The sequence below is a fragment of the Enoplosus armatus genome, chromosome 22 (genome assembly GCF_043641665.1).
Source record: "Enoplosus armatus isolate fEnoArm2 chromosome 22, fEnoArm2.hap1, whole genome shotgun sequence".
Taxonomy (NCBI): domain Eukaryota; kingdom Metazoa; phylum Chordata; class Actinopteri; order Centrarchiformes; family Enoplosidae; genus Enoplosus; species Enoplosus armatus.
The window spans coordinates 1,156,819-1,226,870 of NC_092201.1; the positions used below are offsets into that span (position 1 = coordinate 1,156,819).

General features: G+C 41.2%; 12 protein-coding genes and 1 pseudogene across 12 annotated transcripts in view; 7 read left to right on the forward strand and 6 right to left on the reverse strand.

Moving 5' to 3' along the window:
- Window positions 1-8,524: 8,524 nt before the first annotated feature.
- On the forward strand, window positions 8,525-9,229 carry LOC139304892 (histone H2B 1/2-like). The gene has a single exon (XM_070928795.1). The coding sequence runs from the start codon at window positions 8,525-8,527 to the stop codon at window positions 8,900-8,902; it is 378 nt and encodes a 125-aa protein (XP_070784896.1). The 3' UTR covers window positions 8,903-9,229.
- Window positions 9,230-11,068: 1,839 nt separating this feature from the next.
- LOC139305105 (histone H4) lies at window positions 11,069-12,562 on the forward strand. Its single transcript, XM_070929047.1, has one exon. The coding sequence runs from the start codon at window positions 11,082-11,084 to the stop codon at window positions 11,391-11,393; it is 312 nt and encodes a 103-aa protein (XP_070785148.1). The 5' UTR covers window positions 11,069-11,081; the 3' UTR covers window positions 11,394-12,562.
- A 1,311-nt stretch (window positions 12,563-13,873) lies between these two features.
- LOC139304794 (histone H3) lies at window positions 13,874-14,284 on the reverse strand. Its single transcript, XM_070928670.1, has one exon. The coding sequence runs from the start codon at window positions 14,282-14,284 to the stop codon at window positions 13,874-13,876; it is 411 nt and encodes a 136-aa protein (XP_070784771.1).
- Window positions 14,285-15,540: 1,256 nt separating this feature from the next.
- Window positions 15,541-16,194, reverse strand: LOC139304793 (histone H1-like). The gene has a single exon (XM_070928669.1). It carries the CDS (start codon window positions 16,192-16,194, stop codon window positions 15,550-15,552), a length of 645 nt encoding a protein of 214 aa, XP_070784770.1. The 3' UTR covers window positions 15,541-15,549.
- A 9,355-nt stretch (window positions 16,195-25,549) lies between these two features.
- On the forward strand, window positions 25,550-25,939 carry LOC139304770 (histone H2A-like). Its single transcript, XM_070928638.1, has one exon. It carries the CDS (start codon window positions 25,550-25,552, stop codon window positions 25,937-25,939), a length of 390 nt encoding a protein of 129 aa, XP_070784739.1.
- Window positions 25,940-29,420: 3,481 nt separating this feature from the next.
- On the forward strand, window positions 29,421-30,091 carry LOC139304768 (histone H1-like). Its single transcript, XM_070928636.1, has one exon. The coding sequence runs from the start codon at window positions 29,435-29,437 to the stop codon at window positions 30,080-30,082; it is 648 nt and encodes a 215-aa protein (XP_070784737.1). The 5' UTR covers window positions 29,421-29,434; the 3' UTR covers window positions 30,083-30,091.
- Window positions 30,092-31,347: 1,256 nt separating this feature from the next.
- On the forward strand, window positions 31,348-31,758 carry LOC139304769 (histone H3). Its single transcript, XM_070928637.1, has one exon. The coding sequence runs from the start codon at window positions 31,348-31,350 to the stop codon at window positions 31,756-31,758; it is 411 nt and encodes a 136-aa protein (XP_070784738.1).
- A 4,699-nt stretch (window positions 31,759-36,457) lies between these two features.
- On the reverse strand, window positions 36,458-46,299 carry LOC139305429 (uncharacterized; annotated as a pseudogene).
- LOC139304787 (histone H3) lies at window positions 41,268-41,817 on the reverse strand. The gene has a single exon (XM_070928657.1). The coding sequence runs from the start codon at window positions 41,706-41,708 to the stop codon at window positions 41,298-41,300; it is 411 nt and encodes a 136-aa protein (XP_070784758.1). The 5' UTR covers window positions 41,709-41,817; the 3' UTR covers window positions 41,268-41,297.
- LOC139304788 (histone H2B 1/2) lies at window positions 41,744-42,923 on the reverse strand. Its single transcript, XM_070928658.1, has 2 exons — window positions 42,545-42,923; window positions 41,744-41,826 (listed from the first exon to the last, which is right to left on the reverse strand). The coding sequence occupies exons 1-2, from the start codon at window positions 42,916-42,918 to the stop codon at window positions 41,823-41,825; spliced, it is 378 nt and encodes a 125-aa protein (XP_070784759.1). The 5' UTR covers window positions 42,919-42,923; the 3' UTR covers window positions 41,744-41,822.
- Window positions 44,456-44,933, reverse strand: LOC139305316 (histone H4). Its single transcript, XM_070929283.1, has one exon. It carries the CDS (start codon window positions 44,923-44,925, stop codon window positions 44,614-44,616), a length of 312 nt encoding a protein of 103 aa, XP_070785384.1. The 5' UTR covers window positions 44,926-44,933; the 3' UTR covers window positions 44,456-44,613.
- Window positions 46,300-48,660: 2,361 nt separating the features above from the next.
- Window positions 48,661-58,751, forward strand: LOC139304851 (CCR4-NOT transcription complex subunit 2-like). The gene is made up of 15 exons (XM_070928738.1): window positions 48,661-48,693; window positions 50,885-51,016; window positions 51,247-51,319; window positions 52,082-52,229; window positions 52,926-53,150; window positions 54,398-54,477; window positions 54,646-54,771; window positions 54,951-55,081; window positions 55,286-55,406; window positions 55,589-55,745; window positions 56,243-56,304; window positions 56,702-56,751; window positions 56,892-56,992; window positions 57,405-57,549; window positions 57,994-58,751. Exons 2-15 carry the CDS (start codon window positions 50,897-50,899, stop codon window positions 58,078-58,080), a joined length of 1,626 nt encoding a protein of 541 aa, XP_070784839.1. The 5' UTR covers window positions 48,661-48,693; window positions 50,885-50,896; the 3' UTR covers window positions 58,081-58,751.
- Window positions 58,752-67,470: 8,719 nt separating this feature from the next.
- Window positions 67,471-70,052, forward strand: part of LOC139305318 (calcium-activated potassium channel subunit beta-4-like) — a 16,518-nt gene continuing 13,936 nt past the window's right edge. The window contains exon 1 of the mRNA XM_070929285.1: window positions 67,471-67,820. Within this exon, the coding sequence (XP_070785386.1) occupies window positions 67,656-67,820 (165 nt within the window). The 5' untranslated portion in view covers window positions 67,471-67,655. The remainder of the gene's footprint in view (window positions 67,821-70,052) is intronic.

Here is a 70,052-nt window from a genome sequence, read left to right on the forward strand (position 1 = left end):
TCCCCCTGCTGAGGTCTGAAATGTGTGCAGATCCTTTTAAAACTGCAGTCGTATTTGTGTAATGGTTGCAAAAACACTTTGGCTCAAGTTAAGTCCTGCAGGCTGCAGCGCTGTGCAGACTGATGCTGGGACCCGTCCTGCCGGGATTTGCAGTGGCTGCTATTAAGTACATAATGCCGAACGGCTACGTGATCCGCCGGCCATCTCCACAGCCAGAGGTCAGGGAGGGTCTTTGGTGAAAAACAGATCCAACAGCCACACCTCTTCACTCATCACGGCCTATTTTGGGGCTCTGCCAACATCTATTTTAATGCCAATACTGATTATTTTGTATTAAAGCTGCTGATGGAGGGATTATATTCAATATCTTAAATGTTTTTATGACCCTGGGATACATTACTGTCTTTAAAGTAAAAATCCAATAATAACAAAGAATATTGTCACCTCTGGTACCCCATATTTAAGTTCCTATATATTTTATTTCATTAAGTCATTGATATATCCCAGTGTATTTGTTTTAGCATTAAAGAAAACAATGAGTTTGAACATTAAAGACATTGAATGTTGAACTAGTGTAATGTTGTAGGTGTATGGAGTCCCAAAAGGCCCAAATGTCACACACGAGTAAACGTACAAAGAGATAAAAGAGTGAATTAAAGCTGCTGATTGTGTTCAATATCTTAAATGCTCTTTTATTTCACTGTGGAATACATGACTGACTTTAAACAAAAAACTGCAATATTGCCAAATGTCAGTTTGACAGAAGCAATTTATTTCTTGTTCAAGGTTATTCATTTTTACTTTCTATTGCAGATTTGAAATAATAATGAAAAGGATTTTAAACATTAAAGATATTGAATATGGCCACTAACTAAGGAAAGGCAAGTTTATACATTAAGTGTTAGACATAAAGGCTTTAAGAAAAGAAACACGAGGCAAAATAAAAAGATTTAAAAGCTAAAATAGAATAAAACAATAAAAAATAGTTACACAATAAGATATGAATAAATAAAAGGCAGACAGAAAAGCCCTGCTTTAAAAGATATATGTGAATAAATGAATAAAGAGTGGAGTGGATTCAAACATTTAAATGGATTTTTAAAAAAACGAAAGCCTTTTATATAATAAAGTTATCAGAGCGTATTATTGTTGTTATTAGTCTAATTTAACACATTATGTGTATACTTCTACTCAATCAGATGGTTCGTCAGTGACATTTGTCACAACTTGGACTCCGTACTCTCTGCCTGCCACCTTACATCTAATAAAAGCTTGATATCATTAATACTTTATAACTCATGTTGGATGAAGACTCCACATGATGATCAGAGCAAATGACCTTCAGCAGCCACTTATTATTATCATGACAATAAATGTGTGAGTTGAAAGACAGAGTCAAGGTCAGAAAAGCGGATTGCAAACTCGAGCGGTAACCATGGCAACCGCGAATAAATCCAAACGAGGGGTGCAACAATAAAAACAAACAAAAACATGAAATCTCTTCCACTTTCTAAGCTGACAGCATGAAATAAATAAATAAATCAAAAACACCCTCCAGGTTAGCGTGATGTTTCACAACCCCAGCAGTGAATCATCAAATCTAACACACACACTGCTCCGCTCTGTGCACATATTCCCACTGTGTAACGCCAGACATGTTTAATGGCGACTCCATACCGACCAACATACACGCAGAGTATTTAATCTGCTTTGCATCGTCAGACGCACGACACATTCATGCTTAAAATAGTCCCGAGGGGAATAAGACTGCTGGAGCGAGAGAGAGCGTCCAAATGTCACCGTTTTCATCTTAATGTAAAATTACATCTGCAGAGGTCACGCTGAGTGTGTGCAGGCGAAAGAAACAACCCTCAATCTAAAGCTTTACAGAGAGGGTTTTCAGAAACAAGCTGCCCTCGGGGGGATTCATAATAAATAGTTCCTGGAAAGAAAAACAGAAGTCTTGATCATACAACCGTTTTAAGGACATTAAAGGAAACTACAACACATGAAGTAAACAGAACAGAGCAGCGTCTCTCCTCCAAAAACATAAAGAGGAGCTGAGAAATACTGCAGCACCACCTAGTGGAGGATCGTGAGACTGACCACCTGCCTGAAGGTGGATCTCATACTTATTATTAACACGAAACATAAAGAAATACAGCACTAAATCTTGATGGTTGTTTTTCATTAGGGGCCACACAGACTGGAAACCGAAAGACTGTTGAAAGTGTTTCTTCATTGTTTTCAAAATGTTTCCAAAATATTAAGAGAAAGAAATCCAGTGGATCTTAGCTAATGAAAAGTCAACGATTTGGAGATGCTGAACGGGGACCGGCCCCGGGGTCAACGGGGTCAACGGGGTCAACGGGGTCAATGGGTGCCTGGAAGTAATGCAGCTGAACAGATTGACTTTCCTGCAATGAGCGACATCATAAATGCATCTTCACGTTTCATAAAACAGATTCTTATTTGTAGTCGACATGACTCCCAGTTTGAGGCTGACACACACAGTCAGACAGCGATCATCAGTGTGTCGCCGAGGACGACGAGGTGATTACAGGCTGAGTGATCGCAGGATAATCAATGATTAAGTCATTCAGAAAAATCCAGCAGTCTGAAGGCCTCACGAGGTCACAGGAAGGTGAAGGGATTTGTTTATGTTATGAATGAAGGATGAAAATGTGAGAGGAGGTCAGTCAGCGAGAGCCACAAAGTACATTCACTCAAGTATGTTTTCTGGAGTATTTTCATTTTGTGTTCCTGTATACTTCTACTCCACTACATTTATTTGATAACTTTAATGACTTTACAGATTCAGATTATTAATACAAAATATTATCAACAAACACGATATATTATGATCAGTGGCGGCTGGTTTGGGAGGAAAACCAACCAATAGATCGATTCATCATTTCACACAGTAGCATGTTAGAAAAGAAATATTAACATCCAAAAAATGACATTTTGAAAATGTGTGTTTTACTTTGATCTCATAAAGAGATCCCAAAATCTGTAAAATAACTTCTAACATCTGTAACTCTTTCTGCTGATCCATGACATTCTGTGTCAGTGTCACAGACTTTCTGCCACAAAGTTTAACAAAGAAGTTTCAGCTTTGAGAAACTTTATTTCATATGAGTCTCAGTTTAGTTTTTGATCTAATCTCAGCCCTCAGAATAAAGCCGGCAGCAGGCCGTGTTAACACCTCGTGGCCTCCTCAGAGAGGGAAAGTGAAGGAGGAGAGTCCTCCTGCCTGCTGGATTTGGCCCCAGCGAGCTGCTGCATATGCTGCGCTGGATTACACTGATCCAACTTAATGCCTAAGACCATGCAATCATTCATAACTACAGGAGCTGTTGAGAGAACAGCCACGGATGCTCCGAGCACCATCTGCCGCTGCACGGAGGATTAACTTCGAGGAAGATGCTGAAAGGTGGGGGTGGGAGGACCCGGGGCACATATAGACCCTGAGCTGTCGACCACCCTGCAGAAACCTCCCGCTCTCAGGAACCACACACGTTACCGAAACCGCTCACCAATCAGCTGCCTGATTATCAGTAACAGAATCTGTCTCTGTAAGAACCTGTAAGAACAATTCAAGTCTGGAAAACATGTTCGGTCCAATCAGTGAACAATGAGCGTCTTTTTAACCAATATTCAAACTCACTGCCGTAAGATACAACACGACTCCGCAGCTGCTGCAGAATCGATCACACAAACTCAGATATCTGTCCGACTCCTGCTGAAATCAATAGTTTTACAACAACAAACAGCTCAGCAGCCGCTTATTGATGACGGTATCACATCAGGACAGTTTCTGTGTTGAGTCTCAGTCACCAGAGAGGAGCTCCACCGATCGATCTCCTGATTCAGTTTAAAGACTCGTTGTTAAAGACTCGTTCGTACGTTTGTGCCGAACTCTACCGGTTCACTGCTCAGAGACCAGCAGCTGAACACGGTGCAGCATTTAGCAGCTAAAGAGCCAGATGTTTCCCTCCGGAGGTGGAGGAGACCAAACACAGCTGGATGTGGAAATAAGCAACTGTTTGTTTTTGAAGTTCAACATATCAACTTAAAAGGTGGCGATATGTTGATGCTGCGTTCACAAACAAAGTGGACGAAACAGTCAGTTATTGCAGGTTTAATCAACAGGAGTCTGTTCACGTCTCACAACACAGTTTAACACAGTTTCCATGCAGCCTGGCCTCTGAAGTGAGACGATAAACACTAAACTCTTGTCTCTGTCTTGTGTTTGTCTCCACAGAGAGTTGAAGCCCTGCCCTCCGATCATCAGGAGAGTCCATCCACCCGCAGGAAACCCCTCCACCACAACGCACTCACAAAAAACTGCTGCTGCACTTCAAGGAATCAGCATCCACCACCTTTTTTTGGAACTCTGTGCCTTCAACCAAAATTCACCAGTGATACTTCTGAAGCTTTTCTTTTGCTTTTTTGCGTTTTGTTGTTGTTGTTGTTGTTTTGCGTTGGAGCAGGACTCAGAGGATATATCTGCCTGATGTAGGAGGGCCTGGGATCGTGCTGCTGCTCTCTGGAGAAAGAAAACAAACACACATTCAAACCTAAGCAGGACATGCAAATTTTGATCATTTTAACGTCCTAACGTGTTCTTTTTTTTTTTCTACAAATTGTGTCAGTGATTTACTTCATATCAGAAGAAATCCCTCTCTGTGCAATATCAGTCCATATTTATGTGAAGTTGTCATGTGGATGTAGACATTGGATGAACTTTTTGGTTTATTTTTGTAATGATGTTTTCCTGATTTCTATTTTTCTAAAATGATAAGACGGACGAGGGGGGTCAAAAAAGAAAATCATCTGAACACATTTAAAGGAGAGAGGACGTTTGGTTGTTGCTAAAGTTTAGTTTTCCTCAGCTACACCCCCTCCTGCTCTGACCAGGGCCAAAGCCATAGCCTATCTCTGATAACCATGCACCAGGCGTTTAAACACACAGCAAGATGCATTCAGGGTCTCTCCGTCTCGGGCCGACACCACAGGCTCCTCTTGTCAGATCATCTTAGCTGTTGGATTTTTTGAGCGATGTTTTGGTTTCTACTGTATGTTCAGGGGCTTGAATCTGAAGTATTTAGTATTCTCTACCTTTGTGTGGCCTGTTCTTCTTGCTGTTATTTTGTACTTCCTCCTACATATCAATCAAGCAACTATAAGTGGCATGAGTATGTGTGTCAGTGAGAACAATGAATGAGTGTGTTCGCCAGAATGGGAGGTGAAATACTGTAAATTCTCAAATAAAAGCTGAACAACAGCCAGGTCCAAAGTGAAGGAAGATAAGAAGAGATCCGATCAAAAACCTCAAGTGGTGAGAAACGGCACTCGGTTGGGGGGTTAGATGCTGTGAACCTGATGGTGTCCTGCTCTAACAAGTCAGAGCTCCCTCAAAGTTGAAATCTACTTTGTGTGAACGAGATGGTTTCAGATGCTCAGTGTTAGCTGATAGCTCGCTGATAGCTCAGCCATGCTAATGCTAGGCTAGCTTTGCTCACTGTTAGCTAATGTAGGGTGACCAATATCTTATGCTGCATTCACATCTTATGGGAGTTTCTGTAATTAATTTCTGAGCTGTCATAATGGTTTTGAGTTTCCACTCGTGTCTTTACGAACTGCAGGAGGGTCAATATGATTTATTCCCAAATCTGTCACAAAGGTCCATTCACGAGTGCCAGAGCTTTCAACCACATCTGAATATCTATATCCTCATTCTTCTCTTGATAGTTTGTCAGCTTCAGCTAACATTAGTGGACCAGCTGATGCTTCTATGTTAAAATTGTGCTTTTCTCACTGAGATAAGCTTATTTTAGTTTAACGAGCCGGCTTTGTAAAGACAAACAGAAACTCTGATAAAACCACACACTTAAATCAATTAAGTTTTGAAGATTTCTACGCTGGAAATTTGCTTCACCGACGTTTTGGTAAGAAATTAAATGGCTTATATCAGCAAGAGTCCTCTGAAAGCTCTGATGTATCCAACTTAGGCAAACAAATATGGATAATTAAATTGAACGGATATAGTGCTTTATTGTCACACCATCTATCCCATAAGACGGAAAGAACGCAGCATTAGCCCCTCTGATCATTTTATGTTAGATTTGTGCCTTGTTAGCTGATGTCGCTAGTAGCATAGCCACCGGTAGATGTGGTTTACTGACATTAGAGGTCGTTCACAACATTGTGTTTTCATTTTCTTCACACTTCCAGTCTTTTCTCACTAAGACTGTGAGATGTGGTTTAATGACTTAAACTTAGTTCAAACCTACAGAACTCAGCTAGTGAGAACATTTACATTTCTGCAGATGTTTCACAATAAAAGTCTTGTAAGGGAAGTGAAGGGATATGATCAAACTGACTTAAAAACAGGATGATTTACTCAAAATAAACGCCTCTTTCTACTAAAGGCCACTGTTTGAGAATTTACAGTATTTCCTGTTGTATTGTTTCAATCCTGTTTTCTGCAGTTGTGAAATGTGTTCTGTGTATCCTTGAAGCTGCTATCCCTGTACTGTGTAGATCGGAGATGTCCAGCCTTATCCCTGAAGTCCTATAAACATCCTCCATTAGCTCTCCACACGCCTCACATACACACAAACACACACATTTTACTTTTTAGGCTCATCGTGATCTCAGTTAAATGCGTCAGTGTTCGATTCAGTTTGCGCCTTTCAGGGAATCGTCATTTTCACATTTGGGAATTGTGTTTTCATCCAAAAAGACTCATTTACCTTTTAAAACGAAACTCTTTGCAGGTGCTAGGTAACAATTATCTGCCCAAAAACCCACCACACACACACACTGCTGTCTTGTTCCCAGTCCTTCTGCTCTACATGGACATGGCAATGTTTCGAGCACAAATGGCCTTCATCTTCACTGTCACCTGAGGACGACCATCTGCGCTCGCTGTCCATGTAGAATAAAGGCAGACGGCAGTGTGAAGCTGGACTCATCATGAAAAACCCTCACATGTAAAAACTGCGATCCTTTAGAGGCACAAACTGGTGCCTCAAATGAGTTTTTGTTTCAATCAAATCCACACTTTCGACATTCTTCAGTATATCTTGAAAAGCGACTGTTTGTGGGAATTCCTGCAAAGCATAACTCTTTTTTTTAAATGCATGGTTTCGATTGAATACAGCCCTACCTTCATGTCCACCCAGGGATGTAGTGCTCTGCCTGCAGTAGTGGAGGTAGTTTCCTTTCTGTGTGGAGTCCGTAGACTTTGCTGCCTGTGAGTGTGAATCATCCGTGAAGCTGCCTCCGTCTATCAAGTACCTTTACTGACACCGTTCCCCAAAACAACGCTGCCAAATTGGTCTGAATAAGCCAAAATCTTTCTGACGTTCTCTGTGTATAAGTGGTTTAAGTGTATCACATGTTAAACCTCATCCCGTTAATGTTACATTGTGTTTTTAACAAAAAGAATCCTGTTTGTTAAACTGTTAATAATATATGCAGAAGAGTTATGAAATAAACTGAAACAAACTCAAACGCGGCTGCCGGCTGGTGACTGAGGAACGATGCATTTCATTGTTTTGTGATTTCATTGGTGGATTTTTTTTTAATGTGATTATTTGATTAAACTCATTAATTTATGGATATTCAACATAATAAAGACCTTAAAACTACATTGTGACACAATGAGCTCCTTCAAAACAAAGGCCTCAAGGTTATACAATAAAGCAGGACCTCCAGTTTGTCAGTTGAGGATGTGCTTCAGACGGAGACAGTGTGAACCTGTGCAGAAACATTCAACATGTCAGCTTTTAACCACTAGATGGCGTCATTGTCTGCTCTCATACTGTCTGCTGAAAGTGATGTTAGTGCAGAAATACACCTCTGACAACTAAATCAAATGAATGTGACACGTGGTACAGCTCAGGGCCAGATGGCACTGGTCGGTTTATTGGTTTGGTTGGTTGGAGATGTAGTGGAGTCTGCTGTGTGCACTGTAGATGATGATGCATGCTGGACACACACACGCTGCACAGAGTTAATCTGACTGAACTGTTTAGCAGCTTTGAGTGAATAACACCTGAACAGGAACGTTGTTGAGTATCTGAGGCCTGCTGCTAAAGATGGCACCTCTCAGTTTAATCATTTCTTTTACAAAAAGCACACAAAGGGAACGTATATACAGTATTTCATGAGGCTCCTTTTGCTTTATTAGTTAATATTTTCTTCAAAACAACTAAAGATATGTGGCGCTCAACAGACGTTGGTCGTGTTGACATGACAAAGTAGAATTATTAAGTAGGGACTTTAAAATAATAATAATAATGTTTAGTTTTCTGTAACATGCACTGACATGTACATAGTAAGCGCTCATGAAGCGCTGAGAGACTTCCGCGTGCACTCACTCCATGACGTTGTGACCATCAGCCAATGGCAGAGGGGGGACAGCACAGGGACATTTGCATCCATTATGTTTAAGATGAGCCAGCGCAGCGACATCGGCAAGCAAACCACTGCGAGCAGAGAAGTAGTTAACATGCCTGAACCACAGCAGAAACCAGCGCCCAAGAAGGGCTCCAAGAAAGCCGTGACCAAGACCGCCGGCAAGAAGGACAGAAAGAGGAGGAAGACCAGGAAGGAGAGCTACGCCATCTACGTGTACAAGGTGATGAAGCAGGTTCACCCCGACACCGGCATCTCCTCCAAGGCCATGGGCATCATGAACTCCTTCGTGAACGACATCTTTGAGCGCATCGCCGGTGAGGCCTCCCGTCTGGCTCACTACAACAAGCGCTCCACCATCACCTCCAGGGAGATCCAGACCGCCGTCCGCCTGCTGCTGCCCGGTGAGCTGGCCAAGCACGCCGTGTCCGAGGGCACCAAGGCCGTGACCAAGTACACCAGCTCCAAGTAAACGACGCCACTGCCTCCATACAAACAAACCAACGGCTCTTTTAAGAGCCACACACTTTCTCTGGAAGAGCAGACCTCCTGTAACACATCAGTGATACTGAACAAGCCAGACATTCATGGTTCCCAACGATACCTATTGATGTATTTATTAAGAGACACCTGTTGATAAAAGCGTAGTGCCGGCTGGGTTACACTTCTACATCGCTACCTTGCAGCTGTAGTACTCCGACTAACTATTAAACTAAAATTGTTAAAGTACAGTGGCTTCCTCTCTCTAGACCAGGACCCTAAATTTTGGACTGTCATCATAAAGCCAAACTATAAATAAATGTTGCCTATTTAGATTTATCTATTTTAATCATGTATGGTAAGTGTTTATATGATTCTCACTTTGTCAAAGATTGTAAAGCATACAAAATAAATAGTGTGGACTACACACACACACACACACACACACACACACACACACACACACACACACACACACACACACATATGAAGTATTGTGCGTTTCTCTCACGCACACACTCATTAACCCTGTAGTGCTGCTGAGCACTGTGTGAACTGTGAACCCACTTATCTCACAAACGCAGATGTTTTCATTTACATTTACACACCTCCTCCTTTAGTTTGATACCAGACATGTGGCACGTGAAGCTTGTTGGATCGAGGTTGATTCCATGAGTTAAAAAAACAAAACACCACAAGACAAAAGAACAAATTGCACTGAAGCTCTTGTAAATGTCTATTTCCTATAACTTCATATCTTCCTCACACACTTTGCCTTTTAAGAAATCTTTATTAAATTTCAACAAAGCAAATACACAGTAAAACAGCCACATAAATACATATATAACATACAGTGAAATATTCAAACACTCAATACAAATGATGAAGAGGTGTTCCAGTTCTCTCTGCTAGATGTCCCGGATGTTCTATGGCAGGATGTGTTTCCGGTCCAGGTTCTCACTGTTTGTTTGTTTGTTTGTTTGATGACTGAGTTACTGTCATGTTGCATCTGGATGTCCATAGTTTATTGCACACGGTGCTGATGATGAGTTGATGCAGTTCTTTATACGCAACATTTCTCTCTGTTTGCTTCCTGAGTCAAAACAGACTGGATGACGCTGGGCTTTCAAAATAAAAGAGGAATGTCCCACACGTCAACCACCAGCAATGTTGTAAGAACAAACAATAGTAATGTGGCAGCAGGTAACGTCTTATACTAGAAAACACAATCGCTGAATTTTATATGTGGAAGAGTCGCGGCGACACGGCGACACTCCGGCGCACCGCCCTCCAGAAAATGGCGTCCGTCCGCGGCGGTGAGAGCCGGGCAGGTCCCGCTGTTTCTTTTTATGTGTATGTGTGTGATTTCGAGCAAAAAACCGAAATCCGCTAAAAAAAAAAAAAGCCAGATCTCAGCGTTGCGATGTATATTTCCGGTTACTGATGACAACTTGAAGCATCTCAGGGCTCAAACTCAGGGCTTTATTTTTGTGTTTTGACACTGTGGGGATGGTTGAAGTGATTGTTTTTTCTTTTCCTTTCTTTGATGTAACATGAAGTGGGTAAAGCCCTGAGGCTACACACTCCAGTCTGCACCTGTACACGTTGGTTTGCCATCTGCCATTAAAGCAGAGAAGAAGAAGGATGGCGGGCGGTGTAGAGAGGAGAGGTGGAGGGCTCCGACATTAATGCAACATGTACGCTTAAACTGTGTGTATTTATAGCTCCAACAGCTGTGAACACTAAAGGACACCTCAAAAAACTAAACTAAACATGTTGTTGTCCTCCAGTAATACAAATAATAATAATAATAATGTTAATAATAATGATAATGTAGCGTCAGGTGAGCTGAGGGCTGTCAGTCGTGTTTGTTGTGAAACCTGACGCCATGTTTACATGGAGGAAGAAAAATGCGGGAAAATCTTCAGTGTGTCAAATTGGGGCTTAAAGATCAAACGACCGGAAGGAGGCTGGCCGCTTCCTGCTTTATTCTGAAGGAGAAGGGGTGACGTCAACGGTCTCATAGTTTCTACTGTTGGAGAAAAAAAAGTTCCCGCCCAGCGGAGCTCGAGCCGTTGGTTCTCAAAGACGTCCGCAACAAGAGTTTAAGAGCCGGCGCTCTGATCCAGTGAGCCATCAGTTATTCGTCAGAAGAAACTAGAACCTGAACAATGAGCGGCCGCGGGAAAGGAGGTAAAGGACTCGGTAAAGGAGGCGCCAAGCGTCACCGTAAAGTCCTCCGTGATAACATCCAGGGGATCACCAAACCCGCCATCCGCCGTCTGGCTCGCCGCGGCGGAGTGAAGCGTATCTCCGGTCTGATCTACGAGGAGACCCGCGGTGTGCTGAAGGTGTTCCTGGAGAACGTGATCCGCGACGCCGTCACCTACACCGAGCACGCCAAGAGGAAGACCGTCACCGCCATGGACGTGGTCTACGCTCTGAAGAGACAAGGCCGCACCCTGTACGGCTTCGGCGGCTAAAACAACACGACCTGCTCTGACTACAACACAACGGCTCTTTTAAGAGCCCCCCACCTCCTCTGGAGAGCTCAGTCCTCGTGGTGTTTCAGATTATTAATGAACAAACATAAATACAGATATAGATTAATGGTAAATATCAAGAACCATCGTCCCGCTGTGACATCACATGAGGCAGATCTACAATACAAAGCGTTAGTTAAGTGTACATGTCTGTGCATGGATACATGTACTGTATATTTTGTGTGGGGATTACAGAAGGGATTTACGGCTCCTTGAAGGGAGCCGGATCGTGTGGGTCCGTTCGAAAGACTGGCTCATTTTTATATCTGTTTTTAAGAAACCAGTCCGGGGGTAAATCATTTTATCTGGGAAATAATCACTGTGAGGAATGATTAAAATTTAGACATCCCACCAATATATATTCTGAGTTTGAATTATTCTGAAATATTGTTTATATAGTTAATGTCTGATCTGCATTCATTGTAAATCTTCCACAAGGTGGCGCCATATCCCTCTGCTTTGACAGTGAGATCATTATTTTGGATTAACCCTTTGTATAAAATGTGTGTAAAAAAAGTTAAACCCTGCAGAGGACTCCTGAACTGGGTGTATAGTCGCCTGTACCTGAGCAACATCAGTGCACATTTTAGAACATTTTTTGATAGAAAAACAATACTTCCAGTATTATATCACATGAGAAAACTAGAAAACAAATTTGCATTGATGAAGACAAGTGATCTCTCTTTTGTGGGTTTGGGGCGTGTTCTTCTCTCTGAGATTATTTGTCCAGTCTTGGAGATAATTGATGTTGCCACAATGCAAAGCTTCTTCGCCATGAGCTAGCTAAGCCTGGGGTACACGAGGGCCCAACTTTTGCTGAACTACATACCTTTTTAAGTTCAACAGTGACCTCTTCAAATGGCTTCAAGCTGGTGCACATCTCCTGCACTATAGTCCATTCTTCTTGGGATGAAGGGCTGACAGGTGCACTGGTGACGATGGGATTCTTATTGGTCAGTCCTGTCGCAGTTCATCCATCTTCATTTGGAGCCGTGTTTCCTTCAGTTCTGTGAGAGTATTCGACTGCCTCTTTGACTTCATCAATGACGGGTTGTGGACCTGTTGCCACCTCAGAAACACTTATCTGTCAACTATATCAGAATAAAATGTCTGAAAGATCTCAACAACAAATATCTATTCTGTCTACATTCTGTTCACTGTTTGAAAGTCATTTTATCTTCTATATAATACAAATTGACTAAAATGTTCTTTTAATTCATCCATACAAACACTATCAGGAAACGTCAAAAGTTCATTCAAAGTGAGGGTGATATCACACAACTATGTGACAAATACAATATATATTCTGTGTACTTGTATGTCTCTGGGGATATATGTACTGTATATTTTATGTGTGGAACTTGCTGTTGACAGGTGTGTCTATTTTGTCCACCCTTTCACATCCACGAGGACAGGCTTAATATCCTCAGCACCATATAAATGTGCACTCTAATTCTCTGTAGTTTCAAGCGATTTATGAATATATAACAACAACAACAACAGGGGTTGGGGACAAGCAAGGTTTGGTTGTTAGCTGGATGAGACATGCTCAATGTTGCTTGAATGGTTGTGATTGACAGGTTAGACCAACTGCTGTATTGTCCAACAGGAATGAAGTAATACTAGTTAATATATTCATGTCGAACTTGTGATGGTATTTTAACAAAACCAAGATTATAATGTAGTTTAGAAACATGCCACTTTATATGATGTGTGTGTGTGTGTGTGTTGATCGTGTCGGAGGATCAGAGATCTATTATCATAAATTGACTAAAATGTTCTTTTAATTCATTCATACAAACACTTCAGGAAAAGTGATGTCACACAAATATGTGACAAATCTAAATGTCTCTGTGGATATATGCACTGTATGTTTTATATGTGGGAATTTACTCTCAGCTGGCAGTTTATTGAGGACACTTAATAACTAAGTATTAACAGTCGTGCAATAAATCCTCCTGAGGGTCATGATGTTCAGCTGCTGTTGACAGGTGTTTCTATTATTTTGTCCACCATTATTTTGCGGTGGACAAGCAAGGTTTGTTTTTTCAGCTGGATGTTTAGCTAACGTTATATCAACGGTCCAAAAAGCGACCAATCACAGGCTGGACGGGGCGGGACATTAAAACAAAGGTTGACATGCTCATTGTTGCTTGGATGGTTGTGATTGACAGGTTATATATATATATATATATTAACAGGAATGAAGTAAAACTAGTTAATATATTCATGTAGGACATGTGATGGTATTTTAACGAATACAGAAAGATTATAATGTAGTTTAGAAATATGACACGTTAGTTGATGTGTGAAATGGTGTGTGTGTGTGTTTTGATCGTGTCGGAGGATCAGAGATCTTTGAACGTGTATGTGGCTCTTAAAAGAGCCGTTGTGTTGCTGTATACAGATCTGGGGTCAGTTTAAGCCCTCTCTCCGCGGATGCGGCGGGCCAGCTGGATGTCTTTGGGCATGATGGTGACCCTCTTGGCGTGGATGGCGCACAGGTTGGTGTCCTCGAAGAGACCGACCAGGTAAGCCTCGCTGGCCTCCTGCAGAGCCATGACGGCGGAGCTCTGGAAGCGCAGGTCGGTCTTGAAGTCCTGAGCGATCTCCCTCACCAGGCGCTGGAAGGGCAGCTTGCGGATGAGCAGCTCGGTGGACTTCTGGTAGCGGCGGATCTCTCTGAGAGCCACGGTACCGGGCCTGTAACGGTGGGGCTTCTTCACTCCGCCGGTGGCCGGGGCGCTCTTACGGGCGGCCTTGGTGGCCAGCTGCTTCCTGGGGGCTTTTCCTCCGGTGGACTTACGGGCGGTCTGCTTGGTTCTTGCCATCGTAGACGAGCTTCAGGTCTCCTTTCCTCAAGAAAAGTAGTGAATACTCTGCTGCGACCGTCTGCTTTATATCGCCGGAGCCGGAGCGCGACAGCGCTGATTGGTCCAATGTATGCACGTGATACAGCAGCGCACCTATCAGAGCGAAGGATTGGATAAATAATTCACAGCGGAGTTCCTGTGGCGGGAAATACAAATAACTTAACTGACGTTTCATTTATTATGTGAGCTAATGATTCTTATTAATCAGGAAACATCACATATGAATATAAACACGTAAATTAATAAACAAAAACACATTTATATATTAATATTCATGAGTATTTAGACATTACTATTAAATAATGTCTAATATTTTATATGAAACTGTGGTTAAACGTTTTATTGATGTGACACTGTTCGAGAATATTTATGATGTAATCTGTGACCAAATATCTGTGACTAATATAATCACACACAGTTATAATATGGAAGTAATGAAAGAACATCGTTCCATAACGCTGTGATGTTCCTACAGCTCTCTGGTCCAGTGGGGGGAAGAAAGGCCTGAAACGAGGGTTTGTGGCGGCGAGCTGACGACATTTACTTCAGATATGTTTCTGTCAAATTCATCAACAGTTGAGACACATTCATTGATCTTTCTGTCATACAGACACCTGCACTGCTGCTGCTTCACTCTTTGTTCTTGTTGCCGTTACTAAAGCCAGTATTTATTATTATTAAGATTTTTATTAAAGACAGTATTATCAATAAATGTACAATCATAGTGTGAGTGACAGCTTGTTCAAGGAGCTGTACAGATGTTGTGTACAGATGTTGCTGAGGTGCAAAGTGATGAAATGAGCCACATTTGAACTTCCATATCACTCTCAATAAGAACGTCTTCCTGTGGCTGTTTGTGTGCTTCACTGCTGATGAACAACAACAAGAGGTAGTTAATAAAACAGCTGCAGTGCAGATCCTCCGTTACCCTCTTGCCCACTCACTTCCTGTCTCACTCCTGTGGTGTCCTGTGCTGCTCCACCCCTCAGTACAAGTGTGAGCATGTTACAGCTGCCTGCATGTGTTCTTCCTCAGAGCACAGGGCCCTGTTGCTTTCTATTAAACATCATTATGAGCAGAAGTGATGTGAACAAACACAGGAAGAAAAACAGAAATGTTTCAGTAGAGAGACAGAACATCAACACAGGAAAGTTGCTCCTCAGTGGGACATGTGGGTGGCTCTTAAAAGAGCCGTTGAGTTGGAACAGAGCCGCTGTGTCGCCTCACTTCTTGGAGCTTTTCTTGGCTGCGGGCTTCTTGACTTTAGTGCTTTTGGACTTGGCAGCCTTCTTGGGGCTTTTCTTGGGGGGAGCGGCCTTCTTGGGAGTCGCTGCCTTCTTGGCCGCCTTCTTCTTCGGGCTCTTTGTGAGCTTCTTGACGGACTGTTTCTTGGCTGCAGCGGGTTTCTTCGCCTTCTTGGGTGTTGACTTGGCGGCCGCTGCTTTGGACTTCTTGGCGGCTGCTGGCTTCTTGACGGCGGCGGCGGCGGGCTTCTTCGCTGCCGGCTTCTTGGCTTTCACGGCGGGTTTCTTCACTTCCTTCTTGGGCTTCACAGCAGTCTTGCTCAGCTTGTAGGAGCCCGATGCCCCGGTCCCCTTGACCTGCACCAGAGTCCCATTCTCCACCATGCGCTTAATGACGCGTTTAAGGAGGCTGTTGTTCGCCTCCACGTCGTAGCCTTCGCTGCCCAGCGCCTTCTTCACAGCGGCGAAAGAGGTCCCTTTGCGGTCCCCGGGGGCGGAGAAGACATTCAGGACGAGCTCAGAAGCGGTGGGACCGGTCTTCTTGGTCCGCTTGACGGCTTTCTTCTTCGGGGATTTGGCCGGTGCGGCGGGCGCAGCGGGCGCAGCGGGGACTTGTTCTGCCATCGTGCTGTCAGGTAGCTTCTCTGGACGAGTCCGGTGTGAGAGTGGAGAAGTCCCAGCAAAGGGAGGAACTTAAACGCCCCATGAGAACCGTGAAGACTCAACGCAGCCTGCCGCTCAGCTGTGCAGCAGGAACACTGCGACACTTGTGTTTTCTCTCCGCACAGAAATGTATAAAATACACATGTGGAGGAAGACCTGCAGGCTAAAACTGGCCCCGGCTGGTAGCGGAGCAGTGTCTCTTCATGTGAGAGTCAAATAAAGAGCTCCACAGTGTTGTATTTTCTCCGCGGAGCGTCTAAACCTCTCCCAGCTGCTGCCGTGTGAGGCGTCTCTGCCCGACGTTTCCCTCTAATTTCTCTCCTAAATGCTTTAAAATGCATCAGAAACCCAGTGAAAGCCGCCGGATGGTGACAGGACATGTTTGTGTGGAGGCTCAGAGTTCAAACAGTCGGCTGCTGCTCTTTATTTAGTATTAAACAGAGGTTAGTTCGGTACCTGCAAACACACGCGCAAGTTAGTGGAGACGTTACACTCGCTGAGACAGACAGTCTCTGTCTTTGTCATCTGTGTTGTTCTGCTTCAGGTTTCACTCCTGCTTTAGACAATCTGCAGCTATTTATTAGCCATTAAAGCCAATAAACATAAAATGAACATTTGATTCGACTTCTTTGTCACTTTGGGAAGACCTGTCCTCCGGGCCTGTATTACAGTAAGTGATGACGTGTCCCGGGTCTGTTTATTGCTTTAATGTTCATCATATATTTATTAGTAGTCGTGGTTTCTTCACTAAACATACGATGAGTTTGAAATCATATGTTGGCACGATAAAGAAAAGAGGAAGTCAAACAGCTTTCTGTCTCTGAGACGCTGCTTAAAGTTTTATTGATGCTCTCTTTACTTGATCAATCACTTCTCTCTGGCTCCCCGCACATTTCTGTTCTGGGGGGTTTGCAGCTCAAATGAAATAAGATCCAGACCTGCTGAAGGTGCTTTTAGTTACTTGGACTTTACTTGAGCTTTTCAACCTTTTAGCTTGTTTCTCCTCTCGTCACTACTGCACACCCAATACATGCAGTATGTTTTATACATATTCATATTGATTATTATTACTGTTGTTGTGTTATAATAACATGTATGCATGTGTGTATATATGTAGATACTATATTATTGATATATATATATTATTAATGTACTACAGCAAATTTCCATGTTAATACAGACAAGTCTAATTACTTCATCATGTATTATACTATGAGGCTGTACTGCAGTATTAGTTTAGATTCAGCAGGTATGTATGTGTACTGCTTATTTGTTCTGTTCTGCATGTTGCTAATTTTTAGTTGAATTTCTCTTCTATAGTTTCCATTTTAGTTCTATTATGTTTTTTTTTTATTCTCCCAACTACAGATCAATAAAGGTGTCTTCTTATTTTTTTATTTTTATAAATCTTTATTGAGTTTTAAGAAGCCAAAATGTACATGGCAGTTATATATATATATAAGTGTATAGTTCAGGATGTCCAGCAGAGAAGAGACAGTATGTGTTTTACGACCATGTCGGTAGTAAAATCTGTTTCCACAGTTTCACACAATGCTGATGAAGAGTCTGAAGGCGTCCTCACGCCTCTGAGCTGCACTTCAGATTGAATAGAGTCCAAGTCCTTTTAAGACGGTCCAGCCCTCTAGAGCTCTGTAACCACACCTGGCTGACATTTGTGGTGGCATGTGGTCTAGTGTCCAGCAGAGGGCCCCCAGAGAGAGAGAGAGGGGGGGGGGGGGGGCGGCACCTCAACATTAACATATTTCATCATTTAATTTATATTAATGTTTAATGTTCATATTTATTCATAAGTATTTTGTAGTTTATGTCTCTTAAACTCTTCTTAACACCTAGTTTGGTCGTTATTAACTGTGACTCTGGTGGCTTCATGTCCTGTTAGACATCAAACACAGCACGTCTAATAATATATAGTCTTAATAATTATGACGTAGGTGTTTTTCATCTTCATATATATGTTTATTGTATATATGTGGGAGAAAAACACTTGATGTTGCTTCTGTGCAATATTTAGTGAGATTGTACGACCCCCCCCCAAAGGTCAGCCTGCATCTCCACCACCCTTAATCCTAATGTCTGATTATTCTCTTCTGTCATCCAACACCATGTTTTGTATTGTTATCGCTTTATTGCACAATAAATATGCTGGTCTTCATTATGAAGGAAAGATCTGATGAGTTCATTTGCTGCTGGGACACTTCTGATGGGGGGAGATAATGAGGATAACCTTTTCTCTAGACAGAATAACAAACTTTAAATCTTTTTGTTATCTTACAGCTCTCTAACCCTTTGTTTTTGTCAACACGTGGTTCAAGATTGTTAAGTAATATGTTCTTTGTATGAAGTTATGGTTATGAGTACAGGATTTGTTGAGAATCACAGCACAGCAGGGCGGGACTCGACACAAAACAGGCGGGAAAAATATAACGCCTCTAGGAACAGCAAAGCTGGTTGGTCCACCACTCCGGTTTGAATTCTGTGGCAGACCTTCATGTTCTCCTCTGACTTTTAACATTTTAATGTCCACCAGTTTGGGCTAATGACCTTCACCGTCTTCAGCTGCCAGTGTTAGCATGCTAACACAGCAAACTAACAGGGTGCTAAACATCAGGCTGTCAGCATTTAACTCAAAGTCTGGCTGTGTTAAAGTACAGCCTCACAGAGCTGCAGACTCTTCTTGTTCTCACCTTTTTGACTATGATCCTTTTTATTTTTTTGCCAAAACAGCAGCACAAGTTACACAGAATTAACACCTCACAGATGCACAGAGTACGATAACAAATACAAACGTTGTATTTAAAGTTTTTGAGTCCAGAACGATCAAGTCTGAAACTTTTCAAGCATGTCTTAGCAGAGAAGCACAGTGTTTGACTGGCCTTCATGTGCTTCTCTTTGTCTTCCTTCGACTTTGACCTGATACACTCCACAGCACAAATAGTAATAATAATGATAATAATACAAATGTTTTCCATGATCCTGAACCCAGACTCTGCAAGAGTGAAAGTACGAGAGATAGAAAATGTGTGTGATAGAGTGTTTGCTGTTAATGAAACAGTTTTCCATTAGTTCAATCATAATTGCAGACACATCATATTTTGGGACAGGCTTTTGTGTGCTCACTGCGAGTGATTTATGAAGATAATAAACTGCTATTAAACATTTTTCTCAGGTGTTATTCCCCGAAGCGATTGACATTCAAGAACGCGCCTTTACCTGCACATAAACTCACTCACTGTCAAAACAGCGTTCCAGTGCTGGTCTTCTTTTCTTAAAGGCTGCACTTTGTATTGAACTTGAACTGTATGAGCATGTTTTAGTGGATTAACTTCACTTCAGGGGAAACACTAGATTAAGACAGAAGAAGGAATTTAATCTGCTGCACAAAAGCTTTTAAAAACTAATCATTGAATTCACACATTTGCTGTATGTATGAGGCGTAGTCCCAGTGTTCCCACCATCTCCCATCTCCTTTCATTCCTGATCATTAGAGACAGGATACGGCTTGCACACTTTAATGGGTTTATACGTTAAGTCAAGTCAATTTTATTCATAAAGCCCAATAACCCAAATCACAATTTGCCTCAAGGGGCTTCACAGTGTGTACAGCATTCAGTCTGTCCTCAGACCTTCGATTCAAAAACCTTTCAACAGGGAAAACATGGAATAAAGCAGAGGAGGGGTCCCGCTTCAGGACAGACAGACTGGAAATAGATGTTGTGTTTACGGAATAGACTCACAACAGAAAATAATAGTAGATACAACATGCACTCCACATGCGATCTCACTTCCCTGCAAATAAACACATCATCAATATCATTTCATGTTGTTTTTAACCTGAATTTGATGAGTTGACTGTTTATCAGAGCACAAATGAGACAAGAATTAGGTTGGAAAAACAATAGATGCCGCTAGCTGTAAAGCTTAAATAAAGCTTTATTAAACCTCCTCCTCCCGGCGGTGTAAACACCAACGCTCCCCCAGTCCGGACACAGTCAGCTAGCGCTAACCTTCCTCTTGTGTTAGGGTCGGCACCGACCCGTTTTTAGGTTTTAAATGCATGAAAGTACCACATAAATTTGTTTATTGCATCAAGGCTTTTTCACTTTGTCAGGAACTTCTATTAAAACAAAATAAAATTAAAAAAATCAATTTCACTAAATGATAAAATGCTCTGGTGAAAATTATGACCTTTGTGTTGTTAGGGTCGGTTTTGACCCAGTTATAATATAAGATTATAAAACAATGATTAGTGCCAAAACTGAAATCATAAACACTATCAGCCAACAGCCAGCTCCTCTCCCAACCACTTGAGCTTTAGTTAGGGGCTTCTCTCTTTACCTGTTTGTCTCCTTCCCTGAACAAACAAAACAAACAAAGGAGGACATTTCCAGGCCAATTCACTTTAGAGTTGGTGACTTGCAGAGTACACATCTCCAGTTTGCAGCATGAAGATTTCCAGTAAGCCAAGCTCTGGATCATATCTTTACTGAAAATGAGGCAGAGGACACAGAGCAGCATAGCCATACGGATGAGAAGGTCTCTGAGGAGGAAGACGATGTGGAGTGTCAACCAGAAGACGCAGACACATCTGATGAGTCTGATGAGGAGGTCACCGGTGCTGAAGCTGCTGCCGCTCCTGCTGAAACAGCTGTAACATCTGTTGGAGCTCAGTACCTCCTGACGTACATGGCAGGGCAGCTGCTGCAAAGGTCATCAAAATGACCCCTGGGATCACAAGGTTTGCTGTGACGAGAGCAAGTGACATCGAGACATGTTTTGATCTGTTGATGCCATTGTCACTAAAAAAAGTCATCAATGCTATCAAACCGTGAAGGAAAAAAAGTCCACGGCGACATGTGGAATGACACTGATGAGGAATACCTGGATGCTTCTATTGGTGTTCTTCTTCTTGCTGGAGTGTACAGATCCAGCAATGAGGCCACTGATAGTCTCTGGGACGCGTTTGAAAAGTTCAAACTAAGTTCAGCTTTAAGGACAGGAAGTACGTTAAACCTGCCTATTCTCCGAAAAGGGAACAGACGTCCTGTGACAGGACAGCCGGTTCTTATACATTCTGCTAAACCGACGTCTAGGTGGCGTGAAGACCAGTTTAGGTTCATGCATCTGCCTGACACCCTGCAAACAACACTCTTGCAAAGCAGGGAAGATGAGGTTTATGGTCATATGGTGTTTAGCGATATGTTTCTCAGAAAATAAATGTTTTGAACCCCTGACCCCTTGAAGGGGGGTGAAGGGTACAAAAAGGGAAGACAGAGGAGGTCGAGGGGGTGTGCGACTCTGACTGACTGCTTAGGTTTTTGCCTTGGTTGTTCGTGAGACTTTGTTACCAAATTGTTATATTTTCTTCCTTTTTGAACATTTTTGTATCCATTTATTCTTTTTGTTAAAACTCCAATAAAATTGGGTTGTACTTTGTACACTCTGACCAAAGTCCTGTGTTGCTCCTCTCTGAGATCATCTAGGTAGCCCCCCCTCAGGTAAGAAGACTCCTCTCCTTGAGATATGCTGACAGTAGATAATAATTTGGTTTTGATTGATGAATTCTAAGAAAGCTGCTATGTATATATTATGATGTTTAACATGGAAGGACATGTTGAATAGGTTCAACTCAGTTGTCTGATGTATTGCTGCTGCTGTGGATTGTTTGGTGGTTACTGTTGAAGTTTCTAAATAGTTGGGACACAGGGAGGGATTTCCTAAATTTATCAGATGTCTGGGAGAGATGGGTGCAGCTCCTTCCACTGATGTTCAACCCGGGGCCAGAGGTGACAGTAGATGAACATTTTGTCCCTTTCCGTGGAAAATGCCCCTTCCGGCAATACATGCCCAGTAAGCCAGGGAAATACGGCATAAAGATCTGGGCAGCCTGTGATGCAAAAACCAGCTATGCATGGAATTTACAGATTTACACATAGATTTAAATCTGCGAGTGGCATCCCTGAGAAAAACCAAGGAAACCTTGTAGTCCTCGATATGACTTTAAAAAAACTGACTTTTTTTGCCTTTTTCTTGAAGTAAATATATATGGGTCGAAATTGACCCGTAACACCATAGATGTTACTATAGTTAATGATATTAAAATAAATAAATAAATAAAACAAATTTATTTAAGAGATGGGTTCTAATACCCCTCATTAATAGTCAGGTAACATAACAACCTTTTATTTATTTATATAATTCTCTCGAGGTTCATTTTACCATATTTTTTTATTGAAAACGAGGGGTATGCTGTCAAAAGAGCGGCCCAGGGGGCCACACCACAAATATTAAAACCAATCTTTTCATGGATAAGGAAGCCTAACAAGGCAACCAAGAGGTAAGAAACAAATTGGATGATAAATAATTGTTTTTAGGGTATTTTATGGCTGATTTAAGACACGGATCAAAACCGACCCGTTTTGAGAGATAGCAACAGAAAGCTAACACAAGAGGAAGGTTAACAGGACTGATAGCTGCACGGCTAACTGAGCTAACTAGCTGACGGCAGCTACAGTCAGCAGCAGTTAGCGGTTACTTACTTTAGCATCAAGTAAAGCCATCTGAAACTCTGTAAATCACGGAGCAGCTGGAAGACATCAGAGGGAAAACTGAAAATATTTTCTCCATAATATTTGATCCAGTCAGTGAATAAAGTATGATGATATTATAAAGTCGTGTTTTTGTACAGTAATCAGTGAGGCCCGGCCCCCAGAAACACTCCACTCCAACTTAAATCTTGTCTCATTCATGGTCTGATGAACTCACTAAAGTGAATTCATGAAGTTCAGGTTAAAAACAACAACAGTAACTGAGTAAACCTGGACTTATAACCGTTAAGATTCATGTTAACATATTCAAAGCTCCGCGCCCATCATCATCTGGAATCAAGGGAGGAGTGCTTTTGATCACTATTAACTGAAATCCTTCATTCCAACACACACACACACACACACACACACACACACACACACACACACTATCTCCTCTTGTTGGCAGTGCTGACTCAGACATGCACAGACAGCTCATCTCTTCACTTTGAAACTGTTAGAAGAGGAGGAGCGCTTGAATTGTTTGTTTTTTTAACCGCCTCCTCTCGTCAAGTCATTGGCATCTCCAGCCTGCATGAACAATGTGTGTATTGATGTGTGTGTGTGTTTTCAGTTACTCAGTAACGACAATAATGGCTGGTGTTTCAGGGTGTGGCTGCTTGTTGATTCAAAGGCATTACGGGAAACCAGGGACATGAAGAAAACCTGTTTTCATTGCTCAGTTAGTTCACATTGAAATATCACGTCAAGGCTGTTCAGAAGCGAAAGACAGACTTAGTTGTTGAAGTTCACAGACTTCAGCTAAACACATGTCAGACCTATTTCTACATGGTTGATGTGAGATTTCACATAATGTACAAAAAGCAGAGCCGGTTCTGAACTCATGGGCTACATGACATACCTGTGTACCACTCAGAAACCACTTCAGTTTACAGTGAATTGGAGTTTAAGGAATTTAAATAGTTTAATATTGATGCACAAGGCCTTCACATTCAGGACCCCTTGTTATGCCGAAACACTCATATTACTAACAAAAAAACAGCAGAAAAAGAAATCAAACAAAAAGGCGTCCCCCCCCCTACAGTTATCATGACTGCTCTTTTTTAGAAGATCGTCACCAACATGTGACACAGAGATCGATCGATCGATCGATTGATCACATGGCAGAACAGCCCGTCTGGTTGGGAGGCAGGAAGCCAGAATCAGCAGGTGCAGTTTTAAAATAGGCGCCATCAGTCTCTCGACCAATCACCAGACACCACCTGCAGCACCACCCTCAGGCAGGGAGGGAGAACAGCACAATAACACAGTCACACTCAAAATTAGGACTCTGGGTAATAAACTGCTTGACAGATGTGATATTAAGATTGAAGTCAAAGAATTAATTGAAATACTGGGTTTGATTATTTGTATCAGAGAAAGTGTTGAAAGAAACTGGGAGAATAAACGAAAACGAAAGAAATTACAGAAGAGGTGAAAAGGGTAAAGGGGGGGTTAGGGGCCGTAGAACTGGGTACTCGATTAAATATTTCTTTATTAAAAATGTCTGTAGAGATGCTCTCTGGATTTCTCCATGTGGAGAAAAAGAAGAAGAAAAGTGAGACATTTATAAATGATTATATAGAGATTGAATTAGAGAACACCAGCATCTACAGATAGACGGGCGTGGTTTAACGAGCATCATATTTAATAAAATCAATCATTTCAAATACAGGATGCTAATTTAATATAATGACTTCAGTGATAATGAAGGCACAGAGATGACACAGGTGGCTCATTTCTGTCAGCAGACTTCCTGTGAGAGCTGTAGTTTCCTGGAGTTGTAATGAGGATGAAACACAGAAACATCTTTTATTAGAGTGTGTGTACAGATGTCTGGAGCATCGTGTGCAATAAACTATGGATATCCAGATGCATCACGATGAAAAATCAGACGATTTCCGACAGTAACTCGGTCATCAAACAAACAAACAAACAAACAAACAGTGAGCTCCGGAGGAGGAGAACCTGGACTGGACACACATCCTGCCGTGGAACATCCGGGACATCTAACAGAGAGAACTGGAACACCTCTTCACACTTTGTATTGAGTGCTTGGCAATATTTCACTGTATGTTGTATATGTACTCATGTGTGTTTCTTTATGTGGCTGTTTTACTGTGTATTTGCTTTGTTAAAATTTAATAATGATTTCTTTAAAAAGCAATGACTGGTCGCGGGGGTTGTGTGTGTAAATGTTCTTGGTGCTTTTTGTTTTGTATTAAAACAAACCCCCCCCCCCAAATAATAGTTTTACTGTCACAACAGTGTGAGCCGGCAGCCTTTAACCTCTCAGCTAATATACACATATACTCTGGAGTTACAGTACCTAACTGTTGTTATTGCATTTTCTTACATAATTATGAATGATATGCAAATTATCTGCTTTACTATATTCTTTCTTTAATTTTCATCCATTAAATTCTCCTTAACTTATTCTTTTATTGTATGTTATTGCGCTGTAGATGTTCTGGTTGTATGTATATAAATGAACTTATGTACTTTTACTTTTTATTTGTGACGTCTTATTTTGTAAGTTTTGAAAGTGACACTGTAGGGCGGAAGCTTCTTTTTTTGCTACAGTAACGTGACGTTGACTCTTCTGATTGGGCGACCGTACTGCTGCTGTACCCGACCAATGAGCGACCAGATGGAAGCTATATAATCAGGGCTGTTCCTCTGTCAGGAACTAAACAAAACTTACTTTTAAGATGTCTGGAAGAGGAAAGGGCGGCGCAGGCAAAGTCAGAGCGAAGGCTAAGACCCGCTCCTCCCGTGCTGGGCTTCAGTTCCCGGTGGGTCGCGTCCACAGGAAGCTGAGGAAAGGGAACTATTCTCAGCGCGTTGGTGCCGGAGCCCCCGTCTACTTGGCGGCAGTGCTCGAGTACCTCACCGCTGAGATCCTGGAGCTGGCCGGTAACGCCGCCCGCGACAACAAGAAGAGCAGGATCATCCCCCGTCACCTGCAGCTGGCAGTCCGCAACGACGAGGAGCTCAACAAGCTGCTCGGCGGAGTCACCATCGCTCAGGGCGGCGTGCTGCCCAACATCCAGGCCGTCCTGCTGCCCAAGAAGACCGAGAAGGCCGTGAAGAGCAAGTAAAGCTCCAACTCACCAAACACCCAACGGCTCTTTTAAGAGCCACCACTTCTACTCAAAGAGGAAGCTCCTGTTCAAAACATCAACACTCATTTATGATGTGAATTATATTTCACTTCTGTTTGACACTTGTGACCTCCAGCTGACAAGTTTAGCCTGGTTGTCACTGAATGTGAACTAAAGTCAATCTAAGTACACAGCAGGTAACAGTGAGTGAAGCCTTGTGGATGTTCGGGACTCAGCAGCTCAGTGACATCTGGTAGTTTGTCAAACTTCCAGCAGCTGAAGCTCTGCAGCACCTCGCTGACTAACAGCTGCATGTTTCATGTGTTCAAAAAGCCTGCGTGTTTTTATTAAATCTTTAAATTAAATGCTTTTATCTAAAGAGAAGCTATAGTTTTGCTGACATTGAATATTAATGTACCTTAAAGGTGCAGATGAGTCATATCAGGTAGAAATGACTCTTGTGGTTCCAGTGAGCCCAGTTCAGATCTTAATGTGAGGTCGAGGGACCCCTTTGGAAATGGTCGTGCCCATTCTTCCTGTCCACCTCATCTTAAAGTAATAGTTAGCCTCCTTCCAGCGAGCTAGCATAACATGGTCTATTGATGCTATCCCAGATAAATCACAATATATAACAAATAGTCTTTCATGTTTTTGGATTATTATTATATATGACTAAAGCAGCACACGTGTACAGGTAATAGTTCCAAAGAAAACTCTTACAGATTGTGTTGACGGTGACATTGTTCAAATCGTGTAGATTGTGTTGATTAATATGGTGTGTGATATTGAATCAGAATCAGTAATACTTTATTGAAATTGTACAGTACCGGTGCTCCCATTCAAGAGTAGAAATGTAGCATAATTTAGAACTAAAAGTATGTACAAAATATAAAAATAAGAAATAGAAAATAAATAATATACACATTTACAGTATTTAAGTGAACAATGAGGTAAAACATATATACAATAACAATGTATATGTATGTATGTGTTGCACTGAAGTGTGTGACTATATATCTATTGCACTTAAACATTTAGAATAAATAGTGAGGTGGTGTATGAACAGGTGGAGTAGATCCAGATTTCCAGTCTCTTCCTGAGTGTCTGACACTCAGAGGGAGGAGTTGAACAGTCTGATGGACACAGGCAGGAATGATTTCCTGTGTCGCTCAGTTGTACATTTGGGAGCAATGAGTCTCCCACTGAAGCTGCTCTTGTGTCCGACCAGTACGTCATGGAGAGGATGTGAGACATTGTCCAAGATGACACCACCGTCAGAGAGTCCAGCTCCACCCCCACAACGTCACTGGCCTTGCGGATCAGTTTGTTGAGTCTGTTGGAGTCCGCCACCCTCAGCCTGCTGCCCCAGCATGCAACAGCATAGAGGATAGCACTGGCCACCACAGACTCATAGAACATCCTCAGCATTTCATAGCAGATTCATGCTACATACAAATAAACATTAAAATAAATAATACAGCCGATCGCTGCATTGTTCATTGTTGCTCAGCAAACTTCAAACAAACAGCAAATGGGTTTAGTGAAAAAAAAGGTCAAGAATCAGACATCTAGAATAGATTATTGTAAGTAAATGTACTCGTTTGAATAAGTCTCGTATGTTGTACTAACAAATGCTTACTCAGTGTAGTACACTTACACTTGAGTTTAAGAATCCTGCATAGAGTACTTGATAATTTACTTTGGATGTACTCTTGACTTAGTACATGTAATTGTTAACCATTATTGTTTATATAATATTAATTATTAAGACCAATATCGTAATTTAAGTTGCATGTGTTATTTCTACATTATTTCATACATGTAATAGGACATTTATTTGGAAGCGTGTCATCAGGACACATACAGACGATTGTCTTTTTGTAGCATGCAGCCAACGAGGTGTGTTTGTCTACTCTCATGTTTAGCTAACATGCGTCATGTCTTGTTTTCATGGTGAACCTGGAGAAGTCTGCCAGAGAAAGAGAGCCACCTGTGTCTGCTATCATTAATTATACTATAAACTACTCAGAATTACTGTTTCAAACAACCAAATCAGTTCAAGTGTAAACTGTCTGGATATTATCACGTGCTGCAGTCGACCATGTTATGTTTACATCTTTATTTCTTTTTAACATTTCGTCACCAGGAAACAAGAATACACACTAACGTCCTCACAGACAAACCTGTTTGTAATGTATTTTCAGTCTGTGTTATCTTTAGTGATATAATGATGTCATTATGTATTCTTTGGTTTATTAACAGGGATGATGTATGTTAATAAATATTGCTGTAAATGTGCCAGATGTTGTCTCTCTTGTCCCTGGACAGATGTTGTGTAATAACTCTAAAAACTAATGTCAGTTTAAAACTGAAACAATAATGAAAAGAGAATAATGTTTTTAAAGATATCATCCAGGGAATTATTATACTAATTAAAACGTACAACACAGGTATAATGATATAATGACTATGATACCATAAAGAAAGGCGGCTTTACATTATGTACATGACAAGTGACACTGAATAATACAACTATCAGAATAAATCAGCAACAAAAGGACAGAGACACAATTTCAACAGGGAAGAAGAAGAAATTGTACTTTTCTTGGACACGTCAGGCTCTAAAATCCTTCAAATGAAACAATTTGAGAAGAAAAAAAAAATCACTCTTTGGTTCAACTGCTCAAAATTCACGATGAAACTGAGGCCGTCAGACAAGAAGCCTTCACTGATCCCCGCAGGAGGAATCCAGGTGATGCAGCGGCACGACAGGCCCGGAGCCGCGGGAGCAGCTTCAGGCGGACAGGTCTTCCCAAAGTCACAAAGAAGTCGAATCAAATGTTCATTTTATGTTTATTGGCTTTAATGGCTAATAAATAGCTGCAGATTGTCTAAAGCAGGAGTGAAACCTGAAGCAGAATAACACAGATGACAAAGACAGAGACTGTCTGTCTCAGCGAGTGTAACGTCTCCACTAACTTGCGCGTGTGTTTGCAGGTACCGAACTAACCTCTGTTTAATACTAAATAAAGAGCAGCAGCCGACTGTTTGAACTCTGAGCCTCCACACAAACATGTCCTGTCACCATCCGGCGGCTTTCACTGGGTTTCTGATGCATTTTAAAGCATTTAGGAGAGAAATTAGAGGGAAACGTCGGGCAGAGACGCCTCACACGGCAGCAGCTGGGAGAGGTTTAGACGCTCCGCGGAGAAAATACAACACTGTGGAGCTCTTTATTTGACTCTCACATGAAGAGACACTGCTCCGCTACCAGCCGGGGCCAGTTTTAGCCTGCAGGTCTTCCTCCACATGTGTATTTTATACATTTCTGTGCGGAGAGAAAACACAAGTGTCGCAGTGTTCCTGCTGCACAGCTGAGCGGCAGGCTGCGTTGAGTCTTCACGGTTCTCATGGGGCGTTTAAGTTCCTCCCTTTGCTGGGACTTCTCCACTCTCACACCGGACTCGTCCAGAGAAGCTACCTGACAGCACGATGGCAGAACAAGTCCCAGCTGCGCCCGCTGCGCCCGCCGCACCGGCCAAATCCCCGAAGAAGAAAGCCGTCAAGCGGAGCAAGAAGACCGGTCTCACCTTCGCCGAGCTCGTCCTGAAAGTCGTGACCGCCTCCGGGGACCGCAAAGGGACCTCTTTCGCCGCTGTGAAGAAGGCGCTGGCCAAAGAAGGCTACGAAAAGGAGTCCGACATCAGACATATGAAAAGTGCCGTAAAGCGCATGGTGGAGAATGGGACTCTGGTGCAGGTCAAGGGAACCGGGGCATCGGGCTCCTACAAGCTGAGCAAGACTGCTGTGAAGCCCAAGAAGGAAGCGAAGAAACCCGCCGTGAAAGCCAAGAAGCCGGCAGCGAAGAAGCCCGCCGCCGCCGCCGTCAAGAAGCCAGCAGCCGCCAAGAAGTCCAAAGCAGCGGCCGCCAAGTCAACACCCAAGAAGGCGAAGAAACCCGCCGCCGCCGCCAAGAAACAGTCCGTCAAGAAGCTCACAAAGAGCCCGAAGAAGAAGGCGGCCAAGAAGGCAGCGACTCCCAAGAAGGCCGCTCCCCCCAAGAAAAGCCCCAAGAAGGCTGCCAAGTCCAAAAGCACTAAAGTCAAGAAGCCCGCAGCCAAGAAAAGCTCCAAGAAGTGAGGCGACACAGCGGCTCTGTTCCAACTCAACGGCTCTTTTAAGAGCCACCCACATGTCCCACTGAGGAGCAACTTTCCTGTGTTGATGTTCTGTCTCTCTACTGAAACATTTCTGTATTTCTTCCTGTGTTTGTTCACATCACTTCTGCTCATAATGATGTTTAATAGAAAGCAACAGGGCCCTGTGCTCTGAGGAAGAACACATGCAGGCAGCTGTAACATGCTCACACTTGTACTGAGGGGTGGAGCAGCACAGGACACCACAGGAGTGAGACAGGAAGTGAGTGGGCAAGAGGGTAACGGAGGATCTGCACTGCAGCTGTTTTATTAACTACCTCTTGTTGTTGTTCATCAGCAGTGAAGCACACAAACAGCCACAGGAAGACGTTCTTATTGAGAGTGATATGGAAGTTCAAATGTGGCTCATTTCATCACTTTGCACCTCAGCAACATCTGTACACAACATCTGTACAGCTCCTTGAACAAGCTGTCACTCACACTATGATTGTACATTTATTGATAATACTGTCTTTAATAAAAATCTTAATAATAATAAATACTGGCTTTAGTAACGGCAACAAGAACAAAGAGTGAAGCAGCAGCAGTGCAGGTGTCTGTATGACAGAAAGATCAATGAATGTGTCTCAACTGTTGATGAATTTGACAGAAACATATCTGAAGTAAATGTCGTCAGCTCGCCGCCACAAACCCTCGTTTCAGGCCTTTCTTCCCCCCACTGGACCAGAGAGCTGTAGGAACATCACAGCGTTATGGAACGATGTTCTTTCATTACTTCCATATTATAACTGTGTGTGATTATATTAGTCACAGATATTTGGTCACAGATTACATCATAAATATTCTGGAACAGTGTCACATCAATAAAACGTTCAACCACAGTTTCATATAAAATATTAGACATTATTTAATAGTAATGTCTAAATACTCATGAATATTAATATATAAATGTGTTTTTGTTTATTAATTTACGTGTTTATATTCATATGTGATGTTTCCTGATTAATAAGAATCATTAGCTCACATAATAAATGAAACGGCAGTTAAATTATTTGTATTTCCCGCCACAGGAACTCCGCTGTGGATTATTTATCCATTCCTTCGCTCTGATAGGTGCGCTGCTGTATCACGTGCATACATTGGACCAATCAGCGCGGTCGCGCTCCGGCTCCGGCGATATAAAGCAGACGGTCGCAGCAGAGTCTTCACTACTTTTCTTGAGTGAAGGAGACCTGAAGCTCGTCTACGATGGCAAGAACCAAGCAGACCGCCCGTAAGTCCACCGGAGGAAAAGCCCCCAGGAAGCAGCTGGCCACCAAGGCCGCCCGTAAGAGCGCCCCGGCCACCGGCGGAGTGAAGAAGCCCCACCGTTACAGGCCCGGTACCGTGGCTCTCAGAGAGATCCGCCGCTACCAGAAGTCCACCGAGCTGCTCATCCGCAAGCTGCCCTTCCAGCGCCTGGTGAGGGAGATCGCTCAGGACTTCAAGACCGACCTGCGCTTCCAGAGCTCCGCCGTCATGGCTCTGCAGGAGGCCAGCGAGGCTTACCTGGTCGGTCTCTTCGAGGACACCAACCTGTGCGCCATCCACGCCAAGAGGGTCACCATCATGCCCAAAGACATCCAGCTGGCCCGCCGCATCCGCGGAGAGAGGGCTTAAACTGACCTCAGACCTGTTTACAGCAACACAACGGCTCTTTTAAGAGCCACATACACGTTCAAAGATCTCTGATCCTCCGACACGATTAACACATACACACACCATATAAAGTGGCATGTTTCTATACTACATTATAATCTTACTGTATTCGTTAAAATACCATCACATGTCCTACATGAATATATTAACTAGTATTACTTCATTCCTGTTGGTCTAACCTGTCAATCACAACCATTCAAGCAACAATGAGCATGTCAACCTTTGTTTTAAAGTCCCGCCCCGTCCAGCCTGTGATTGGTCGCTTTTTGGACCGTTGATATAACGTTAGCTAAACATCCAGCTGAAAAAACAAACCTTGCTTGTCCACCGCAAAATAATGGTGGACAAAATATTAGAAACACCTGTCAGCAGCAGCTGAACATCATGACCCTCAGGAGGATTTATTGCACGACTGTTAATACTTAGTTATTAAGTGTCCTCAATAAACTGCCAGCTGAGAGTAAATTCCCACATATAAAACATACAGTGCATATATCCACAGAGACATTTAGATTTGTCACATATTTGTGTGATATCACTTTTCCTGACGTGTTTGTATGAATGAATTAAAAGAACATTTTAGTCAATTTATGATAAAATGACTTTCATATAGTGAACAGAATGTGGATAGCAGACATCTTTGTTATAAGACATTATATTCTCTCTGATACAGTTGACAGATGGTGGTAACAGTCATCATCACAGCAGAACGATAGCTCTTGATATTAATCATTGATCTATATCCGTATTTGTATTTGTTCATTAAGAATCTGAAAAACCACGAGGACAGCTGATTAAAAGATGTTCTTGAGTCTCGTCCTCATCACAATAAATCATTGGACCTTTTTTGGTGGTGACATAACAACTCCAAACAACTACAGCTCTCACAGGACGTCTGCCTACAGAGATGAGCCACCGGACATCTCTGATGCTGTCTGACAGATTTTTATTTCTTAATATTAGTATCACCTCTGTACTGTTTTCTTCACTTTAAGTTTTTATATTTAATCAACTCCCCATATTTAAAATAATTTATTTTATTAAATATTACCTTGCTAGTAAAATCACACCAGTCTATCTGTAGATGCTGGTGTACAAAAATAAAATCTCCCAGAAAATGATTTTATGATAAGGGCCACGTCTCGCTGTCCCTTTTCTTTGTCTCCACATGGAGAAATCTCCAACCCAGAGAGCATCTCTAAAGATATTCAAACATATACCGAGCTCTACAGCACCGAGCCCACCATGTTTTTTACTTTTATACATTAACTCTCTTGGTGACTTCACTGGTTGTTCCCCAAACTAAGTTTGCGCACTGTTTATTTAACTGGATTATCATTTTATCAGGTGGGGGAAAAATATTAGGAGTTTAGATAAGATGAAGGTTTTCACTATATTAACTCTTGTTTTCCCATTTTTTCACCTCTTCTTTAATTTCACACAGTTTATTCTCCCAAATTATTTCTCCACATTCTCTGTTACAAATAATCGAACCCAGTATTTTAATTTCTTGTTTGATTTGAATATTAATTTTACTCCTGTCATGATTTAGTTGCGCTCCAGAAGCGAGCTCGTACAGGTTTAAGTGATTAGTCAAGATGTTTATCTCCAGCTGGTTTTTAATAACTACAGTCACATCATCAGCGTAAGCGATGGCAGCGACGTTGTGTGCATGCCCTACACATGTTCCAGAGATGAGACTGTCAGAGTTGATCCTTTTAGTTAAAGGACTGATGGCTAAGATGTATAAAGCGGTGCTCACAGGACAGCCCTGCTTCACGCCTCTCTCCACTTCAAACTCTGTTAAAACCCCATTAACATTTACACAAACACTTGATTTAACATACAGACATTTAACTATTTGGACAAAGACGTCAGGAAAGCCGTATGACCTCATCCCAGCCCAGAGGTAATCTCTGGAGACGTAGTCAGAGGCTTTCTTTTGATCCAGACCGATGATGTAAAAACCTTTGCTTTCTTCAGGTTTGTTTATAAGTTATCCCACGTCTGTCTACCTTTAACTGCACGTTTGATCTTTATCTATAATTTCATCTAAAATATTATTTAATCTATTCATAATTATTTTTGCAAATATTTTATAGTCTGTATTATAGTAGATATAATAGTTAGATGTCTGTAATTATCTCTATCACTATCATCACCTTTCTTATATAATAAACACATAACACCTTGATAGAAAGAGTCTCCTATACAGCTGCTGTTCAGACCTTCATTGTTCATTGAAGCGAGGAGGTTTAAAACTTCATCATTATATAATTGAAAATGTTCAGTAGACAGACCGTCTGGACCTCCTCTTTTCTTATATCACCAATTATTTCATTAAAGTTTAGTGAACTGTGTGGAAACTCTTTCCAACAGATATTTCACGCTGTCTGTGTCTATTTCTATTTTTTTATATGCGTCAGAACATAAATCTCGAATTGCTTCTCGTTTCTGTTTTTCACAATGGACAGATAACCATCTTTATTCTTTATGGATTTAATGAATTTACTTTGAATTTGTTTTTGTCCTGTTTTGAGGGAGTAGATTCCCTCTGTTGTCCATTTCTGTCTGTTTACAAATGCTATATAATAATTCATGATTAAAGTCATCTATTTGTATTTTCAGATCGATATTCTTGTTCTATTGTGGATCTTTCCTTCATCAGTTTTAAACTAATATGTTTTGTATTCTTAACTTTATTTAATTCTTTACATTTAAATTTGAAAAAATCTTTCATTCTACATTTTAATATTTCCCATAATTGAATGTCTGATTTAGTGAGAATCATTAATTGTATTATTTTATGAATCTCCTGTTTTAGTTATTAAATCTGTGTCTTTTAAGCACTGAGTGTTCAGTTAACTGAGGTTCCAGAAGATAAAGATGAGAAGTCATTTAACACTGTTCCATAGTGAGTAACTTTGAAGTGTGGACATACATATATTCTGTCAGTACGTGTTTTTGTTTTAGAGTCAAACCTGGTGAATTCAGTCCCAAAGGGGTTAACAGCTCAACAAACATCAATTCATTCAGCTTCATCACAGATTTCTAACTTCTGGACTCAGCTTGAATACTGTGCTGCTACATCTGTCATTTTCTTCTGTTACTGTATTAAAATCTCCACATAATATTATTCTGTACCCAACCAACAGTAATTCCCAAAGTCTTCTGAATAGCTGGGATTTTCTTTGTGCATCTGGAGCAGTGTGAACATTTCTAATACGATATTTGTCACCTCTGTAAAAACAATCTAACATGAGCAGCCTACCTCTTCTGCTGATTATGGCAACATCATGTGATTTAACAAACATACCGACACCATCAGCACTGCTTTCACCTATAGATATTACACTTTATTAGATATTTCCCTTTCTGCCACATTTCACTTACTTTTTCAACATCTTCATTAGTTTTCAATCTCAGTTCTTGTGTACAGAGAATATCAAAACATTTAACAACATTTAACAATTGGACATTGATTCACTTGATGGTCAGCAGAGTGACATATGAAACAACAGGTAGATTGTCCAGGGTGATTTTTAATTATGCTGCACCTGGAAGTCCAAGGATTATTGCATATAACTGATGGCTCACTGGATCAGAGCGCCGGCACTTAAACTCTTGTTGCGGACGTGTTTGAGAACCAACGGCTCGAGCTCCGCTGGGCGGGAACTTTTTTTTCTCCGACAGTAGAAACTATGAGACAGTTGACGTCACCCCTTCTCCTTCAGAATAAAGCAGGAAGCGGCCAGCCTCCTTCCGGTCGTACCTGTGTGTTCAGACGTGGACGCGTTTGATCTTTAAGCCCCAATTTGACACTGAATTTTCCCGCATTTTTCTTCCTCCATGTAAACATGGCGTCAGGTTTCACAACGAACACAGGTCAACAAGCACGACTGACAGCCCTCAGCTCACCTGACGCTACATTATCATTATTATTATTTAAGAAAACTAAACTTCTTACAAGTAATCATATTGATGTTTACCAAATATTTACCACCCACAAGATTGACAGATTGGCTCATCCAGTATTCATATTCACAAACACCTGAGCAGGAAGATACAGGGCTCCTCATTTATGTTGGTTTATGTAAAAATACTCTGTATAAATAAATAAATAAATAAAAGTCAAACTTAAACATGGAGTTTACTCAGAGAACAGTTAAAGATGATGTATGCACGGGACCACAATAACTCAAATACTCACATGAAAACAATTAGAAACAATCCATCATTTTCAGTTTCATTTCTTCATGTGCAATAAATGTTTCACTGCAGGTTAACTGATCTGCTCTGACTACTTTAACATGCACAGGTCTCTTCCTAAAAAATAAAAATACAGTACTTAGATTTTATTGAGTTGAGGGTGAAGCAGAGGTCACTGAGCCCCACAGATCGACGAGGTGTCAATCACTCACTACTTCACACACTTTAATCTTGTGGAGACGTGCAGTGTTTCATTACTGGGTTTGACCTTTACTTGTTTGTTTTTTATAAAGTGAACCAGGTCAAGATCACAGGCCAATTCAACGTTTCTACTGGAGTTCAAGCGTCATTAATATTAGTCATCATAAATGAGTGTTGGTGTTTTGAACAGGAGCTTCCTCTTTGAGTAGAAGTGGTGGCTCTTAAAAGAGCCGTTGGGTGTTTGGTGGGTTGGAGCTTTACTTGCTCTTCACGGCCTTCTCGGTCTTCTTGGGCAGCAGGACCGCCTGGATGTTGGGCAGCACGCCGCCCTGAGCGATGGTGACTCCGCCGAGCAGCTTGTTGAGCTCCTCGTCGTTGCGGACTGCCAGCTGCAGGTGACGGGGGATGATCCTGCTCTTCTTGTTGTCGCGGGCGGCGTTACCGGCCAGCTCCAGGATCTCAGCGGTGAGGTACTCGAGCACTGCCGCCAAGTAGACGGGGGCTCCGGCGCCAACGCGCTGAGAATAGTTCCCTTTCCTCAGCTTCCTGTGGACGCGACCCACCGGGAACTGAAGCCCAGCACGGGAGGAGCGGGTCTTAGCCTTCGCTCTGACTTTGCCTGCGCCGCCCTTTCCTCTTCCAGACATCTTAAAAGAAAGTTTTGTTTAGTTTCTGACAGAGGAACAGCCCTGGTTATATAGCCTCCATCTGGTCGCTCATTGGTCGGGTACAGCGGGCAGTACGGTCGCCCAATCAGAAGAGTCAACGTCACGTTACTGTAGCAAAAAAAGAAGCTTCCGCCCTACAGTGTCACTTTCAAAACTTACAAAATAAGACGTCACAAATAAAAAGTAAAAGTACATAAGTTTATTTATATACATACAACCAGAACATCTACAGCGCAATAACATACAATAAAATAATAAGTTAAGGAGAATTTAATGGATGAAAATTAAAGAAAAAATACAGTAAAGCAGATAATAAAATAATAATATTTACATCTTAATAACGATTTAATTAATAAGGATTAAGAGCTGCTTGTCTGATCCACAGTCGGGGGGGGGTTGAATGTGAAGGCCTGAAAGTTCACACTTCATAGTCTCATTTGATTCATTCCTAGTTAGAAACACCACATGACATGCAGCTCTGACACCGGCTCAGGGCCTGTGTTACAGTAAGGTGGAGTGAATTCAACTTTCACATACATGCTGTGATGACGTGTCCCGGGTCTGTTTATTGCTTTAATGTTCATCATATATTTATTAGTAGCAGTGGTATCTTTACTAAACATGAGAGAGTTTGAAATCATATGATAAAAAATCTAATCTTCGAGGTTATAATCAAAAATCAAAGATGTGTTCAGTGGCGTGAAGTCCTAAAGTGTAAAACTGAGTCCAGCTGATTGTGGAGCTGCGAGTCTTTTCCTTGTGATTTCTCTCCTAATTGCATTAAAGTCCATCAGAAACCAGAAACTTAAAATAGTGAGACAGTGAGACGAAATGTGAAAACACTCAATTCTTCCAAATATTTTGTTTTATCTATTTATTATGGGTCATATGATATAAGCTTTAACAGTATTAAGGAAATATATTTTTCCATTTCTGTGTTGTCAACATTAAAGCTGCTTGTCTTTAATGAAACAAAATTAGACTCCGGTCTTTTATTGGCATAATTCGATCTCACAAACTTGACAGATATTTGGCCTAAATAAGACTATGGCACAATACTGGACCACAGCAGCTGATACTGCTTTCTATTGTAGAATCTATTATTTCTACCACATTTACATCAATGATTGTCGACTTAATAACTGAAGCACACTAGAAGTCCTGCATTCTTTAAGTAAAAGTATGTAAGTATTATCAGCAAAATGTAGTTGAAATGAGTATGAAAAATAAAAGTACCCCCCCCGCACATATTTGACATTTGATATAAAAACACCCTGAACTCCAACATGTAATGCATTTTATATTATTAACAAGCGCTTCATCACAAGGTTGTGTTTTAATTCATCCGTACAAACACTTTTCACTATCAGGAAACAACAAAAGTTCATTCAAAATGAGGGTGACAAATATGTGACAAATATAATATATATTCTGTGTACTTGTATGTCTCTGTGCATGGATATATGTACTGTATACTACTAGACATGATCAATCTGTCTTTATTAACAGGCTACGTACCACAGTCCTTTAAAGTAGCTGTAATTAAACCTCTTCTTAAAAAGCCCACTCTTGATCCAGAGGTTTTAGCCAACTATAGACCTATAACTAACCTCCCCTTTCTCTCCAAGACTCTTGAGAAAGCAGTCGCCAACCAGCTGTGTGACTTTCTACATGACAATAAGTTGCTTGAGGACTTTCAGTCAGGTTTCAGAGCTCATCATAGCACAGAGACAGCACTGGTGAAAGTTACAAATGACCTTCTCACTGCATCAGACAAAGGACTTGTCTCTATACTTGTTTTGTTAGATCTTAGTGCTGCATTCGACACCATTGACCATCATATCCTATTACAGAGACTGGAACATTTAATTGGCATCAAAGGAACCGCACTAAGCTGGTTTAAGTCGTATTTATCAGATCGATCTCAGTTTGTACATGTTAACGATGAATCCTTCATGTACGCCAAAGTCAGTCATGGAGTTCCACAAGGTTCTGTGCTTGGACCAATACTATTCACCTTATATATGCGTCTTTTAAGAGATATCATTAGAAAACACTCCATACGTTTTCATTGCTATGCGGATGATACCCAGCTATATTTATTGATCAAGCCAGAAGAACCTCATCAGTTAGCCAAGCTCCAAGCATGCCTTTAGGACATAAAGACTGCTTTTCAACGAGGAGAAAAGAAAGAACAAGGAGACTGTAGAGACATCGATGACCGGAGATTCGCTCAACGCCTGTCGTGTTGAAATCGACCACGGTGACGACGATGATCATGACAATGATGATCCTGACAAGTATGTAGTGTCCTTGCATCCCATGCGAGAGTTCAGTGGTGAAACATCCAACCAGGGCTCATTTCTCCACCTACAAAAATAACGCTGAGATACAATTGTACGAAAGTCACTTTTTATTTGGTACAGGCAGCAGTTCTACTTTACATAGGTAAAGACATCTTTCATAGACATTCGGAAGAGGTCGAACACATGCATGTTAAATGAAGACACCACCAAGGAGATGAACTGCCAGGTGGCTTTAGGGATGGTAGTGTTACTGCACAGTTCTTCCAGTTGCTTAATCATAGCATAGATGTCATTGTAGTTTTGCAGGAACTCGGTGTGTTCTTCTGGAAGCAGTTGTCCATGGTACTCCAGCACGTCTATAGCTGACATGATGCTCGTGATCCTCTGGTTGTAAGAGGGTGGCAGAGTCATGTGCCACAGATCGGCGTGCACCGTGGTTGTGAGTGTCACAAGGGGAGGATCTTTCCTGACTGCAACATAAACACACAAAAGCACTTTAGTTCAAGAGCGGATGATGATGATGATGATGATGATGATTCTTTTCAGGCCTTACTGTTCCTTTGTTTGTACTCACCGAACTTCCCCCACGGTCCGTTTGTTTCCAGGTCATGGTATAAGAACCGATTGTTTTCCTTTCCTCACTCTTGAGGCAGCATTTGATCACCTCGTGCATCATCTTAACCGGATTGTATAAATCGTCCAAACACGGCTCATTCATCCAACTATGGCTTATTCATCCAACAATGTTATGTCTATAGAAGACTATTCATTCCATCAAAGTAATTTTATTGTTAAATAAATGTAACGTTATGACTTTCACAGGTATTTTATACTGTATTTTATACAGTATAAAATCACAAACATAATATCCCTTCAAATGTAAACCAAATGTACAAAAACAGTTGTAAAGCAACCTGCACTCACTCAATCTGATAGCTGCTCAAAAATGAGTGCGTAAAGTAACAATATACATTATAAACAATATAAACACGGCGCTGCTACCATTTAAAGGAAACTGTAATACTCTGTGGTAGTGCAAATATGCGTGAGACCAGTACAATTAGCCTCCCTGTCGTGGTAGCAGTTAAACTCCTCAACAATGTTGATGTAAGTCCCTCCTGTATTTTCATCAGAGGGGTGAACATAGTCTTGGCATTCCTGAGGCTAAAATTGTAATTCATATCATCTTTGGCCCGCTGTTGGGGGAGTTGAGGGGTTACTTTTTCCATCCCACTCTTGGAGGCCAACAAAGCTATGATACGGACCAAACTAGAACCTTCAGAAGGTTTGCAATATATATTGCATATATATATATACATATACATATATATATTGCATATATACATATATATATATATATGTATATATACACATACAGTATATTGTACTTGTTATTTTTAGGCTCAGCAAAGTCTTTTTTTTCTTTTGTTAATACTAAAATAAATATAAAGCCCTGCTGTTTTGTTAGGGGTGTGTTTAAATAAACATTGAAAATGTCAATAGCTGTCCTTTGTTTTTAATTTCTATGCTTAAGTTTTTATAGGTGTTTCTATCTGCTTTGTGTAGCAGAGCGGTTCTACAAGCAGGTCAGTGCATTCATCGGGTGGTTTCAGAGTTACAAGGGTCTGTAAAAGCAATGAAAACAATTGGCTACAGCAATTTATTGATATTAGAAAATGTAATTTTTACTTTTGAATACTTCAGTACAAAGGATGTATTGAATAAATTAAGTGATATATGTGTACACATACAAATCACAAGTCAAATCAGCACTGAATTTGGCTGAATTATAAAAGGTATAAGTGGTAAAATGCAGAGTCGAAAGAGCTGACTTTTCTTTCTTTCTTTCTTTTCTTTTCTTTAGTGAGCTGAGCCAAATGACCCAGCTCACTAAAAAGAAGCTGAATTCCCATCAATAACAAATACAGTAAGATTATAATGTAGTATAGAAACATGACACGTTATTTGATGTGTGAAATGATCTGTACTGGAGTGTGTGTGTGTGTGTGTGTGTGTGTGTGTGTGTGTGTGTGTGTGTGTGGATCGTGTCGGAGGATCAGAGGTCTTTGAACGTGTATGTGGCCGTTGTGTTGTTGTAAACAGGTCTGAGGTCAGTTTAAGCCCTCTCTCCGCGGATGCGGCGGGCCAGCTGGATGTCTTTGGGCATGATGGTGACCCTCTTGGCGTGGATGGCGCACAGGTTGGTGTCCTCGAACAGGCCGACCAGGTAAGCCTCGCTGGCCTCCTGCAGAGCCATGACGGCGGAGCTCTGGAAGCGCAGGTCGGTCTTGAAGTCCTGAGCGATCTCCCTCACCAGGCGCTGGAAGGGCAGCTTGCGGATGAGCAGCTCGGTGGACTTCTGGTAGCGGCGGATCTCTCTGAGAGCCACGGTACCGGGCCTGTAACGGTGGGGCTTCTTCACTCCGCCGGTGGCCGGGGCGCTCTTACGGGCGGCCTTGGTGGCCAGCTGCTTCCTGGGGGCTTTGCCTCCGGTGGACTTACGGGCGGTCTGCTTAGTTCTGGCCATCTTACCGTAGAAGAAAGAATCAGTGTCGACTCTTACTGCGGATGTCTCTTTTATAGCCAACGCCGGAGCTCGGGCAGCGCTGATTGGTCCACTGTATGCACGTGATCCAGCCGATCATCTATTGGACAAAATAAATTTAAATTACCCGCTCTCGGGTCGGCCGTTAAGTAATGTATTGTTTTGTGCTTTTCTAACGCAAGTAAAGCAAAATGCATAACAGATTAACATACTCTACGTTAAGAATGATATGTAATTAATAATTACTTAATAATTATAAACATAAGTCTGTCCCGAACTGCTGTGAATGATGAATAATTACACTGACAGAAAAAGATGAGTGGAAAGGGGGACAGCTCAGGTCTGAAACCACATGTGAACGTCTACATACAAGTTTATAAAATACAACGTCCGGTCAGGATCGACCCAGTAGCTCTGGTCTTTTTTAGTAAGTGACCCTTTAAAAACTACGAGCACAAAACTCATTTCCTTCCCCTTTAGTTTATCTTAGGACCCTTCAGATGGTCCTGATCCCAAGAACCACTATTTTAGTAGTTTTGGTTAATATGTGTTTAACGTGTTCAATCCACAGAAAAGCAGATTGAACAGTAGTAGAACAGAAGTTATATTGAAGTTATACTAATAAATAATTGATGGAGCATAATATATGGTGTGAGTATTTACACAATACAGGAGTAAAGACACGTAATATTTTAATATTAATGTCTGGCTTGTTCAGTATCACTGATGTGTTACAGGAGGTCTGCTCTTCCAGAGAAAGTGTGTGGCTCTTAAAAGAGCCGTTGGTTTGTTTGTATGGAGGCAGTGGCGTCGTTTACTTGGAGCTGGTGTACTTGGTCACGGCCTTGGTGCCCTCGGACACGGCGTGCTTGGCCAGTTCACCGGGCAGCAGCAGGCGGACGGCGGTCTGGATCTCCCTGGAGGTGATGGTGGAGCGCTTGTTGTAGTGAGCCAGACGGGAGGCCTCACCGGCGATGCGCTCAAAGATGTCGTTCACGAAGGAGTTCATGATGCCCATCGCCTTGGAGGAGATGCCGGTGTCGGGGTGAACCTGCTTCATCACCTTGTACACGTAGATGGCGTAGCTCTCCTTCCTGGTCTTCCTCCTCTTCCTGTCCTTCTTGCCGGCGGTCTTGGTCACGGCTTTCTTGGAGCCCTTCTTGGGCGCTGATTTCTGCTGTGGTTCAGGCATGTTAACTACTTCTCTGCTCGCAGTGAACTGCTTGAATGAAGATCGCGCTGGTTCAAGTAAATACCACATACGTAAATAAGAGTGTTCTGTCCCCACTCCGCCATTGGCTGATTGTCAGAGCGTCATTGAGTAACTATGCGGAAGTATCTCAGCGCTACATGGCGGCGGTGTGAGTGCTTATTATGTGGCTGGTTAAAGTGAATGGAGATGGAGTTTCATCGTTACTGAAAACGTAGTTTAACGTGTTTATGATGCTTCATTAGATGCATTCTTCTTCTCATCATTATTATCATTTTTATTATTATTACCACCATCATTATTATTATTATCATTATTATTATTAGTAGTAGTAGTAGTAGTGGTAGTAGTATAAATGTTAATGAAACATGTTGTTTGTCTATAAATTCCTCTTTCATGATCAACATCTTTTGAGGGCCACATATCTTTTGTTGTTAATAAGAAAGTATTAATCAATAGAACAGCGTCACATCAGTTTATTTTAATGCACAAATGGTACTCAGTGATCATGTTTCTGGATTTACATACTTTAGATGCTTTTTGTGGCGAATATTACGGTTTGATACTAGAAAAACGGTTTAATTTAAAGATTTGTACAGTGACATTGTTAACCTGCTTTTGACGTTGGTGGAAAACCACATGCAGAATCAGAAATACATTAGATTATACAGCACCGGTGCTCCCATTCAAGAGTAGAAAGCAGCATAAATTTAGAAATAAAAATATGTACAAAATTTAAAAAATAAAATAAGAAATACAAAATAGAAATATACACATTTACAATATTTGTGAAAAATAAAAGTAAAACATATATACAATAACAATGTATATATTGCACTATTGCGTATGACTATATATGTATTCAAATCCAGATTTCCTGGATCTGTTTAGTGTGTCGACACTCAGAGGGAGGAGTTGAACAGGCAGGAAGGATTTCCATACCATTTTTAAAACTACTAATTAAAATGTTTTGATGCCACTTTTTGCGATCAGTGCTCCGTGTACATTAGCTCCAAACCTTCTGTGCCACAGACTGTTCCTGGTTCAGTTGGTTTGTTCGCATCATTCAGGACAGACTTCTTCTGAGCCAGCTTTATGAAACACACCTCAGATCTTTTTGGTTTTACATCAGCATGAAGGGTTAGTGCTGAAATATCACGTTCAGCCTAAAAATGTGACAGGGCCACAATCAAACAGTGATCATGTCAGAAATAAGTGTGAAAGTGAGTTTTAAATTCACCACATTAGTGTTTGTAGAACAATCTATGTTTATAGAAGCAACTTGATCAGAATCAGAAATACTTTGATCACCAGGGGGGAAATTGTACAGTACCAGTGCTCCTATTCAAGAGTAGAAAGTAGCATAATTGAGAGTATGTACAAAATATAAAAATAAGAAATAGAAAACAAAATATACACATTTACAGTATTTATGTCAACAATGAAGTAAAAAATATATATACACACACGTGTACATTTTAGAAGTGAACAGGTGAAGTAGATCCAGATTTCAGTCAAGAACCATAATGTGAAAGGTTTATTTAGTCATGAGACAGTGGGTAATTTAAATTTATGTTTTCAACAATGTTATTAAATTAAAGAGGACTGAGCTCTGCAGAGGAGGTGGGGGGCTCTTAAAAGAGCCGTTGTGTTGTAGTCAGAGCAGGTCGTGTTGTTTTAGCCTCCGAAGCCGTACAGGGTGCGGCCTTGTCTCTTCAGAGCGTAGACCACGTCCATGGCGGTGACGGTCTTCCTCTTGGCGTGCTCGGTGTAGGTGACGGCGTCGCGGATCACGTTCTCCAGGAACACCTTCAGCACACCGCGGGTCTCCTCGTAGATCAGACCGGAGATACGCTTCACTCCGCCGCGGCGAGCCAGACGGCGGATGGCGGGTTTGGTGATCCCCTGGATGTTATCACGAAGAACTTTACGGTGACGCTTGGCGCCTCCTTTACCGAGTCCTTTACCTCCTTTCCCGCGGCCGCTCATAGTTCAGGTTCTAGTTTCTTCCGAAGAATAACTGATTGCTGGCTGGACCAGAGCGTCCGTATTTAAATCCACTTTGCGGACGTAAGTGAAGAAAGACACGTCGAGCTCAGCCCGCCAACTTTCCTGCTCCTCTCCAAGCTAGAGAGTATGAGCCGCTGCATTTCCGGATAAGAAAAAAACCTTCAAAATAAAACAAAATATTTACACTGGTAATTATACTGGCGACTCACGTCCTTTTGGACACCAACATGGACTATAATTGTCTAATTTTCAAATACTCAACATCACAGCTGGTACTTTGTGCTTTAATACATTTAGTTCAAGTCTATTACACTAAATTCAACCAGAATATTGGCATTTTTGTTTTAATATCTTGTCATATTGTTTGGGGTTTGGTCCATTTAGTTTATGTGGATTTGTGAAATCCATAATAGATAAATTGAAACGTGAGCAGCAGATTAATTTAATGAATTAACTATTTTACAGTTTAATTGTTCTGTAAAACAAGATAACATTGGTGCTGGTCATTGATAGGTGGTTATGATGATTTAATATTTGATTTTGTCCATGACGCTAATTATATAATTATTTTTTTCTGTCGTCTTTAAATTGTTCTTGGAACTGTGTGTAACATTGAAAGCAACTTAAATTACACACATTAAATGTGTAAATATAAAGCAGATTCTGAGGTATGTTCAAGTTGTATTGGTTTTGACCGTTGCTCTGACTAAATAACACTCTCCATCAAATTACTGGGCTTTAGTGAGTTTAGACTCGCGAATTAATCGTTCTTTTTGAACGACTGTAATTTGTCTTTGAGTTATTTCACTAGTGGCAGGAGACACTAACGTTTTCATCACTACGGGTCGGGGGCGCTGTAGTGTAACGGGGGACTGTGTTTTTAGTAAACATTAAGGAAAAGACTCTTTAGGTTGAAGTGGGTGGCTCTTAAAAGAGCCGTTGGGTGTTTGGTGGGTTGGAGATTTACTTGCTCTTCACGGCCTTCTCGGTCTTCTTGGGCAGCAGGACGGCCTGGATGTTGGGCAGCACGCCGCCCTGAGCGATGGTGACTCCGCCGAGCAGCTTGTTGAGCTCCTCGTCGTTGCGGACTGCCAGCTGCAAGTGACGGGGGATGATCCTGGTCTTCTTATTGTCGCGGGCGGCGTTACCGGCCAGCTCCAGGATCTCAGCGGTGAGGTACTCGAGCACGGCCGCCAAGTAGACGGGAGCTCCGGCACCAACGCGTTGTGCGTAGTTTCCCTTCCTTAGCAGCCTGTGGACGCGACCCACCGGGAACTGAAGCCCAGCACGGGAGGAGCGGGTCTTGGCCTTTGCCCTGGCTTTGCCGGCGCCGGTCTTTCCTCTTCCAGACATCTTTAAGTCAGGTCGCTTCGTTGAGTAGAAACAGAATACTTCAACACAGCCGAATCCCCCCCTTAAATAGCTACTAGCGGCTTCCAGCTGGTCGTTCATTGGTCAGATGCTGTGTCAGTGTGATCGTCCAATCAGAAACGATATGTAAAGAAACTGCAGAGAGTACACAGCTTCCGCCAGTTTGTGGGATTTACAAAATAAGACATCACTGAAACCTTAAAATAAAGAAAATATCAAGTATCAATGTAAGAAAAGGTACCACTCCATCAATAACTGTATCCAGAAGATGGTCCGGTTTATTTATGTTTTATTTCTTTCTTTCTTTCAGAGTAGCTTTTCTCTTAGATGTTTAGCACACATAAAAGAAGACATCCAATTACCTGAAATGTAAAAGTACTCTTTATTTTCTGTTTCTCACAATTTTTGTGACATTTGGAAGTGTTATGGTCATTTGGTTAGCTGTAGATAAAAAGTATTCAAATCCTTTACTTTAGTAAAAGCACCAATACCACACTGTAAAAATACTCCATTACAAGTAAAAGTCCTGCATTATAAATGTTGCTTAAACCCCAAATTAAAAAGATGCTTGCACATTCATGCTTCAGTAATAAAAATACTTCTTTAAAATTACTCTATATTTGATACTTTAAGTACATTTTGTTACGAATGTAGCCCACTTTTCACAAATCTTATAAACTCACCACATGTTTGTATGTAAAATCTTAATCTATGAAGTTACAAATAAATGAAGAGGAGTAGGAGTAGAAGTATAAAGTAGCATAAAATGAATATACTCAAGTAAAGTACATTATATAATATATATATATATATAAAGTAGTTAAAACTAGCTAACTGTGTAGAAAGCAGTTAAAACTAGCTAACCGTATATAAAGCAGTTAAAACTAGCTAACTGTATATAAAGTTGTTAAAACTAGCTAATTGTATATAAAGCAGTTAAAACTAGCTAACTGTATATAAAGTTGTTAAAACTAGCTAATTGTATATAAAGTAGTTAAAACTAGCTAACTGTATATAAAGTAGTTAAACTAGCTAAGTGTATGTAAAGTTGTTAAAACTAGCTAACTGTATATAAAGTAGTTAAAACTAGCTAACTGTATATAAAGTAGTTAAACTAGCTAACTGTATATAAAGTTGTTAAAACTAGCTAACTGTATATAAAGTAGTTAAAACTAGCTAACTGTATATAAAGTAGTTAAAACTAGCTAACCATATATAAAGTAGTTAAAACTAGCTAACTGTATATAAAGTTGTTAAAACTAGCTAAGTGTATATAAAGTTGTTAAAACTAGCTAACTGTATATAAAGTAGTTAAACTAGCTAACTGTATATTAAGTTGTTAAAACTAGCTAACTGTATATAAAGTTGTTAAAACTAGCTAAGTGTAGCTAAACTTCCCATGCTATCAGGTGTCCCACCGAACAGATTGCTTGGGTAAGATGTTGAGTGTTGGAGCACAGCTGAAGCCCCGGAAGCTTGATGTTGATGAGGCTACTGGAGTAAAGTAGAACTGGAACACCTCACACATTTGTATTGTATGTTTGGTAATATTTTGCTGTATGTTATATGTGTTTATGTATGTTTCTATATGTGGCTGTTTTACTGTGTATTTGCTTTGTTAAAATGTAATAAAGATTTCTTAAAAAGCAAAAAAAACTCAGGCAGACCTGAGGAAAAAGTCAGGGAAACCTGTAGCTAATCTTGATTCCGATGTTGTTCATTTCTCCACTATTTCGGATCAGATTCCCGCTCGAACATGTACGGTTGTGAAGTTGTTTTGTTTATAAGTGGTTATTGATGTGATATTCATTCATGTTGGTGCAAAGAGAGAAAGCATCACTGAAGGCACAGGGGTGACAGAATCAGTCTACATGCATGCAGAGTTTACCAGTTCATTCGTACAGCCATTTAGGGACTATCAGGTGTTGTGACTCCTCCAGTTTCCCACATCCTTTACCTCAGATCATGTATACGTGATAAAATCATGTATTACCATAAACAAACTTGGTGTAGTGTTGTTACTGCTGCTGTGTGAGCCCGACAGCCCAGCAGAAGCAGCGTTGCACACAGTGCGTCCATGCCAAAAGAGAGCTGATGGACTGATTTTCAGTTTGTAGGTGATACCAGAGGATTTATAGATTTTATTCCTGTCAGAAAGATTCTGAGCTAGTCAAAAAAAAATCCCAGCTGAAGCCCGATAGAGTGGAGTAAAGTAGAGTAGAACATAGTAGAATATAGTAAAGTGGAGTACAGTACAGAGTGGAGTGGAGTGATGGAGGCCCAGGGGTCAGAGGCGAAAGGCATCCCAGCATCCTCGCTGATTGGCGAAGAGATGTCGGCCATCTTGGATTGTAGCGGGGAAGAAAGATTGATGCGGTAAGCTCCTTCTTTTATTCGTTTAATTTCTTTTCTCAGCAATGATGTACCAAAACCCCAATTGAATAAAACACCACTCGTGTGGGAGTCACCAGGGGATCAGGCTGTGAAGAGAAATGGAAAGTACGAGTTTAAACCCAGCAGTCCGGTTTCGTTTCTTTTTGTTGTTGTTTTGGGGAACTAACCGACGGAGGCGCAGCAGGCCCAAACACGAACAAAAACACTTCTGCCCGCCGGGTTCCTCTCTGCCAATGGCCCGTCTACATAACCGCATTTAGACCGGCTTTATCGGCTTGCCAGATAGTGTTATAACTGCTTACAACTGTCCATGTCGTGGCGTTCTTACGTTGCTGCTAGCTATACAGCTCGCTTGGTAGTGAGCGTTAGCTCTCACGCTAACGTCCCCATGTATTACTATAGAATTAGCTGTTAGCTTACGTGTACTACTCGGCTAACAGTAGCTCCTGACACATTTTACAGCTAACGAGGTAATGTCCGCTAATAGCTATTATTTGAATGGGACTCACAAATAAAACTCAAAGCAGGATAAACCGGCTCATTTATGCTGTCAAGAGATCAGTGGATAGTGTTAATGGTGTAACAATTAACGATTATTGGAGCTAGCATTAGCTTAAATGGCTAACATTAGCTAGCCTTTTGCGACACTGCTGCACATTTAACGTTGCTTTGAAACAAGAACGCTCAAGTTTGCAAACCATTCAGCTGGCGTTTGCAGGTAGTACGGTGTTCAAGGGCTTTTCTAATCAGAAACATGCTGGTTCTCAAGCAATAATACACACTTAATACAATATTACAAGCCTGTAAACGCTCAATGAGTCGTTGTTCACTGGGTATCGCTGCTACACCGTGGGCTACTGCTAACAGGGATTGGGGCTGTCTGGCTAACCTACTATAGTAAAGAAAAGTAATCCTCAGAGATCACTGTTTAAACACAGCTGTGGATCTATATGTTTACGTCACCTTTGTTTTTGCAGGGATTGCAGGGAAACTACAGTAGCCATGTTTTCACCAGGTTTAAACACGATTTAAGTCAGCGAGTCCTTTGTGTTGTGAGATGATAACATGTTCTCATATTCTTGTGCAGTGTAGTGTTCAGGATCTTTGCTCAGATACTCTAAAGCAGTCTGTTGATGAACACACACCTTCACTTTAGGGTTGTAGCCACTCTTAAGTTACTCTTTCACACATTATAGATTTGAAATGAATAATCTCTAGATAAAGGTCCTTTATGAATATGTGCTAAAACAAAGTCTTGGGTCGTCAGAACCAACAATATATTTTCTGGCGTAGAGTTATTTTCATTACAGATTAGTCTGGAAATAACTTTTTAAATCATGGTTTAAACGGTTATTGTAAACACGACAAAATTAGTGAAACATGTTCTAGAGCCCAACTTAGACATTCACATTAGCCGTTTTGTCCGTCCCCCATTTGTCCCTTTGTTTATTTGCTCATTCAAGTCTGATGTTGCAGGATAATCTGTGGTCAGTGCTGTTGAGACCTGAGCCTGAAGCTCCACTTAGAACTTACAATTATTCCAAAGCTATTTTAAGTATATCTGCAAACATAAAGGTGTACAGTTTTAGTTTATTAAAATGTAAAGAGGTTTGAGTAACCAAAGCTGGCAGAGGCTCATAAAGACACAGATGTGCACACCTCCAGAATTAATAATATAGTTTTTGCGCCAAAGAAAGGCAGATTGTCTGAGCATGAAAGGATATCCAGCAGCATTTGGGATGGGCCAACACACAACATGAAACTAAAACAAAAAGAACAGATCTGTAAAAATTCACAGATGTGTGTGTGACTTTTTTCTGGATTATGTAATTTAATGTATTTGCTGTCCTGAAGGTTGCAAAACTAGTCTATATGTGAGAATCTGAGCATAATACCTGCTTGTGTTTGCAGAGATGCAGAGACATGTTTAGGGTTTACAAAATATGTACAGCATGTGAGTCGTTAAAATTAAGGTAGATGTTACCTGCATGCAGAGTTTAGCTGTTGCTCCTTATTAAAGTTTTAGTCACAGCTTCTTAAATTCATTTTGAGGCTGTTTCATGAATCACGTCTATAGCGAAATATTGCAGGAGTGATGGGAAGGAGCTGATTCACCTCACTGCAGTGTTGTTCTGTTAGTTAATCTGACCATTTCCTGTGTCTGGTTTCTCAGGTGACACGCGGTATGTTTGGTGCTAACCGGAAGAAGTTTATGGAGGGAGGGGTAGAGAGCGACTACGCGGACGACACCAGCCTCTACTACACCCAACAGTCCATGTTCCCTCCACACCGCGCTGACAAAGACGTACGTTGTCTATTAAACTCTTCTTCAGGGCTTTACAGTGTGGAGAAAAGTCATGATTTAAGGTCCTTTTTGGTACCAACCAAAATGTGTCCTGATAAGAATAAAAGTTTTTCCAAAATGCGTTTTATTTCAGCAAAGTTCTTCTACAAACAAATGAATGTGAATGTGTGAATAAAAGATGAAGTTGTCAGGAAAATGAAAGCATGTGTTTGTGTTTCCTCTGTCTTCAGATGCTGGCGTCTTCCTCTGCGTCCTCAACGGGTCAACTGTCACAGCTAGGAGCCAGCTTATATGGCCCGCAGAGTAAGATGAACCCACATTCTCACCTGTTTCTAATGTGTACATGTGTTACAGTCATGTTTTTACTCATCTCTATTGTAAGGCTCAATTTATGGTCGACGTGAGGGCTTAAATGGAGTCTCGCTGTAGATGCTTACATGTAGGTTTTGATTTATAGTTCGGATTTCTCCCGTTGATATCACCACCGCAACACTAGACGGATGTATCATACATGATCAGGCTGTACCGTGCTTTAATTATATTCCCCACAGTAAGTATGTTTATTTTCTTTTATTTACTTTGTGATGCGATGGTGGAGAGGTCCCCCTGTTTTCAGTACTGAATGTGCAATCGTTGTATTTTTGTTAATTCATTTGCTGTGATAGAGAGCGGGGGTCACAGTGAGCAGAAGGTCTGCAGTTAGTTGTTGGACGTCTTTGTTAGGTGTTTGTTTCTAAACTGAGTCTTTCTTCAACTTGCTTCATGTTGTCTTCAATGTCAACAACCTCCACCGGCATCAGAAACTTGTAGGATAAAACACAAGCATCTCAGTAGCCGCTTAGCCCCGATGTGGAGTCAAGATTTTGAGGAGGCACATGTCGGCTACAGCCTACAGCTCGGAGCCTACGCATGTAGTCGCCATAGATACAGTGTCACCCCTTAACACAGAAGTATGGATAAATCTTAAGAAAAAGGAATTGTAACATCAGAAATATAACAGACTGATAGAGATGTTGCTGAAACATGTTTCTTGAGAATGAACATGTTTTCTCTCTCTTGTTGCAGGTGCGTTGGGGTTTCCCATGCGGGGTTTGAACAGCAGCGCAGCACCTCAGTTAAGTCGAAGTGGGTTGAACCAATCTGCCAGCCAGCTCCCCAGTCATGCCAGTACACCCAATACTGGCACAATGCACACGCCTCCCTCACCGAGCAGGTACAACACACACGTACACACACACGTACACACACACGTACACACACACGTACACACACACATACACACGGCTGAGGATGAATCCAGGGGTTTTATTGAGTTTGGATTGATTTAATCTAAATGCTGTAAAACGTACTGACGGCTGTCTTTGTTCACTTTTAGATCATGAGGTCATTTATTTTTTTAATCACAAACATTTCCCAAATTATTTTATGAAGTGTGTGTGAAAGTTTGTTATAATTATTAGTATTCATCAAACTTAAAAACTATTTGACACCGTTTCTCTGTCCACCATAGTCTTTGATCAATTTTAAGTTTAGACTTTCATTAGACTCCCAACAGAAACCCATTTCATCTTTTCCCAGAGTCACTGTGATACAAGTAAATGACTTACTGAGGAGAACAGAGTACTTTAACTGTTTATGTGATGATGAAACTTCTGCTCAGTGTTTTGCCGGCTCAAGGATATATTGCTCTAACTGAACTTCCTGGATCATATCTCATTGTCTCACCACTCTCCAGTAAACACTAACACAGCCACCTTGTGTTCTTTCAGTCTGAACGCTCAGTCAGACACGTAGCTGGTAACCTCTGTCTCAGATCCAGCTCCTCTTACTCTCTACAAACTCCAAACTGTGCTTGGACCCACAAAACCACCTCCTCCGGCTGAAAGCTCGTGTCTTCTTCTCTCTGCAGGGGTATTTTGCCAATGAGCAGCCGGAGCGTGATGAACCACAGCCAGCAGGTGGGGGGTCCGACGGGGCAGTCGGGTGGGATGGTAGGGGTAGGAGGAGAGAGGGGAGGTGGCGTTGGCGTAGGAGCAGGGAGGAGCAGCAGCATGGGGAGTCCCAGCCGGTCGTCACCCAGCATCATCGGCATGCCCAAACAGCAGCAAGCGCGGCAGCCTTTCACTATCAACAGGTAACATACAACCTCATACATGATATACTAACTGTGGGGCTGCAGCTAATTATTTTATTCACATTGTCGATTAATCTGCACATCATTTAGTCACTTATTCAATTTATTGGTCTATAAAATGTCTGAAAATAGTGAAAGTCTTCATATTCACAGTCGTCAGTTAGTCTTCAAGTTGCTTGTTTTGTTCGGCCAACAGTTCAAAACTTAAATGAATTATTGCTTAAAAACAGGGTAACTCAGAAAGTGGGCCTTAAAAAGTGTGTTGTGGGACGTTAGCAGATATAATTTATATTATAATCTATAACGACGGTGGCTTGTTCACGCAGGAGGCTGTTGAATCATTATAATGTAATATTATTACTGCTAGCCACAGTAGCTAGGAAGCTCATCGAATTTCCCCCCGGGGATCAATAAAGTATTTCTGAATCATCCTGGGCAATTGCCAATTTTAGCAAAAAACTTATTGATTTATGTGTATTTTTCAGTTGGTTAATCCATCAATTGCAGGTCACATTACCTGATTAGTTATATTACTAAGAATTATTGTTATATACAGCTGGGAAGTGCTGACAAAAATGTGACGCATTACATTTGTGAACTAAATAAATAATGGTCGGCCTTATTGACCCACTGGTTTTCCATCATTCTTCGACCTGTGTGACAGTGAACAGCTTATTAAATTGCGTTCGACGTGGTATTAAAACATTGAATCTAATTTGAATTATTTACACGTTGCACTGACATCAAATCACTTCCTCCTTTACTTTCACGTTAGCTTCCTTGGTGAGATCGATACAAACCTGGTCAGTTCCTCCTCTTGGTTTCATTTGGTTAAATCTGAGATTTCCAATTTAGCGTTTCACACAATTCAGATGTCTGAATGTCACTGAATCATCTTTGTGTTTCTGCTTGTACGATTATAAAATACTGATTTGATCATTCGATACTCAAATGTTTCCCTCTGATCATGGCAAGTACAATTTATGACGGTTAATTTTAAAGATATCTGACTTAAACATGAAATTTAATATACCAAATGTTCCTCCGTCAGGCACTCCTATTTTAAACAGCTCCAATATAAATATTGATTAATAGCTACCGACAGCTTCTCTCCCTTTAAGCAATAAACAGGTAAAACACCTTTTCATATTCTTGCAGCCGCCTGTTTTGATTTCAGTTCTGGTTTTTAGGATCACAGTGTTGGAGTTTTGAGAATAATCAGTGTGTTTGGATCTGTGTTGTGTCAGTATGTCAGGGTTTGGGGTGAACAGGAATCCAGGCTTCAACATGAACAACTCCCTATCCAACAACATCTTCAATGGCACAGGTACGAGAAATAACAATACGTCTTGGCCTGTTTTACACTCAAATGTCTTTTTTTAGAGAATTCAGTCACTTTTCAGAGGTTTAAAGCTTTTGTAGTTGCTGTAGTGGATTTTGTTTAAACATGGTTGTCATTTGACACGTATTGATTTCCCTGCGTGTGTTCGTGCAGACGGCAGTGAGAATGTGACGGGGTTGGACCTGTCAGATTTCCCAGCGTTAGCAGACAGGAGTCGGAGGGATGGAGGCTCAAATCCCACCCCACTGCTCAACCCGCTGGCCGGCCGGGCTCCTTACGGTGAGAGAGACTACCATAAAGGCCTCAAGCGCTCTTTAACTCCATTACGTACAGCTAAGATTTTCTGTAGTACTCGATTACTTTTTTTGTTTTTTTAAAACAAGAACTGATTCATTGTTTGAGTCATTTTCAAGCAAAATGCGAAATGTTCTCTTGTTCTCTCCCCTTCATTATTCCAGTTGGCATGGTAACCAAGCCGTCCAGTGAACAGTCGCAGGACTTCTCCATCCATAACGAAGATTTCCCAGCTCTCCCTGGGCCAAACTACCAAACAAAAGACCCCACCAGCACCAACGAAGACAGCAAAACGGTTAGATCCCTTTTTCTCATTCTGTCCATTTCCTTTTTTCTGTTGTTTACTTTCCTCTCACCTGCCTTCTCATCTTCCTCCTGTCTTAGTTTGCGCTGTTATATACTTCTTTACTGTTTTCCTTTCTTTGCTTGTGCAGTGTCCTCATGTCCTGACTCGTCCCGTTTCTTGGGACTGTTTTTCCCTCCGTTTTTGTCCAATCAGAATCTGAACTCATCAGGAAAGCCCACCTCTAACTCAGATGGTCCAAAGTTCCCCGGCGATAAGAGCTCTGCACCTAGCAACAACAACCAGCAGAAGAAAGGGATTCAGGTGCTTCCTGACGGTGAGACACACACACACACACACACACACACACACACACACACACACACACACACACTCGCTCACTCTGGAGTTTTGTCTGTAGATCACGATGCATCCGCGTAGAAATAATGATACAGTTGGGGTATAAATGAGGACAGATTTCAGTCTGAACCATCCCCATGTGTCGTCTCTGTGTCCCAGGCCGTGTGACCAACATCCCGGTCGGCATGGTAACGGACCAGTTTGGGATGATCGGCTTGTTGACGTTCATCCGGGCAGCAGAGACGGACCCCGGCATGGTCCACCTGGCGCTGGGCTCCGACCTCACCACGCTCGGCCTCAACCTCAACTCACCTGAGTACGACACACACACACACACACACACACACTCCCAGCACTTTTTCCAAATCTTTAAATAGCTTGTTTTGTCTGAGCAGAAGTCCAAAACCCCAAAACACTCAATTCACAAAGACATGTGACGAAGAAAAGCGCTTCACTTTCAGAAGCTGAGAATCTTGTTGCTCCATTATCAAAATAGTCGCCGGTTCGTTTTCTGCCGACAGAACCAACAAAACACTGACAGATAAAACGTTAACACAGTAGTGAGTTCATCTTAATTCAACAGTTTTGCATTTTACCCATGAGAAGCATGCTTCACTAAAACTGCTCCTACAAGTTCAAAATATTAAACAGGGGCACGTCTTTTGTTTACAATCAGCCATGTAAAGTTATGCATTTGTAATAAGTATACGAAAACGTCCAGCATAATTCAGTTTGATCAGTTATTGTCTCCTCTGGGTTTTTCATCTCTAAATGTTCGTGGGAGTCTCATCGTCTCTCTTTTCTGTCTCTCAGGAATCTCTATCCTAAGTTTGCGTCTCCCTGGGCGTCGGCTCCGTGTCGACCGCAGGACATCGGTGAGTTTCCACTCTCGACATCAAACGTGGGATTGTTTTAAGTTTATTCTGGATATTCATGGAGGGAATATTGGACACAAACGCAGCTCCAGTGGGATGATAATGTTGCTGGAGTCTGCCGGATGTGTTAAAACAACTTTGCAATGATGCGTCTGAGCGTCATGTCTCACGGGAAAAGGACGGGAGACTTTTAGTGCAGAGAAGTGGGACGTTCTGTCTGTTCAATTTGTGCACAAATGTATCCACGAAGAGGCAAAATGAAGTAATGCCGCTTTAGGCGTGACCATTCAAAGGATCTTATTTAACTTGTTATGGTTCTCTGCCAATCCGTCCTTGATAAGTTGTTGGGTGAAAGAAAAGCACATCACAGCGTTTTCTTTGCCTCCTCTCCCTGCAGACTTCCACGTCCCCTCAGAGTATTTAACCAACATCCACATAAGGGACAAGGTACGTACTTTTTTTCTTGGTAGTAATATATTCATGCTTTCATAGTTATTTAAACACGTTCTGCTGTACTAACATTGTTTTATTTCTTCCATCAATGATGGATGTCTTAACTGTTTCCCTCCACTCTGTCACGTCTCCAGTTAGCAGCTATCAAGTTGTCTCGGTATGGTGAAGATCTGCTGTTTTATCTCTACTATATGAACGGAGGAGACCTACTACAACTTCTGGCTGCAGTAGAACTGTAAGAACACCCGTAAACTTTTCTGTTTCTTACAATTTATTTGATCTGACTTCACGTCTTTACTCTTCTTGGAACATATTCTTTCTTGCTTCTCATGTTAATTAAAGGACGACATTTAAAGAGGAGCTACACACACAATTAGTGTTTTATTCTTGTTGGCATACGGTGTTAATACAGGTGAGTTGTCCAACAAAACACAATGTGTGTCAAAACTGCCTTTTCTGCTTGTATGCGTCTGAAGTTTGGTTCAGCCGAATTAGAAGCTGTGACGAAATAGACACACGATGTCTCTGTTGTGTGTCCCTGTAAGACATTTACAACAGTTTTAATTAGTAACGACGTAAAAAGCGTCAAAAGTGAACTGTTAGTTACCTGTCTGTGTGTGTGTGTGTGTGTGTGTGTGTGTGTCCAGGTTTAACAGGGACTGGAGGTACCATAAAGAGGAGCGGGTTTGGATCACCCGGGCCCCCGGTATGGAGCCTACGCTGAAGACCAACGCCTACGAGAGAGGGACCTACTACTTCTTCGACTGCCTCAACTGGAGGAAGGTGGCCAAGGTAACACGCACACACACACACACACACACACACACACACACACAAGTGATAAATCGATTATCAAAATAGTTCCAGAGTCGATCGACTGATCGTTGCAGCTATGTGTAATATTAAAAAAGTGAACATATTTTTAAGTTAATCATTTAGGAAGTGAAGACTTTCATGGTGCTCATGTGAAGGATTCTGTTGTTCCTTTCTTCATTTTGTTCAGAAGATTAAATTAATTAAAAGTTTTAGGTAATCATTTTGTTGTTTATTTATTTATTAAAACCAATTGTGGTCAATAAAAACTTAATCCATTTATTGGTAGAAAGTGAACTTCTTCAAATGATCAGTTTGACCTTTTAAAATAAGTCATATTTTTAGAATAAACACAGAACATGAGGTCAAAATGTAAAACAGGTACTCGCTCAGAAGTAAATGTGACTTCCTGTCTGTTTTCAGGAGTTTCATCTGGAATATGACAAACTAGAAGAGCGACCTCACGTTCCCTCCACATTCAACTACAATCCTGCCCAGCAGGCCTTCTGATTGGCTCTACCTCCTCCTGCCTGCCTGCCATTGGCCCTCCTGGCTCATCAGTCATCACCCCTCTAGGTTTTTCACCTCCACACACTCAAAGTGAATCTGGCCAATAAGGACTCGGGACGGGGAGAGGACGTCCTGGTTCCTGCTCTTCCAAACACTGAATAGACTTTATGATTTTAACTTTTCTGATTTCTTTTGTTTTGTTCTTTACCTCATTTTCTCTTTTTTTAATTTTATTTTCCCGCCCCTCCTCCATGCGTTTGGTTTGGTTGGTCTGTTATGTGGAGCACAGACTTAATGTCAACAGACAGCACAGTAACAACACACACCGCGACACGAGCACTGTAAATAACTGTCCATCTGATCGAGTGATTCATGTTTCTATTCAGTCTTAAGAATTGACTATTTTTGTCTAGAGAAGCTTTTAAGAAGAACCAGATTTTAACACAGAATTCGATCACCTGTCAGGATGGATAATTATTTCACTCACTGTGTCACACCTCTCTGACCTTTGGCAGGAACTGAAAGTATTTATCATTTCTCTTTGTTTTTACCAGGTTTTTCCAGCATTGCAAATCAGAACACACACACACACACACACACACACATCAGCAGCAGACAGTGGAGAGTCAGGAGAGGAAATGCAATGTACATTGTAGCACTATTTCATAATAAAAGAAGAAAAAATATCTTTTTTGGTTTGTTGATGTTATGTGGCGATACCTGAAGCAGCAAAGAGACGTAAGCGGGTTTAATTTAAAGGCTCCTTTTGTTTTGCTTTTTAATTTAATGAAGTTTAGCAGCCAGAAACGCCAACGTGTCGAACAGACAGATGATAGTTCAGAGAAGTCGCTCTGAGTGGGATGTGTTTGGCATTTTGGATTCACTGTTTTTCACCAGGCAGTTTAGTTTTTCTGTCATTTAGATATTTAAATCGTAAGTCCATATTTTTCTTATAGTCAACAAATAAAATAAGTGCAGATCTCTCAGTATTTCCCTAAAACAGCTGCTCACTGTAGGTTTTTATCAAACTAACAGGAGGAAATAGTGCATTCGGTGGGGACTATTTTCAGCAGCGGATTAATCAGTGTAGACTCTAGCTGTGAGCAGTTTGATCCGTTTGAAGGATTTTTATAGGCTTGAAGAGGCGAAAGCATCCAAAAATCAACATGATTTTGTGTTTTTCTTTGGTAATCTTTTGATCATCACAGTTAAAAATCTCCATCTTATCAAGTCATTTCATTCTGTAATTAAATCTCATAGGGCTGCAACTAATAATGTGAATTGTTATTTAGTTTTGTCCAACAAACAGCAACAGATGTTCAATTTACTGCGAAATGAAACAGAGAAAAGCAGCAAATCCTCACGTTTGAGAAGCATGAACATGAATTAATTTCTCAAACGATGGATTGATTATTAAAATAGTCGCTGATTAAATTTTTTGGTTGATTTGACGAATCGATTTTTCAGCTCTAAAAACCTCATATTCTTAAAACAAGTAAATGAGGCTGCAGATTTAGTGAGAATTCATATCTTGTTCCAGTAGAAATCTTTTCAAGAACTATCTAGAAGTGAGTGTTTTAAAACAAGGAAGAATGATGCTGCTGCTGCTCCAGAGTTAAGAATGAAACTTGATTTTAGAAAACAAATAGTTTTACACAGAAAAACAGAACACCAGACTTATTCTTCAAAAGCTAAATTAAATGGCACAACAGCATGATTTAATTCACAGTTTAACAACACGTTGAGATAAGAGAAACACATTATTCCACAGTTCGGTGGATTAAAGTTACAGACTCAAATTAAAAATGTCAGCACATCCCTTCACATCGACACAGCTCTTCTCCAGTTTTCACTTTATTCTTTTTCATTTTTGTTTTCTGTTTATTAACATTGAAGCTCCGTCTCTCTGCCAGTAGAGCTCCCTGTTTCTTCACTTTTAATATTTATACTTTTATATTTTATTATTCTTTTTTTTTAAGTTCTTCTACTTTTCTTTCACCTTCCATATTTCTTGGCAGTCTCTATTTTCCGCCCGGCAACAGTGAAACCAATCAGGCTGTTGGAGTGACCTCTCTCCGGATCATGAAGGAAGGAGTTCAACATATTGAGATTTACGTTTATTCGCTTTCTTGCAGAGTCTGTGCGCTAAATACGTTTAGCTTAGCATGAAGACGACTTCTCATTTTTACACTTGAGTTTTTATACACATTAAACAAATGAGATTTACAGTAACATGTTAATCAGCCTTAGAGGTGCTGCGAGGTGGATTTTGTTACCTTTGGACAAGCTAGCTGTTTCCAGTCTTTATGCTAAGCTAAGTTAGCTGGTGTTAGCTTCATATTTATCGTACAGACATGAGAGTGATACCACTCTTCTCTCTGTAGGAAAGCGAATCAATGTGTTTCCCAAAATGTTGAAGCTTTCTTTTTAAGGTCATTGCCACTCCACGAAAATCAACCAAAAACTGCCCCCATTTTTAGGCTAAATATCAGAAATGATTTGCTTTTCATTACTTTATTTTTAAATTTCCTCCAGGAGGCACCAATGTACAGTTATGTATATATATATTTAGATACATATACATACAGACGTGGCAGTATTTTTAAGAAAAAGGGGAAAAACAAAAAAGAGAAACTTGTCTTAAAGGAGGAGACCCTCCCTCCGCTGGCCGCCAGTAAACGATGCAATACTAGACTCACCGTTACCACGGAAACCACCATGGAGACGGTTTACAGGGGACCACGCCCGACTCCGCCCGACACCAACCACCTTTTAGCAACAAACGACCGCTGCGACCAGCGGTGACATCGGTTGCCATGACTACAGGGCCCAGCTCGTTCACACTGCAGCAGCAAAGCCAAGGACACGCCCACAGACCCATGTGACCTGTTTGAAAAGATTTGATTGGAGGATGAGAACTGAGGCACTTGGCCGTTGGCTGTTTTATTAAATATGGCAGCTAGTGTTTTAATAGGAAAAAGAATAAAATAAATATTCTGGTAATGAAACTGAAGGAGGAGCTTCTGTGTGTTTTTGTACAAAATGCAGTTTCCTGTTTTCCTTCATGTGGCGGGTTTTTTTCTTTTTGTCCTCATCGCGTCTCAAGAAGACAATTATCTGGTAACTGCACTACAAGTAAACTATTGGCATATTTAACTATGTGCAGTGTATTCAGAAGTCAAAGTACTAATACCAAGTCCTGCATTCGAAATTCTACTGTGTAAAAGTACATAAGCTTTACCAGCAAAATGTACTGCAGTAGACATCCTCATCAGCAGTAAAATGTTCCTGTCAGTGTTTCTGTTCTCTCTGATGTTTCTGCTGCATTCTTGTGTCTGTGTCCTGCTGTAGATGTTTCAGGTTGAGCTCATGTGAACTACTTTATATACTGTCGGCTACTTTCATCTACAGCGATGCGTCGTATTCTGTAAGATCAGCACGTGTTTGGAGCGTCAGGAGACCATATCTGGTTAGTTGGGAGGAAACTTTTTAATGAAGACAGACGCCAGACAAACATTTAGTCTTTTAAGAGGCATAAATACAGTTCATATATATATATATATATATATATATATATATATACATACATAATGTTGATCTTGAGTCAGATTTTTTTATTTTATTGTCAAATCTGATGTTTTGATTGAAGATCAACAGCCTGTCGGTCTCAAAGCCTCTTTTTGTTCATATAGATCTTTTGTAAAAGTTTACATTTCTTTTGATTTGCTTCCTCTCTGATAATGAATAAGAACAGGAGCCTTAAACGGCCCTTTGATAACCGGTTTCTGTTCTTCCTGACAGAAATGAGTATTTACTTGAAGAGTAGAGGAGGAGGTGAATGACTTGTCAGTGGCTCATTCGGTCGAATAGCTGTTCAGGACCTTTCAAGCACATCCTCTCGCACATGTTGGCGTGCTGGTCGAGACTGAGAGGTTATAAATGACCTTTGGAAAAGTAGCTGACAAATCAGTCTCAACACGAGGTCCAAGGTGAGGCCGAGAGCTCCAGAACAGCCACTAAATGGACCTTGAGATGAGATTGAGTCAACTGTGTTTCAGTAGTTTGTCCACATGAGGGCGCCATGTGACAAAGGAAGCTGCAGGTCAGTTTGTAAATAAAGTTATTATTGGCAAATTTCACCATCAATCCCCTCATCTATAAGTTATCAATAATGGTGATCATATTGTACATTTTCAGATCCTCTCTTTTCATGTTTAATGATATGAAGCAGAAACAGTCATTTTTAATTGTAATTGTGTGGGGTTTTTTTGCAGCCACAGCAGCTGAGTGACAACCGAAGAAAATGAATAAAGTTTGATGGAGACGGGACGAGGACAGGACGAGGACAGGACGAGGACAGGACGAGGACGGGTCTATATCCTGGAGGTAAACACACACACACTGCCAGCACTATAAACAAATACACAAAGAGACAAAAGACAACACAGAGTCTCTGTCTGAACACCAAGCAGAAGATAATAAAAACTTAATGTGGTGATAAAAAGCAGCCTTTACTGCTCTTGATGTGTACGCTGTGTATACTGACTGTGTTTCCTGAGTCAGCAGTATTTAGTGTGGAGTCTGGGGCTACAGCAGAGACCAGCAATCAAACGGCCGACTGAGAGAAAATTCATCTGCAACTATTTTTATAATCCATTCATCATTCCAGACATTTTTCAAACAAAGATGCCAAAAATCTTCTGAAACGTGAGAATTTGCTGTGAATATATTTTGGTTTTGGACAAACACGAGCCTCCTAACTGCTAATTTTATTCACATGTTCTGTAAATGTAAAGTTTTGTCTTTCATGGTTCCTGTTATTTAGTTAATAAAGTAATCTTTTTTTAATGTCTAAACAACTGTTATGTAACAGACTGAACTAATCTAAAAACAAGTGTAACAAAGAGTGTGAGAGTGAGTAGGCGAAGGTGCGAAATTAAAGTGAAACTTCACTTTATTTGTTCATTAGCTCTTTGTACCATCACAGTCACAACACTAACTGAGAACAACAGCGTGTCTTTGTCTCGTCCGAGGCAATAAAGTAAATATACCTTCACAGTGCAAACATACTTCTTATTATACTTATTATAAGTAACAAGAAGTCCAGCACCTGAGACGGACGCACGTCTTTGTTTTGGACATTTTAATTGATAATTGGTTCATTTAATCTCCTACAGCCATCAGTGCAGTGTGTACATATATATATATATATATATATATATATATATGTATATATATGTATGTATATGTATGTCATGCACAGCAGACTATACAGGACCACATCCTCACTGTGTGTCAATCAATTTCTGGTTATTTGATTTAACTTAGGCTGCAACTAATGGTTATTCTCATTATCGATCATTCTGCAAAAACTGATTCAGAAGAGAAAAGAAACTTAATTTAGAAATCACAAAACATACTTAGATAAAGAACCAGAGTAAAAAAGAAACAGGTGTTTATGTTCAAACGCTGGTGAAATGCGTCGTAATCTCGACATGTGTCACATTTGAACAACAGGACTTCCAGCCTGTCGCTTGGTGTTTGGCTCCCAGACGTGAAGCTTGTTTGGAGACAAAATACTGTGTTAAAAGTGACATGTTGCCTTAAATCTGCGCTGCAGCATCGCATCCATTGCATTTTTCCACCACGGTGCTCTCAGAGAAGACAGCCGTCGCCCCCAGAATGGCGGATATTAGCAGTTTTCTCTGTTGATGGAGGGATTTTCAGCCAAATGTTCGTCTGCTGCAGCTCTTTGTTACCAGCACTACTTCTGTTTTTTCAGGACAGCAGGAGCAAATACTGTGCAGCCTAATCGCATCATCTGAATGTTGATTTGAGTCAGACGATGCCCTTTTCTATCCGTTTTATTTGTTTTATTTCCTGAAAGCCCAAATCCCGTCCGCAGAGGATACCAACTGTCAGCCCGCCTTTCAAAGTGACCTCACGTTTTTTTGTCTTTCTAATGCATCACCGGGAATGTACCTCAGATTTCCTGGATTTTTATTTGGTCCAGTCTGAGTTCAGGAGTTTTAATCTCAGGAGTCAAAACAATGAAAATGATTATTAAGATTGCGATATTGTGGTATTTCCTGTGCGTTGGCCTTCAAACTGCTGCTTTTCTAAAGCTCTGCAGAGACACGTGGCCCCGTGTTCTTCCTCGCCGATGTCCGTTATTATTTGTAATCTTTTGATCTGCAGAGATGATAATAATCCTGCCACATGCCTCCCTGATTACCAATGCATAATGGTGAGGCTTTATTCTGGAGCCTTTCAGCGCTTCACATTTATGCAACAGGCCGAGAGGAGCCGGAGCAGAGGGAGATGGTCCTGGACTGCAGAGGCTGAAGGATCACGCTGTTTAAAGGGTCTTAGAATATCGTTATTTGACCATTTTAATTTAACAGTATTCAGTGTTTACTGACCTGCTTCTCTTGATCCAGGATGAAAAAACTTCTTGAACACTTAATTGGCCTCTTTAGGTCAATTAGCTGATGTTTTTATTTTGATGCGTTGAATTGTATCTTGTAGGGCTGCAACTAGTGATTGTTTTCCTTATCAGTCAGTCTGCGGATTATTTTCTCGATTAATGGACTAATTGTTTAGTCTATAAAATGTAGGTGGCTCTATGTCCAACCACCAATCAAAAATCCAATGTTATTTCTTTTACTGTCACATAAGATAAAGAAAAGCACCAAATCTTCGTATTTGTTGGTGTTTTTTTCTTGGAAAAGGATTTTAAAGAATAAGTGATTATCAAAAGTGTTGTTGATTTATTCACTAATAATTTCAACTCTTGTAATGATCCTCTGTAATGTGAAAGTGTGGATCATAGTGCTGATCCCACTGAGAATGAACAGCCAAGTTTTAGCATTTAGCAGCAAATAGACTGTATGGCTGGGACAGACCTGGTCCAACAGGTGTGTGTGTGTGTGTGTGTGTGTGTGTGTGTGTGTTGTTAGATGTGGTCTTCGGCTCGTCAACAGGTGCCTTTAGTCACACTCAGTGCAGGTTGAGAGGGAGAGAAATCAATGCATTTCAGTCAGCTCATTGATCATTAAATCCTTGGAGGCCATTTTTACAGCTGGTTACATCTTTAACAGCAATCACACACACACACACACACACACACACACACGATGAAATGACACTATTGATCCATGTAGAGAAACTGTGTCATCACAGCAGCAAGTCATGAAGTACGGTGAAGAAACCATAGATGAGAATAAAAACATAATCCAAATAAAGATATCGCGTATAAAATACATTATACACCATTAGTGCTGAGCGATACGTGACATGTGATCGTGGTATTAGCTACCACACTTGGTGTATTAGGTCATTGTGGACAATATAGGGTTATATTTTTGCATCAATTTGTTGAATATACCCCCCCGACCACCACCACAGGCTATATTTAGTAGCTGCTGAATCATTTTAATACAAACTAAATAATCTAATTTACATTTACTATTGTATAACTATTCTTTACTCAACTTTTAAGCCACCAGGGACGAGACGAGAAATCCATCTACAACTTCCCCTCCAGCCATCTGCTGATGAAGATCATGTGGCCCGATCGAAAGCTCCAGTTCTGATTGTTTTGTCAACTTATTTTAAATGAATATGTAAAGAAGAAACTCTTCAGTCACGAGCGTACAGAACATTACTGTTGATATTGACTCACATTTGTCACATTTTGACAATATATTTTACTGGTAATCTTGATATTCGCCTCATTGCCTTTGACCAGTGACTGATGTCACTAAACGGCTCTGAAGTGTAATATTTCTGTCCTGAGAACCAGAGGATGTTCCTGAGAGAGAGTGATGTATGTGCTCTGGCTCGGCTAAGAGGCTTATCTCATGCAGCCTGTAACAGTGAGCGAACAACAAGCCGCCGCCGGCGAAATAAAACACAAATCTGGATTGAATCATCAGGCCACCGGGGCGACCGAGCATCACTCAACCTGCACAGAGAGAGAGAGAGAGAGAGATGAAACCATAGAAACATCCCAGATAGCCGCAGGCTGCACTACGTGGCCAGAAGTATGTGGACACCTGAACATTGCAGCTGTAACAGCGTCCACGCTGCTGCCTCCAGGTTCTCCACCAGGTGTTTGTACCTGGTGGAGTCCCATTCAGACACACCAGCACCACGTTGCTGTCCTGTGAAAACCACGTATCTCCAAAAAAAAAAAAAAAAATCTACCTTTCAAGAAGGACTTGCATTTTTCAGATAATCCAGTGGGTTTGAAACGGTTTATTTCTCTTAAGAGATCCGTTTATTTCCTGATCAGGATGATACGTGTTTCTAATCTGACACCTCTGTGGTTAAGGTTCAGTAAGAACGCACAGTTTGGGTTGAAATAACCACTTTGTTGATGTCAAAGTGAACCGTGAGCTCTCGTGTCGAAGCCACATGTTGTTGATCCGTCATGACCTCCTCATGTGTTGCTCCTTTGTTCCTGACAGAGAAGAGCCATAATGGATGTTGGATGATCAGGTCTGGCTCCTGGTCCGTGTTCCAGATTAAGGTGTAGGACGGCGTTGAGGTCAGGAAACCGTGAAGGCCAATCGAGTTCTTCCACATCAAACTGGGAAAACTGCTGCTTTGTGTTGAGGGAAGTTATCATGTTGAAACAGGAGGAGATGAACACAGGAAGTCAGTGAGGTTTCTGGAAGGAAGTAACCGTACGACGTGGTTAAACTACAGGAGCTCCACCTCCACCAACTGTGAATACTGCTTACATGTCAAAGCTTCAATATTCCCATAATATAATAATATAACTCTCTGAATGGGACCTTTCTGCCCTGTAAGTACTTTTACTTTAATACTTAAAGTACATTTTGCGATAATACTTTTACTCAGAGGTGGAAGAAGTTCTCAGATCTTGAACTTAAGTAAAAATAGCAATACCAAAGTGTAGAAATACTCTCTTACAAGTAAAATGTGTTAATTATGGTTATTGTTGTTGCAGCTGCTGAAGGTGGAGCTCATTTTAATGACCTATATATGATATATAGATCACATACATCATCATTCATTTGTTGAATATATTTTGTATTAATCTGAATCTGTAACCATAGCAACTTAAATGATCAAATACACGTATAAAGTAGCAGAAAATGGAAGTGAACTTTCTTTCTCTTCTTTACTTTCCGCCAGTGAAATGTTGAATGCAGTATTTCTACACTGCAGTATTACTACTTAAGTAAAAGGTCTGAGTACTTCTTCCACCACCGATAACAGATAATTAATGACAGAGTGAGAGATAAGGGACAGATTGTGAAGGAGGGAGGAGAACAGAGGCAGCAGAGTATAAAACAGAGTGAGAGAGGAGAGAGAGAGGAGGAGGAGGAGGAGGAGGAGGATAAATGAAGCAGAGGAGATGAAACTGGTTTAGAGACAGAAAGCAGCCGCTGTTTAAACTCAACAGTTTCTCAGCAGCAGACAAACAGCGTCGCCTCCACCTCCTCCTTCATCCTCCGTCCACCCTCCTCCTCCTCCTCCCCTCCTCCTCCTCCTCCTCCTCTGGTCTTCCTCTCCATGCCGGCGGAGGTCTCCGCGGGGCTGCCATGGCGAAGATGCGGGTGTCGTACGAGTACTCCGAGGCCGAGGACAAGAGCATCAGGCTGGGGTTGTTCCTGATCGCCTGCGGGATCCTCAGCCTCTTCATCCTGGGCTTCTGCTGGCTCAGCCCGACCCTGCAGAGCCTCCAGAGCAAGCCGGCCAACTGCACGGTGAGCCCGGCTACGAGCTCCGAGCAGCCGCCGCCTGCTGCCGGAGCCTCCGGTCTGAACTCCGGAGGTGTCGGCGCCCGTTGTAGTAGTTGTTGTTGGTGGTGAAGTAGTAGATGTAGTAGTAGTTGTAGTATTAGTTCAAAGTGAAGCTGTCATTGTCTGCTGTAACTTGTGGTACTAATAGAAGTATTTTTGATTACTATTGTTACTTGAAATATTGCCGTTGTTGTCTAAATGAGTGTGTTTTGGTCCTGGTTGTATTACAGTACAGTAAGAGCAGCAGTATTAGTATTAGTAATGTACAGTGGAAGAAGTACTCAGATATTTTACTTAAGTAAAAGTAGTAAAACCACAGCGTAGAAATACTCTGTTACATAAGTAAAAAGTCCTGCATTCATAATTCTACTTTAGTAAAAGTACAAAAGAGGTATTACCATCAAAATACCAAAGTAACAAAAGTACTTATTATGCAGAATGACTTTTTATACTTTAGTTTAATCTATAATAATAACACATCTTCATTTATTAGTTGATTATATTTTATATTAACAATCTGAATCTGTAAAGTAAATAAAATTATTAAATGTAGTGAAGTAAAAAGTACAATATTAATAAGTATAAAGTAGCTTGAAATGGAAATACTCAAGTAAAGTACAATTACCTCAAAATTGTAGTTAAGAGCAGTACTTGAGTAAATGTACCTTCTACCTCTGGTAATGTAGTATCTTTGTCAGTGTTTACTGGTGTCCTGTTGTTGTTGTTGTTGTTGTTGTTGTTGTTGTTATAGTACTAGTGACTGTGGAGGTAATTATCATTATTATTAAGTATTTTGGTTTGTATTAATATTAAGACTAGTATCCAACTTTTAAACAGTAGTAGTACTGATAGTAGTGTTGTTGTAGCAGGACGACCTCATATGTAGGACCAAAGGACAGTGAAGGTGATCAGGTCTGACAGGATCAATCACACCGAGCTGTCAATCATCCGTCACACACGTGACTCGAAGGACGGCAGCGTCACTTTCATGCAGACGTGCGTGATCCCCAGAGGATGATCCTGCATGAACGCCTTCCTCTGGAGGCCCCCCCCCCCCCCTCTCGTCTGGCTTGGGGGTGCTTTGGGGTCCCACAGGAAGAGCTGCGAGTTGTTGAACATTAACCAAACCAACCAGTGAGTCTCCTTAAAGCCTCTTTTAAAACAGAAAAATACTTCTGGTTAAACATAAATCTCTCACTTCTGTCGCTTGTCCAACTAAGTTTTCTAGCTCGTCTTCTTCGCCTCATTGTGGTGCACCAAGCCACAGTGGGCTCATTACTGCCCCCTGAGGCTGGAGGGCCTGAACACACCCCCTGGTGCAGCTGTAGTGGCTGTTTTCCCCTCAACGGCCACAGGGGGCAACAATGAGCTCATTCTGCGCTGAAAACTACTGTAACTTTGAGAAGGTGAGATTTATGCTTTAATGGAGGTGTTTTCAAACAGGATTTTCCTGTTTTACAAGAGAAAAGACTCGAAGGATGAAGACTAACTGGTGGTTTGTCCCACCCGTCAGCTTTTCATCTCGACAAGTTTCCACTTGTCTAGTGATTTTGATTCTCATCCATCATCCCAAACATCCTGACATTTCTTTATACATCACATGAAAAGTGACATTCCTGTTATTCACGACATTACTGCAAGGTTATATATATACGTAATTAGTGGGAAAGTGCTGCCTCACCTGCACCTCTCTGGTTTTTGGTGTATTTTGGGAGAGAATGAATGGCTGCCCACATTTATGACTTTTATTTAGACATTCAAATAGGTCGGATGTGGTGCTCAGCTGACAGCTGTTTCCCCAGTTGGAGAACAACCAAGAATTCTCCAGAGCCAGAAAAACAGCGACAGAGTGGATGAGATGGTCGGGTTGTTGTACGCTGGCTTTCACTTTACTTAATAACTCTTAAACTGGCACATTTCTTCAGTCAACGTGACGAACGTGAAGCGGACGGCTCCTGGTACCACAGCTTCAAACTGGCTGCCAAGTCAGTCTGATTAACAGGGTTTGTTTCCATCTTTAAAGCCAAAGTAAAAACAAAAAATACATCTGCAGTCTGTTAAAAGCATTTAAAAACAAGGTCACAGACGTATAGATGTGAGTCCTTGTGATAAATACAGGTTCTATTATCTCAATCTTAGATTAAATCCTGTCTTCGTAGCAGAAGAAAAACAAAAATCTAAAATTATTGTGTGGAA

Bases quoted from the DNA above. Each gene is read 5' to 3' on its own strand.
- LOC139304892 (XM_070928795.1), top strand. From the start codon at position 8,525: ATGCCTGAACCACAGCAGAAACCAGCGCCCAAGAAGGGCTCCAAGAAA.
- LOC139305105 (XM_070929047.1), top strand. From the start codon at position 11,082: ATGAGCGGCCGCGGGAAAGGAGGTAAAGGACTCGGTAAAGGAGGCGCC.
- LOC139304794 (XM_070928670.1), bottom strand. From the start codon at position 14,284: ATGGCAAGAACCAAGCAGACCGCCCGTAAGTCCACCGGAGGAAAAGCC.
- LOC139304793 (XM_070928669.1), bottom strand. From the start codon at position 16,194: ATGGCAGAACAAGTCCCCGCTGCGCCCGCTGCGCCCGCCGCACCGGCC.
- LOC139304770 (XM_070928638.1), top strand. From the start codon at position 25,550: ATGTCTGGAAGAGGAAAGGGCGGCGCAGGCAAAGTCAGAGCGAAGGCT.
- LOC139304768 (XM_070928636.1), top strand. From the start codon at position 29,435: ATGGCAGAACAAGTCCCAGCTGCGCCCGCTGCGCCCGCCGCACCGGCC.
- LOC139304769 (XM_070928637.1), top strand. From the start codon at position 31,348: ATGGCAAGAACCAAGCAGACCGCCCGTAAGTCCACCGGAGGAAAAGCC.
- LOC139304787 (XM_070928657.1), bottom strand. From the start codon at position 41,708: ATGGCCAGAACTAAGCAGACCGCCCGTAAGTCCACCGGAGGCAAAGCC.
- LOC139304788 (XM_070928658.1), bottom strand. From the start codon at position 42,918: ATGCCTGAACCACAGCAGAAATCAGCGCCCAAGAAGGGCTCCAAGAAA.
- LOC139305316 (XM_070929283.1), bottom strand. From the start codon at position 44,925: ATGAGCGGCCGCGGGAAAGGAGGTAAAGGACTCGGTAAAGGAGGCGCC.
- LOC139304851 (XM_070928738.1), top strand. From the start codon at position 50,897: ATGTTTGGTGCTAACCGGAAGAAGTTTATGGAGGGAGGGGTAGAGAGC. The intron at 53,151-54,397 runs GTAACATACAAC...GTGTTGTGTCAG, and splicing joins CAGCCTTTCACTATCAACAG to TATGTCAGGGTTTGGGGTGA. The intron at 57,550-57,993 runs GTAACACGCACA...GTCTGTTTTCAG, and splicing joins ACTGGAGGAAGGTGGCCAAG to GAGTTTCATCTGGAATATGA.